The 72,089-nt window shown below is 43.3% G+C and overlaps 1 protein-coding gene across 1 annotated transcript; it reads left to right on the forward strand.

Annotated features, from left to right (window-relative positions):
• The first annotated feature begins 25,272 nt into the window (after window positions 1–25,272).
• On the forward strand, window positions 25,273–49,283 carry LOC138677297 (pneumococcal serine-rich repeat protein-like). Its single transcript, XM_069767332.1, has 12 exons — window positions 25,273–25,457; window positions 27,373–30,753; window positions 31,084–31,197; window positions 31,430–31,542; window positions 32,025–32,095; window positions 32,214–32,338; window positions 33,818–33,877; window positions 36,229–36,397; window positions 36,958–37,125; window positions 41,017–41,105; window positions 41,262–41,326; window positions 48,136–49,283. The coding sequence occupies exons 1-12, from the start codon at window positions 25,403–25,405 to the stop codon at window positions 48,193–48,195; spliced, it is 4,470 nt and encodes a 1,489-aa protein (XP_069623433.1). The 5' UTR covers window positions 25,273–25,402; the 3' UTR covers window positions 48,196–49,283.
• The last annotated feature ends 22,806 nt before the right edge of the window (window positions 49,284–72,089 follow it).

Consider the following 72,089-nt stretch of genomic DNA (forward strand, 5'->3'; position numbering starts at 1 on the left):
AAAAATTGTTGCTGAAAAATCATTTTTGTGACTAAAAAGTTAAATGTTCATTTTTTCCTTCCATGTTGCTTCTGCTGCTGTGAAGCACCTGAAGGGTTAATAAACTTCTTGAATGTGGTTTTGTGCACCTTGAGGGGTGCAGTTTTTAGAATGGTGTCACTTTTGGGTATTTTCAGCCATATAGACCCCTCAAACTGACTTCAAATGTGAGGTGGTCCCTAAAAAAAATGGTTTTGTAAATTTCGTTGTAAAAATGAGAAATCGCTGGTCAAATTTTAACCCTTATAACTTCCTAGCAAAAAAAAATTTTGTTTCCAAAATTGTGCTGATGTAAAGTAGACGTGTGGGAAATGTTATTTATTAACTATTTTGTGTCACATAACTCTCTGGTTTAACAGAATAAAAATTCAAAATGTGAAAATTGCAAAATTTTCAAAATTTTCGCCAAATTTCCGTTTTTATCACAAATAAACACAGAATTTATTGACCTAAATTTACCACTAACATGAAGCCCAATATGGCACGAAAAAACAATCTCAGAACCGCTAGGATCCATTGAAGCGTTCCTGAGTTATTACCTCATGAAGGGACACTGGTCAGAATTGCAAAAAACGGCAAGGTCTTTAAGGTCAAAATAGGCTGGGTCATGAAGGGGTTAAGTGTTGCTTTTTTTTTGCATTACCTTATGCGTCTAAAAAAACGCTGCGTTTGCACTCATTTGCATGCAGTTTATCGTTCGTTTCACGTTGCGGCATAAACACTGCAGATTTTACTACAAATGTGAAACTAGCCTTACACCTTAGTAGGATTAGGCGGCTGCTGAATGTGCTCTTCTGCTTCAAGAACAGCTCACATAGTGGGTGTGTATTATTGGTCATTATAGCCCTACACTTCTTCTGAATCCTATCCTCCAATATCTCCTCAAAATAGTCCAGATGGAGGCCTGTTCACCTGTAGAGCTTTTATTTCAACCTGGATTTAAGTATAAAGCTGTTTTTTGCCTATGCATTGGCTTGGGAGCAACAAATAAAAATAAACAGTGTTGGATTACTCCTCCCTTGCCTTTTCCACCTATACTACTATGTCTACCTCTTCCTCTTCTTGGACTTACAGCTCGTCGTTCTAGATATCTAGTTTTAGTTTTGAAAATTCTTGGTTGTTTTAACCCCTTTCCCCCAAAGGAAATTACGGGCCAATTTTTACAATTCTGACCACTGTCCCTTTGTAATAATTCTGGAACGCTTCCATGGATCCTGGTGATCCTGACACTGTTTTCTCAAGACATAGATGAACATATACCATACGGGACCGCATAAAAGAAGGGGTGCCACAGAGACCAAAACCCATGTGGACATCTCAAAGATACACCACACGGACACTCCCAAACATAACATGAAACATATGAAAGAATGGAGTAAAAAGTCCAAAAGTAATACAAACATCAATTTATTAAGAAAATAATATTAAACAACAGGTAAATAGACTAGGATCAGGTAATAACAGGACACACATATCCTGATCAAAGATGTTAAATATACAACATGGGTAAGGTGCCCAAGTGCCACAGAGAGGGACCGAAAAGTCTCGAGACATATTGTACTTCATGATAATGATAAAACTTCTTTGATATGACTTGTGTTTATTTGTGAAAAACGGAAATCTGGCGAAAATGTTAAAAATGTTGCAATTTTTAAAATTTGAATTTTCATGCCCTTAAATCATAAAGATATGTCACACAAAATACTTAACAAGTAACATTTCCCACATGTCTACTTTACATCAGCACAATTTTGGAGCCAAATTTTTTTTTTTGTTATGGAGTTATAAGGGTTAAAAGTTGACCAGCGATTTCTCATTTTTACACCATTTTTTTTAAGGACCACTTTACATTTGAAGTAACTTTGAGGGGTCTATATGACGTAAAATACCAAAAACTGACACCATTCTAAAAACTGCACCCCCTCAAGGTGCTCAAAATCACATTCAAGAAGGTTATTAACCCTTCAGGTGTTTCACAGGAATTTCTGGAATGTTTAAAAAAATGAACATTTAACTTTTTTCTCAAAAAATTTATTTCAGATCCAATTTGTTTTATTTTAACAAGGGTAACATGAGAAACCTCATAAGTTGTTGTGCAATTTGTCCTGAGTACGCCGAAACCCGATATGTGGGGGTAAACCACTTTTTGGGCGCATGGCAGAGCTCGGAAGGGAAGGAGCACGGTTTTGGAATGCAGACTTTGATGGAATAGTCTGCGGGCGTCACATTGCGTTTACAGAGCCCCTTATGTGCCTAAACAGTAGAAACCCCCCACAAGTGACCCCATATTGGAAACTAGACCCCACATTGAACTTATCTAGATGTGTTGTGAGAACTTCGAACCTCCAGGTGTTTCACTAAAGTTTAGAACGCAGAGCCGTGAAAATAAAAAATCATTTTTATTTTCAACAAAAATGATTTTTTAGCCCCCAGTTTTGTATTTTCCCAAGGGTAACAGGAGAAATTGGACCCCAAAAGTTGTTGTGCAATTTGTCCTGACTCCTGAGTACCCTGATATCCCATATGTGGCAGAGCTCGTGAACGTGGCTGATCACATTAGATGTACTATCCTGTCGATGGTCATACGGACCCAGGTCACCTCGACGGGATAGTATGTCTGACATCAGAAAGGGGTTAAATGAGTTACATAAAAAACAAGAAAACAAGAAAAATCCACGAAAAAATTAAAAAATACATAAAACAAGGTTGGATTACTCCTCCCTTGCCTCTTCCACCCATATCGACACTTTTGTCACCATTGTTTTTCTTGTAAAATTCTCAATAAGTTTGATGTGTCACATGACCCTCTTCCCATTGAAAAATATAAAGTTGGATCCAAAATGGCCGACTTCAAAATGGCCACCATGGTCACCACCCATCTTGAAAAGTTTTTCCCCTCCCATATACTAATGGGCCTCAAACGGGAAGCTGATTTCATCAACTATTCCCATTTTATTTAGGTGTATCCATATAAATGGCCCACCCTGTACAGTTGTCGTGATGATTTTGACTCCATGGGTGTTTTCCAGAAAAAGCAGCAGTGGATATCGCTGAGTGAAAATTGCAAACTGCCATTATAGTCACCAGTATGTTGTAATGACCAGTACGTTGTAGTGACCAGTATGTTGTAGCATCAGTGCCTTGTGCCCAGTTCATATACCAGTAAATTAGGCAGGTTCTCATCACTACAGAAATGCCAAATATGTGGTAAATAATTGTAGTTTAGGCACAGTGGGTCTCAGAATGTAGGGGGGGGGGGGCATTTGGATTTGGGAGCCCAGAATTTGCTGAAATTCTTTTGGCAGGCAAGGAGCCATTTCATTTTTCCAGATCCTTTGTACTGCCAGTAACATGGGAGGCCCCTAAATTTCTGTTAACAGATGTGAATTAAGACTTGCTATTTTTGTGGATTGAGTTGAAGATTCTATTGTGAGCATAACATTTTGGATCACATTTATCCAGCGCTCTTCTCTGAGCAGTTACATTGGGGTTTCCCTTTAAATCTCCAAGTGATGTAATTTAGATGAAACCCCCGAGGGATCCATTCACTATAATAAAGCAGACCCTCCCAGCACCCCAGCACTAATGCGCATTATCGTCTAAAAAAGAGAGAAATGCTTTGGAAGATGGTGAAAAAACACCTAGCTGACCGTACCAGCATACGCTGTGATCCCTCTATGTCATACAACTGTTGGGTATCCAAGCTGGACACGTGGCATGAATTGTCCCTCATGCCTCAGAGGTGCTGGCCTGCTCTGCCACTTTTGTCAGAGCAGGTCTTAGTGCCCCCAGGGGCATAGTAACTGAAAGTCTCATCAGCCTGTCAACTAAAAATGCTGACAAGCTGACTCTTATCAAAATGACCAAAGCCTGGATAGGCCCAGAATTTTTAACCCCACTGGATGACAGCAACGGAACATAAAGCCAATTTCAATTTTTGTTTTCTGATATATTCACATAAACTTTTTCCCACCCAAAAAAGGGTATATCTTTCACGAGTTTTTCTGTTTTTGTCCTCCTCCTCCTCCACCATATCAACAGGGTCATCATGCGGCCCTAGCTCCAAATTTTTAGGGAGTCATCATGTGGCCCTCACTCTTAATATTAATATTTACTGCGTCATCATGCTGCCCTTACTTCATAATTTTTATATGGTAATACAAAACACATAAAAAAACTCTATTGTCTACAGCCAAGCCATCAGATACAATCGTATATGTTCCAACCCAATGGATAGGGATGAACACCTTGGTCGCCTCAGAAAGACCTTTTTGAATCAGAGCCACCATCCAAGAACAATTGAAAACCAGATTACAAGAGCCACCAGAATATCAAGGAATCACCTGCTACATTACAAAGCTAAAGAAGAAAATAACCGGGTACCTCTAGTGGTTACCTACAATCCAAATCTGGAGGTGCTAAGGGGAGCTGCACGGAAATTACAACCTTTACAGCAAAAAGATGCCGATTACAATCCATTTTTCCAGACCCCCCACTACTGTGTTTTAGGCAGCCCCCAAATCTAAGAAGCATCATTGTTAGAAGCTCCCTGTCCTCTCCAACAGCTGCAGGTACCTTTCCTTGCAACCAGAAAAAATGTAAAACCTGTCCATTTATAATGACCACGGACAAGATAAAGATCCCCAATTCACATCAGGACCACAAGATACCAGGTACTTTCAGCTGCATCACTTCTAATGTGGTGTACTTAATTATTTGTACTAAATGTCCAAATGTCCAACAGGCGGTCTGTATGTGGGGGAGACAGGGCAAAAACTGAGAACAAGGATGAACTCTCATTGCCATACAATAAGAGAAAAAAGAATGCATCTACCTGTGGCCAAACATTTTTGTATGCCTGAACATAGCATTATGGACCTGAAATTACTTGTATTGAAAGGTAGCTTCAAATCTCAGAGAGACAGAAGAATCTGGGAGTATAAACTTATGACGACCTTTGACACACTTAGTGCAGGAATGAATGTGTCACATGAATTTATGTCTTTTTACATCAATTAAGGAATTTGCACTTCAGACCTTGTGGGGGCATCATAACAGAACCAGACCCCAATCAGAGGACAACAAAACATTCACTCCTAATCTAGGAACTTTCCAATATTTATGGACACAACTGTTTATCACTTATCACTCTCCCCAAATGACAGTTCTGTGCTGTGTTGTGTATAAATATGTGATTCTTCAGATGTTGTATTAGTCTTTGCCTAATGAAGAGGCCTGAGTAGTCTCGAAAGCTTGCAATTTGTTACCATCTTTTCAGTTAGCCATTATAAGGTATCAACCACTGAGGACTCTCAATTCAAAATATTTTTCTAGATGTTAAACCGGCATCCTTCACTCATAATTTTCATAGAGTCATCTGTAGCCTTCAATTTTTAGAGGGTAAACAGGAAACCCTTGCTCCAAATTTTTAAAGGGTAATCATGCGACCCTTGCTCATAATTTTTTTGGAGAGTCATCAGGCAACCGTCATTCATAATTTTTAGAGGGTTATCATGTGGCCCTCGTTCATAATTTTTAGAGGGTAAACAGGCAGCCCTTGCTCATAAATTTTAGAGGGTCAACATGTGGCCCTCACTCATATTTGTCAGAGTGTCAATTTTTCCAAGGTGTGTATGATGCCCTCTTTCATATTTTTATAGGATGTGCATGAGGCCTACCTCTACAATTATCTTACATATGGATACCCCCAGATGTAAATGTTTTTTCAGCCCATGCGCTAAGTGCATAGGCTTTATTAGTCTAGGAGTCCCACTACCTAACAATTATAACAGGATGTGTACGATTCCCTCCTTTATGTCCTTTTTCTAATTTATTGCTGTTCTTAAATTATCTGCATAGGCTTTGTGAGTTTCAGAGTCCCTCCTTCATAAATTAAACAGGATATATCTGACCATGTCACATCTCATATGCCCAGATAAGGTGGTAAATTTGCCAGTGAATACCGGTGGGTGTAGTTTTATTTACTCCTCTACTGTGTCATTTACCATAGTCATAGACGAGGATATATGGTGAAAGATGTCCCGGTTATTAAGGGGTGGAGGAGGCTTTTTTTTTTTAATTTCCCTTATATACAAGTCATTATACAGGAAATAATTTTCCTAACATTTTTTTTCTGGAAAATCCATTTTATCTTCACTTTTGTATGCTTTATTGTCAGTCCGTAAAAGTTGCGTAATACTCTGACAACATTGCTCCCAGCAGCGACCTGGGAGATGTGTCCATGCATCTTCCCCTCACTGTTCCCATTTCATTTGAGCGCTGTTTCCATCCATTTTTGCAATTTCCCTGCCACCCCTGTCCTCATGTTAGGGTCTTCAGGTAAAATGCTCGAGTTTTCCATTGACTTCCATTATACTCGATACTCGAATTGAGCCAATCCAAGCATCTGACCTGCTCAATTCGAGTACCAAGCACTCAAGCGTTTTAATGCTTGATCATGAATAGACACTACTTTTCAGTTTTCACAGCTTCTTCAAGCAAAAAAGTAAGTTAGATTAGATGTACTTTTTTGGTAATTTATTAACATTATGACTGATATAGAAAGCAAACACAGACTCTATTCCACGGTCACATCCACCCCCCGGGTATTATTGAATTTTATTTTGCCAATATTCCTTTCCGCCGCTGTCATTGACATTTAACTGAAGCATTAATTAAACTAAAACCAGGGCTGAGAGAAGAGCTAAATAATCACACCGAGCCTGATTCATTCCTGCATTTGTACCTTTTTGTCTAGTTTTAGTGTTTTTCGCCTGTTTTCCATTTGCGCGCCTTTTTAAAAACCTATTTTATGTGTTCAGTCATTTTGTTTTATGCGTGCAATTGGGAACCTGTCAGCTTTCACAGGACCCAAAACTGCCACCGTGCATTTATTGATCTCTTTATATACTTCCTAACAAGACCCTTTCCGTGTCTTATTGATTTGTCTAAAAACAATTTGGTAACTAGGCTTCCAATATAATATTTTTTGGGGGTGACTAGTTATGGGGCACTAGTTTTTGCTAGACTAATATTGACATGATTTGCAAGACCGCGTTAACTGCTTGCCCTTTACAAATCTATGTCTCCCGGTCAATGTGTAGTTTTGTCAGGTGTATGCACCCCTGCTTCAACGGCACACAGTGCATGCGCGGGTAGACGTCAGTGATGTACGGCACAGCCAGCTGTAAGATTTGTAGAGACACTGGCAACAGCTGACTGAGTCCTACAGCACTGTTTCTTCTGTGGGAAATGGCAGGGCGTCAGTGACACCAGGGTATATACACCTAGCAAAAATGTGCATTGCCAGGGAGGAAGTGATTTGCAAAGAGAGAGAGATTAGCAATGAGCGATCCCCGAACCCTGACATTTTAATATACATCCAGTTTCCTGTTCGGATTTGCCAATTTTTAAGGAAGCTCTTCACAACCAAATTCAGAACATGTGCCAGGCAAGAAACAGGCTTCAATGCAGCTAGGCCCAGAGCTGCGATGAAATTTTGAATGTTATCGCACACCACCAGGCCGGTCTTGATATTTAGCGGCACCAACCACTCATCTGTCTGTTCTTTGATCCCTATCCACAGCTCTTGTGTGGTGTGGGATTTTTCCCCCAAACAGATGTGTTTCAGAACAGCCAGCTGTAATTTCCCCCTGGCTGTGCTGAAATTGGCCTGGCAGGTGTTATGTTGACCGGTGGAATAAAGTCACTGGCAAAGTGCTGGAGGGGAGTTATGTTTCACTTAGGCTATCTGCTTCAGTGATTTGAAACCTGGAAGTTTGCCACAGCACACTAAGTGCTGAGAGCAGTTGATCGGCCATTTTGAGGGCTAGATTTTTAAGTAAACAGCTAAAGAGTGGTGGGAGGCTGTTCACCATATCTTCTCCCCAGGTTGTGGATTCGAATGTAAATAATCAGCCTTCTGAGTCATTTAGTGTTCAGCATGTCTGTAGAGGCTAATGCCAGAGTGGTGCTCATGTTTAGAGTAAACTGAACCATGTTTTTTTGATAATCCTGAGCGTGTGGATTCCCGCAGCCATTCAGATTGTAAATCATTTTGTTTGCTTTCCTATTTTGGTCGTAGGGCCATGTTTATTTTTACTTTGTACTGGTTTATGCAGCATTTATATAATAAACCAGTAGAAGATTTAAAGAGATAGTGTTCTTGTGTCTACCTCATTGTGCAGGTGAGTGATCCAATCTACCACACCGGATGAGGAGGTGGATGAAGCGGTGGAGGAAGAGGAGACAACATGGACAGAGAAACATCCAGCAATCCTCGATGGTGGTAGGACATGCACCAAACGCTACTCCTCTTCAGGCACAGTAGCCACTATTTTTACCCAATTGGCAGTTGGGGAGATGTTACCTCTCTTATCAAATAGTTTTATGACTTATCTGATTTATCCTGTGCAAGACTAAAGGTACCGTCACACTCAGTGACGCTGCAGCGATATAGACAACGAGCAGATCGCTGCAGCGTCGCTGTTTAGGTCGCTAGGAGACGTCAAACACGGCAACAGCAGAACGATGCAGGAGCGATCCAGTGACGTACTTATCGTTCTCGCTGGTTGTTAGCTCCATGTAAAAACATTGCTGGCATCATTGCTTTTGCTGTCAAACATGACGAATCACGCCGACTTGACGACCAAATAAAGTTCTGGACTTCTAGCTCCGACCAGCGATGTCACAGCGGGATCCAGATCGCTGCTGCGTGTCAAACACAACGAGATCGCTATCAGGACGCTGCAACGTCACGGATCGCTGTGGTTCTCGTTCTAAAGTTGCTCAGTGTGAAGGTACCTTTAGTTACAGCACAAGTTTTGCAAAGATTGAACAGTACCAATTTCAATGCCTCCAATTTATATGTAATAGTACAAACAGAATCCAAGAAAAAAAAGGAAGCATGGCAGGTATAAATGTAAACTACACACTTTTGTTAAGTACAACCAATATTAAAATTTGGATGACATTCAAGTGCAGTCCGATTTTCACGGAATTACATTATAGAGAAGTTGTGGAAACTTTTTTTCCTTTCACCTCAGAGGAAATTGGATCATACCCTAATCAAATTCTGATCAGAGTCTGATTAGAATAATTGGACCGATTTTCTCAGATGGGAGAAAAATGGTCTTGTGACCCCATCCTTGGAAAAAAGATACTGCAATAAAAAATAATAATTTGCACCAATGCATCACAAAACTAAAACAGAAATTTAACCAAATGCTATAAATCTATTGGGCCTCGATGAAAGTGAGAGCGCAACTCATAGACATAGCTATTAGAAATGACTGAATCATTTGAGATTCGAGTTCGTGAACTTCATGGAATTTGTCTCAAAAATTTGATTTCTAGCAATTCTTTTTTTTTAATCTTTTTTTCAGACAGTTGTCTGTATTTTATGCATTGTTATCATCAAGCAGATTATGAAGCTTAAGTTTAACGTTGACCTCAATGGCTATACAGTATGCACATATACTGCCTTTCATGTCTAGTCTGTGGCAATGGCAAAACCCATATGTACTCCACTTTAAAAAAAAAAAATGTGAACTTGATTTTTTTTTCCCATCAAAACCATTCAACATAGTTGAGGTCAAGGAAAAACAATTTGGTAAATATTTCCTTATGCTCCAGTAAATCTTCGTCATTTACAAGGCTACAGATAAGAAACAGAGCAGATAAGATAGAGCTTGAGGGCCGCCAATTACCGTGTAAGAGATTAAGTACGCGATTTTACGACTATGCCCTTTATTATCCCTTTTGAGCATTAAAAAACGACTGTGCCGTACAGACTGTGCTCCACTGGGATCCACTGATCCGTGATGAAACCTCAAATTTCAGGAAATATGACTCAAACTTGATCCTTCGCAGATCGATTCACAACAGATCAAATTCAGTACAAGATTGCATCAAATACAAATTTTGGGAACATTTTTACCTGCGTCAATCAAGTAAAATGGCATCTTTGACTGCATGTGGTCTATTCAATGGCAGCGGCCAGCTGAGGACCCAGAGAAAAGAGAAAATGTAAGAGGAGCCAATCAGAGAGGACAGGGGAAAAATTGCAAAATTGAATCTCCCACCCAAAATGGAATGCACCTGCCAGAATTTCATTTCAGAAGTTTAGGTTAAATCTACATATGTGCTTACGTATCAATGTAAAAATGAAGAAACAAAAAATCCTCTAAGTACAAAAATATTATTTACAAAAAAAAAAATCACAGAAGAAAATTGTTTCCTTTTGCCTCGCTCACCTTACAAAAATTTTATATATAGATTTTATATTTAGTTCGTCATTGTTTTTATACTGACATGAAAAGATGTATGGCAATAAAATTATAAATAGAAATACCTATAAAAAACATGAACGTCAGAGCTAAGGTAAGATCATAACACCTCAGTTAAAAAGTTATTGTACAACTTTATAGAGCCAAAACTAGTCAGCAACCTCAAAAACAATGGAACTGTAGTAGTATTTCTAATTGAATATATTTTTAGGTAAAATAATGGAGACTGACACATTCCCTGTTCTGGGACATACAGAATTGGCTTGGCGGAGGCGCACTGGGTCTTTCACTCTCAAGCACCAATAACCAGGGTGGGAGAAAAATGCCCTGGATGGTTCCAAACTAGAGAACCTAAGAAAAAAGGATAATTATGCATAAAAAATATTACGTGATGAGTGATAACCAATTGGATTGGTCAGAGAGGTGATTATCCTCACTGTGCCCAATGATAAAAGTGAATGGTGTGTTTTCATTGGTGGAAGACAGAATCATCTCCTACTCAGTGAAGAAGTAAACTTAAAGGGAATCTGTCACCCCAAAATTCGCCTATAAGCTAAGGCCACTGGCATCAGGGGCTTATCTGCAGCATTCTGTAATGCATTCTGGAATGCTGTAGAAAAGCCCCCAATGTAACCTGAAAGATAATAAAAATGAGTTAGATTATACTCACCCAGGGCCAGTCCCGCTGCGGTCCGGTCCGATGGGCGTCACGGTGTGGGTCCGGCGCCTCCCATCTTCATACGATGAAGGGCAGAGCAAAGTACTGCAGTGCGTAGGATCTGTGCCTCTCTGACCTTTCCCGGTGCCTGCGCACTGTAGGACTTTGCTCTGCCCTCAACAGGACAGATAAAGTACGCCTGTGCAGGAGCCACGGCATGAAACAAAGAAGAGGACGTCATCGCATGAAGATGGGAGGCACTGGACCCGCACCGCGACACCCATCGGATCGGACCGCACTGGACTGCCCCTGGGTGAGAATAATCTAACTCATTTTTCTTAACTTTTAGGATACATCGGGGCTTATCTACAGCATTACAGAATGTTGTAGATAAGCCCCTGATGCCGGTGGCCTTAGCTTATAGGCGAATTTTGGGGTCACAGATTCCCTTTAACAGCCGCACTAAGCAGTTCTGCACCCAGGCCAGGCCTGGCAATCTGCCCTATCGGTCAGATACCTTTTGGGCTACCGGTACCCTCAGCCACTTGGGCCATTTATGTATAGACCAGATGCAGTCTGTCGCAGTCTACAGTACTATGTCTGAGTGTCCACCTGCAATAGGTGTATATACCCAAAAATGATGAACAGCATAGGGTACTTTCACTCTGCCGCCACCATTAGAGACTATGACCCCTTTGACGCATACATCTGAATCTCATTTTGTTGGGGGGTTCCGACGTAAGCTCCAATGGGACCAATAACTGTGAAGATAGGCGCGATGTGTAATTACTGTTGCAAAACACAGAGTCATCAACACCCTACTCTGCCACTGACTCAGGCAGTCTGCTTCCATTCTGTGGCCAAAGGCTGGGACCTCTCATGGGGCATCAGTAAAGGAAGGTAAATTGAGGTATTAGTTTATTTTGTTCTTTGTCAGGCACATCAGGGGAATTATTACTATTACTATTTGGAGAATGAGAGATGGAAAAAGTGGTCACGGTGGTCTGGGTTGAATAAAAATTGATAGAAAAGAAAAGAAAAATTGTGAAAACGATCAGCAACACCAAGAAATCACTGGAATTGTCTGTACAATATGACATATATCACTTGCATTGCATTAGTGTGAAACTGATAAGTTCCATTATACTGTTACTGTGTGGTGATTATAGTCTTAGCTTAATGGTTTTACTGAAAGATCAATATGGTAATATCATAACGAGTGTATATACTGATAACATGAGGATATTGTCTGATGGTATTATATGTTTTTTCATCTTTGCTTAGTCAAGTTTGGTAATGATCAGCACGTTGTCATTATTTGGTCACTATTTGCTGGTGTCATGATGACAGATTATCGGCATAATTATTTACCTTTAGCTAGTGATATTATTAGAGATACTGTTAGGGGTCGAGTTCCTGCCTCTGCACAGGGGGCATCTCGGGCCATCTCCGCTGCGGTCTCCCATTCTTCTCCTGCCGCAGTGGAGCCTGCTCAGCGGAGACGTCGATCCCAGCGTCTTGCTCAGTCTGACTCTGTGCTAAGAGTTACTGCTGTGTTTCCTGCTTCTCCCATTGAAGTCAGTGCTGGGCAGCGGCGAGCGGACGCTTCTGGGGCTAAGTCCTGCTTTTCACATTCTGAGCATGCCCAGAGTAAGATCTCTCAGTGGAGATCGAGGGTCACATGATCAGATACTGCAGCTAAGGTCCTTGTAGCTGCTAGGACTAAATCCTGCTTTGCACTCTGAGCATGCCCAGGGCGAGATCTCTCAGTGGAGATCTAGGGTCAAACGCTCAGGTGCTGCAGCACTCCAATTGTCCTTCTTTGAAAGGTCTTAAACGTGCTGCAACTATTTAAGGCTCGCATGGCCGCACAACCATGCGCTAGTATCAATTCATATATGTGCTTTGCGCCAGTGTGGTTATGTATGAGTGTGTTCAGGGACCCAGCTGAAATAAGCCCCTAGAATACCGGCACCTCCGGTGAGGAGATTGTATGAGAGTGTTCAGGGACCTGGCTGAAATAAGCCCCTAGAATACCGGCTTCTCCGGTGAGGAGATTGCATGTAGCATAACCACTGACTGCTATCGGCTTGGCAGTAAGCTTGTGCTCCTGTGAGGCTAACAGGACGCAGTGCTTCCCTTTCACGGCTACTCTGTGGAGTTACAGAGCTAGCCTATACCGCCTAACAGTGCTGCCATTCGCTAGCAGCAGGTTCCTCCTGCACGGTGGACCCTGGGCTGTGAACGCATCATTTATAATAAAACATCTCTATTTTCTTGGTGCGTTCCGCTAGCCCTAAAATAATACTAGCGCCAGGGTTTGGCTAGTAAATGGCGGACGATCAGCGTCTACAGCGGTACATCCAGCAGTTGGAGGGTAGGTTGGCGGCTCTAGAGTGTGCAACCTCAGCTGTGGACGTTACTGCTGTCGCTGTTCAGGCTGCAAGTGCAGCTGCAGCCAGTTTGTCTGCTGCCACCCCTGCTCTGACCTTATCCCGTCTCCCGCTTCCAGACAAGTTTGCTGGTGACAGTAAGCTATGTCGGGGATTCGTGAGCCACTGCTCCATACATCTCGAGCTGCTGGCTGCACGTTTTCCTACGGAACGGGTGAAAGTGGGATTCATTTTATCTCTTTTGTCGGGCAGGGCGTTGGAGTGGGCAACGCCACTTTGGGAACGTGGTGATCATGTGGTACAGAGTGCTCCTATCTTCCTGGACGCTCTGAGGCAGGTCTTTTTGGGACCCCGTGTCACCCACGATACCGCGCTCCAATTGTTGGCAATTACTCAGGGTTCGTCCATGGTCAGCCAGTTCGCCATCCAATTCCGGACTCTAGCTTCTGAGCTGGAATGGCCGGATAAAGTCCTTATTCCGGTGTTCTGGAGAGGACTGGCAGATCATGTAAAGGACGCCTTGGCCACCAGGGAGATTCCCGCCACACTGGAGGAGCTTATTACTATATTTACCCGCATCGATCTTCATTTTAACGAGCGGAGGTTGGAGTGGACCCAGTGTAGGCAGAGGTTTCGGCTGGCTCCCACCTTTGCCAAACCTCTAGAATCTCCTGTTATGGCGTCCGACTCCCATGAGGCCATGGAGGTTTCTCGAGCGGGATCTAGGTCTCAGACCGCTCGAGTACCTGTGGTGTGTAAAAATTGCCAGCAACTGGGACATTACGCTAATAAATGTCCACGGCGGTCGGGAAACGATCGCGTCTAGTGACCATTGGAGGAGGTTCACTGGACACAGCGGCATTTTCCTCCAAATTGTCCTTTAAAGGGACAATCCTGTTAGGCCCATCCACTCATACAGTAGAGCTTTGTGTGGATTCAGGAGCAGAGGGAAATTTTATGTCTTCTACTTTTGCTCTGCGCCACGCAATACCTCTGGTAATGCTTGCCAAACCAGTAACTGTTAGAGTGGTGAATGGGTCGACACTTCCGTTACAAATCACACATCAGACTGTCCCTTTCACGTTAGCCATGTCCCCATCCCACCAGGAGATTATTTCCCTTCTTGTCCTTCCCGAGGGAATGGATGAGATTCTGCTGGGAATACCCTGGCTCCGTTTCCACTCCCCACATATTGAGTGGACCTCTGGGAGGATATTGGGTTGGAGTGAATCCTGTAAGGGCAGATGTGTGAAAGGGTGCGTTCAGGTTTCCACCACTGAGATACCCGCAGATCTCTCTTCTCTCCCCAAATACTATTGGTCCTATGCAGACGTCTTCTCCAAAAAGGCCGCGGAGACCCTTCCGCCTCACCGTCCCTATGACTGTCCTATAGATCTCTTGCCTGGATCAGAACCTCCTCGGGGACGTGTCTATCCCTTCACTCTCCCGGAAACAGAGGCTATGTCCCAATACATCCAGGAGAATTTGGCAAGAGGGTTTATTAGGAAGTCAGTGTCACCAGCAGGGGCAGGGTTCTTCTTCGTGCAGAAGAAGAATGGAGAATTGCGTCCTTGCATAGATTACAGGGGTCTTAACGCCATCACCGTTAAGAATAAGTACCCGCTACCCCTGATTTCTGAGCTTTTTGATAGGCTATGGGGAGCTAAGGTATTTACCAAATTAGACCTGCGTGGAGCTTATAACCTGATTCGCATCCGTGAGGGGGACGAATGGAAGACGGCGTTTAACACCAGAGATGGGCACTATGAGTATCTGGTGATGCCCTTCGGGCTCTGTAATGCCCCAGCCGTTTTACAAGACTTTGTCAACGACATCTTCCAGGATATGCTTTCCACCTCGGTCGTAGTCTATCTGGATGATATTCTCATCTTTTCTCCAGATATTGACTCCCACAGGAGAGATGTTGGCAGAGTCTTCGACCTCTTATGGGCAAATTCTCTCTATGCAAAGTTGGAGAAGTGTATGTTTGAGCAGGAGTCTTTACCTTTCCTGGGCTATATCATCTCCGCCCAGGGATTGGCTATGGATCCTGCCAAACTACAGGCTGTGATGGACTGGCAAGAACACCATTCGCTTAAAGCGGTGCAGCGCTTTATGGGGTTCATTAATTATTACCGCCAGTTCATTCCTCACTTCTCAACTTTGGTAGCTCCCTTGGTAGCCCTCACCAAGAAGGGAGCAAATCCCAAAGTGTGGTCTGAAGAGGTCTCAAGGGCCTTTTCTTCTACTAAGTTTAATTTTGCTAGCGCTCCCATCCTACATCGTCCCGATGTCGATAAGCCATTTATAATGGAGGTGGATGCCTCTTCCGTTGGTGCTGGAGCAGTCCTCTTCCAAAAGGATGCTCAAGGTCGGAAGCATCCGTGCTTCTTCTTCTCCAAGACCTTCACACCAGCGGAGAGGAATTATTCCATCGGGGACAGGGAGTTGCTAGCGATAAAGTTGGCTTTCTCAGAGTGGAGACATCTCTTGGAGGGGGCTCGTTTTCCCTTTCAAGTTTTCACAGACCACAAAAATTTGCTATATTTGCAAACAGCCCAGTGGCTAAATTCTCGCCAGGCCAGATGGTCCTTATTCTTCTCTCGATTCCACTTCACCCTCCACTATCTCGCTGGGGAGAAAAACATTCGAGCTGACGCCCTTTCTCGCTCTGTTGTGTCATCTGAGGAGGAGGAAGGAGAGCCTCGGCTTATTGTCCCTTCTGAGAGCCTGAGAACCGTGGCTCCGGTGTCACTTGAGTCTGTGCCTCCGGGCAAGACTTTTGTGCCCATAAATTTGTGGCCGGAGGTTCTCTCTTGGGCTCATTCCTCCAGGGTGGGTGGACACTTTGGGACAAAAAGGACTTCTGAGCTGCTGGCGAGGACGTACTGGTGGCCGCATATGCTCCGAGATGTCGGAGATTACGTTCTGGCGTGTGTCTCATGCGCCAAAAATAAGTCTCCTCGACAACGGCCGGCTGGGTTACTCTATCCCTTGCCTGTGGCAGACAGGCCCTGGGAGATGGTCGGGATGGACTTTGTAGTGGGTTTGCCCAAGTCTCGCGGCTGTGCCATCATTTGGGTTATTACCGATCGTTTCTCGAAAATTGTGCATTTGGTGCCGCTTCCACGGTTACCTTCTGCACGGGACTTGGCAGCGTTGTTCATAACACACATCTTCCGCCTACACGGCATGCCAGACAAAATTGTCAGTGACCGGGGTCCCCAGTTTGCGTCTCGGTTCTGAAGAGAGCTTTGTCGTCTTCTCAGCATTGAGTTAAATCTCTCTTCCGCATATCACCCCGAGACGAATGGGTTGGTAGAGAGGGCCAATCAGACTCTGGTCACATATCTACAACATTTTGTTTCTGCCAGGCAGGATGACTGGGCATCTTTATTACCATGGGCAGAGTTCGCCCTTAACAACGCTGTAGCCGACTCCACTGGTCAGACTCCTTTCCTCCTAAATTATGGCCAGCATCCACGGGTTCCTGTGCCTATGCCCGTGTCCTCTGCTGACTCCAGGGTGGCAGACTGGGCAGTGGAGGCACGGGACATTTGGGACCGCACTCAGGATGCCATTCGGGCCTCGAAGGAGAGAATGAGGTCCTCGGCCGATGCACATCGGCTCACTGCCCCTACCTTTGCTCCTGGCGATTTAGTGTGGTTCTCCGCCCGTAACATCAGGCTGTGTGTTGAGTCCACTAAGTTTGCACCTCGCTACTTGGGTCCCTTCAAGGTCCTCGAACAGGTTAATCCTGTGGTCTTCCGTCTGGCCCTTCCCCCACGCCTTGGTATCACCGACACCTTTCATGTGTCCCTCCTTAAGCCCGTATACATGTCCCGGTTTTCTGAGTCATCTGCCGGGACATCGGGTTCGTCTACGAACGATTTCGAGGTGAGCGCTATTTTGGGGTGCAAGGTGGTACGTGGCAAAAAGTTTTATTTGGTGGACTGGAAGGGTTACGGTCCTGAGGATAGGTCCTGGGAGCCTGCTGAGCACATTCGGGCTCCGCAGCTCGTTGCTGCCTTCGAACGTAGCGAGGCCCAAGGAGGAGGGGGCCCTAGGAGGGGGGGTAATGTTAGGGGTCGAGTTCCTGCCTCTGCACAGAGGGAATCTCAGGCCATCTCCGCTGCAGTCTCCCATTCTTCTCCTGCCGCAGTGGAGCCTGCTCAGCGGAGACGTCGTTCCCAGCGTTTCGCTCAGTCTGACTCTGTGCTAAGGGTTACTGCTGCGTTTCCTGCTTCTCCCATTGAAGTCAGTGCTGGGCAGCGGCGAGCGGACTCTTCTGGGGCTAAGTCCTGCTTTTCACATTCTGAGCATGCCCAGAGTAAGATCTCTCTGTGGAGATCGAGGGTCACATGATCAGATACTGCAGCTAAGGTCCTTGTAGCTGCTAGGACTAAATCCTGCTGTGCACTCTGAGCATGCCCAGGGCGAGATCTCTCAGTGGAGATCTAGGGTCACATGCTCAGGTGCTGCAGCACTCCATTGGTCCTTCTTTGAAAGGTCCTAAACATGCTGCAACTATTTAAGGCTCGCATTGCCGCACGGCCATGCGCTGGTATCAATTCATATATGTGCTTTGCGCCAGTGTGGTTATGTATGAGTGTGTTCAGGGACCCGGCTGAAATAAGCCCCTAGAATACCGGCACCTCCGGTGAGGAGATTGTATGAGAGTGTTCAGGGATCTGGCTGAAATAAGCCCCTAGAATACCGGCTTCTCTGGTGAGGAGATTGCATGTAGCATAACCACTGACTGCTATCAGCTTGGCAGTAAGCTTGTGCTCCTGTGAGGCTAACAGGGCGCAGTGCTTCCCTTTCACGGCTACTCTGTGGAGTAACAGAGCTAGCCTATACCGCCTAACAGTGCCGCCATTCGCTAGCAGCATGTTCCTCCTGCACGGTGGACCCCAGGCTGCGAACGCACCATTTATAATAAAACATCTCTATTTTCTCGGTGCGTTCCGCTAGCCCTAACAGATACTTGTCTTATAGTAACCAAACGAGAAAAAAGTAAAGCTGCACAGCCGCAAATCAATGCCAGCTACAAGCCTCACGTGGTGTGATAGGAGAGCCCGTTCCTCAGAGTGGAGGTGCTCGCATGAAGACAAGTAACAAATCCATGATAAACAGAAGAAAATGCGGCAGCACTCACCGAGGGTAGCGTGGTCCAAATCCTTTATTGAAGACAATTACGATAACAGTAGCATTATCACGGCACGGGGGAGCAGGAGTAACAAGGAGGTGAGCAGGGAAAGACAGCGGCCGTTTCGCGTCTACAGCAGAGCTTCAACGGGTCTCCAAGACACGTTGAAGCGCTGCTGTAGGCGCGAAATGGCCGTTGTCTTTCCCTGCTCACCTCCTTGTTACTCCTGCTCCCCCGTGCCGTGATAATGCTACTGTTATCGTAATTGTCTTCAATAAAGGATTTGGACCACGCTACCCTCGGTGAGTGCTGCCGCATTTTCTTCTGTTTATCTTGTCTTATAGTAAATTTTGACAATTTCTTGAGAAATGTTCGTGACTTTCAGTTGAGGTACAGCCTTACTTCCAAGTCAGATCCTCTGGAGTTCTGAATGCTGTCTCTCTGGGTCCTTCAAACAGTAAGTAAATCTAAAGACCTGGTCTGGGGTCTGAATTGATTTTGGGTTCTAGTCTAGTTACCTAGATACTTTCACAATCTGGTTTGAGCACTAAATTAATTTTTGAGACTTGTCATGGGTGTTATGAGATTTGACATAAGGTCTGAATTTATTTTAGTGGCCTGGTCAAGAGTTCAAGTTGACTTTAAAGGGAACCTGTCACCCCCAAAATGGAAGTTGAGCTAAGCCCAATGGCATCAGGGGCTTATCTACAGCATCCTGGAATGCTGTAGATAAGCCTCCAATGTATCCTGAAATATGAGAAAAAGAGGTTAGATTATACTCACCTGGGCGGGCGGTCCGATCCGATGGGTGTCACGGTCTGGTCCGGGGCCTCCCATCTTCTTTCGATGACGTCCTCTTCTTGTCTTCATGCTGCGGCTCTGGCACAGGTGTACTTTGTCTGCCCTGTTGAGGGCAGAGCAAAGTACTGCAGTGCGCAGGATCTGGGTCTCTCTGACCTTTCCCGGCGCCTGCGCTCTGCAGTACTTTGCTCTGCCCTCAACAGGACAGACAAAGTACACCTGCTTTGGAGCCGCAGTGTGAAGACAAGAAGAGGACATCATCCTATGAAGATGGGAGGCCCCGGACCGGACGCGATGCCCATCGGACCGGACTGCAGCGGGCCTGCCCCTGGGTGAATATAATCTAACCTCTTTTTCTCATCTTTCAAGATACATCGGGGGCTTATATACAGCATTACAGAATGCTGTAGATAAGCCACTGATGCCGGTGGGCTTAGCTCAACTTCCATTTTGGGGGTGACAGGTTCCCTTTAATAGAGTATTCTCACGTTTGGAAGCTATTCCATGTCAATGAGATAGGGAATAACTTTCCAATCACTGTGGGTATGACCACTGGAACCCCCAACAGATCCTGAAGGACCCTATGTAAAAGGAGCGTTGATCATTCCTGTTCACTGCGATGCCATTAATTCTTATGGGAATGCCAAAGAAGCCAAATGCATAGCACAGCTCTTCAAATTAATGGTGCGCCAGTGTACATGGTTGACCATTTAAACAGTTCTCAGGATCAGTGAGGGTACCAACGGTCAGACCCCAAGCATCTGGTAAGTTATTGCCTACCTCACAGCAAAGAGATCATTTCCAAACTTGAGAATACCCCTTCAGTATCGGGTCTAGATTCATTAACGAGTCTGGTCTGAGTCTGATATTATTTTTGGATTCTGTTGTCTAGACTTGAGAAGAACAGGGATCACAAGGTCCCTATGTTGTCACACAGCCAGCCACCAAGCAATGAACAGTTATTATCTATCCAGTGGATCAGTCATAACTTACTTAGTCCAAAACACCCTTTTAACGATATGTACTATTTGAATGATTTTCATGTGATTTTTCGAAAATAAGCAGCTGCATTTCTCTAATCCCATCCTCCTCATGAGGAAGCAGAGCTGAAAAAGTTAGGAAGCTGATTCTGATAGTTAATGTAAGAGAGTTTAGTGCAGTCCTGTTATATACCACAGATAACATATCAGTAGATAATCAGTAGCTAAATAGCACATTTAGTTCCATAACCTCTTCGTTAATAAAATAATCCATAGTCAGTAATGTCTGCTCCCTCTGATTGCTCAGACCCCTTGAGAGTCTTTCTCCTTCCTTGTTGGTTTAGACTTTCACCCCTAAAGCTGACATTCTCATTTATAGCACCTAAGCGTGATCGTGCCGTCAACTTGTGTCTTCATGTGTTGAAATCCTTACGTCAAAGACCGATTGTAGAATTAATTAGTCCTGACTCACTTTGTTTTGACCTTTTTTAGCTTTTTACTGTGGACGTGACATCGTCAAGAAGAATGGCATATTTTCTCAACACTAATGTGCCTTGGACCTTGAAGTAGCTTTCTACCTGGCCACTGAACGATGATTATACATTTGTAATATAGAGTTATCCTACTGCTTGTCCTGTTTGCGTCTTATTGCCTCTCACCACTGATACCGATGTTCCAGTCTCCAAAACAAGGAGCCCAATGTGGAGTACCATGGGATTTCTAGACCGTGGCTACACTGCCTTTCCTGTGCTGTGGAGGCATGACACAGAGATACCGGTGCTCTCTATGTCACTGTAGGGCCATCTTGGATGAAGGAGGGTTGGAACTCCAATCTCAGTGGAAGCAAACCATCTAAGCAGAGAATACATAACAACTTTATAGTCACTTGGAATGCCAAGGAGAAGGGTTGCTTGGTTCATCAAAGGCTAGAATTCTACAGTCCCCTTGATGTTAATGGATCCTGTTATTTTCAGTACAATTCAGCTTGTTTCTGACAACTGCCATACATGCACGGCGCATGAGAGGTTCCTCTGTATCATTCTTGGCAGATGCAGGCTGTGTTACACAGCCATCATTTGCCTCTTACAGAAGCTTTCAGAGCTGAGATTCATCCAGTACTGTTCACCTCTTAAATGTCATTGTCAGTCTATTATCTGTAAATTAAAGCTAGGAATATATTAAATATAAATGATAACTTGTATTACATTCTTAGGAAATATTTTAGCAAAACAAGGTAGGAAACAAAAAAATGAATATGCAGATGAAACAGTGGTGAGTAGTAGTGATGAGCGAGCGTGAGGGTTCTCATGTTTGTTTCTAGCAGTTTAGACAATAATGGCTTTGTGTTATTTAGAGGGCACATCAAACGTACACTGGTATACGAGCTGTACACCGACTACTTTACATTGTATAAAAGTGTCATAACATCAGTGTTGTCCCATGAAAAGATATATTAAAATATTTGCAAAAATGGAATTGGTTTACTCACTTTTGTGCTATACTGTATATATAATTTAAAATGTGCAAGGTGTGCGGTAACGGACTGGGAAGTGCTGCTGAGGGTGTACGTAGAGGACAAGGTCGTGTACCAGGTGAAACTTTGCCTGCTGCAGAAGCTCATCCATGAGACCTAGCTTCCTGTCCCAATTTGCATGGGGACGCAGTACACCACAGTGACTGCCAGAAAACTGTTAGGCTACTTTCACACTAGCGTCGGTACGGGCCCGTCGCAGTGCGTCGGGCCGACGTACCGATGCATGCTGTGAAGTAAAATCACAACGGGGACAGCAGATGCAGTTTTACAACGCATCCGCTGCCCCATTGTAAGGTCCGGGGAGGAGGGAGCGGAGTTCCGGCCGCGCATGCGCGGTCGTAAAAAGCGGACCCGACGGACAAAAAAACGTTGCAAGCAACGTTTTTTTGTCCCGATGGACTGCAAAAACATGTCGCATCCATCGCACGACAGATGCAACGTGTGGCAATCTATCGCAATGCGTTGCTAATTAAAGTCTATGGAGATAAAACAGATCCTGCAGGCAACTTTGCAGGATGCGTTTTTTCTTCAAAACGACGCATTGTGACGTGCGTCGAACGACGCTAGTGTGAAAGTATCCTTAACAGGTGATCGGTTGGATGGCAGATAATGCCTCCAGTGTGTTTCTCAGCACCACCCTGTTTCACACGGTCCAGTCTCACTAGAGTCTGGACCACATAATTCTTACCTTGATCCTCCTTCCTACTGCCATGGTGACTCCCAGGAGACAAGTGATCCCACAATCAGACACTCCAAGGAGCTCTTTACATTTCCATTTATTGATTCTGGCCTCTTGCCCTGGATGTTTCAAGAGGGACAGGAGGAGCTCATGTGTAGTGATGCCCAAATATTTGAGCAGCCATGGTCAGGAGAAGATGATGGTGGTGAACAGCAATTATTTTCTCAAGAAGTAAATAATGATAAGACACAGTGACCAACAAGTGATATTGTTAAGTTAAAAAGTCAGGAGGACCAGAGTGAGAAAGCGGAAGATGAGGTGGTGGACAATGAAGTCACTGACCTAACCTGGGAAGGTGCCATGCAAAGCAAGGCCATAAGCGCAGAGGGAGGAGGGATCTGCAACACCGCAACAGGCAGCAGTGAGGAGGCCAGAGGGAGAAGGAGGGCAACTGTTCCCCAGAACATCCATACAGGCCAAGGGTTAGGTGTGCCCCAGTCTGGTATTTTTTTTAAAATAGGTCCAGACAATAAATGAATGGTCATTTGCCATTTCTACCAAGATCAGCAGGGGTCTGACCACTACCTGTCTGACCACCACCAGCATGTTCAGGTGTATGTCATGAAAGCACTCAACTCGAGTACCGAGCAATCAACCATTTTAGTGTTCGATCATTATTGGTGAGTAATAGTGTATAAATATAACTCACTATAAAATATAGTCCTATTTCTTCCGCTCCAGCTCTAATAAGTGGAAAGTATACGTTTTTTCACACTTAGTCTATGTTTGGATGTGCCGGTCAGGTTTTTGAAATGTATTCTTTAGCCTTCTGATCGTGCACTCCGCCTCCTAGCCACAGGTGTTTTAATTACAGCAGGTCCAATACCCCTCCAAAGAGAGAGAGAATTTTAGTCTAGGAAGAGGTTTTCACATGTACCCATTCAGATGGAGACGTTTATTCTCAGCGAGGTAAGGCAAGTGTAGGACCTGGTATAAGAGAGATGCCGTAAAGGGGCTACCAGGTACACATAAAATTGGCCATTTTTATGCGCTAAACGCTCTCATTTTTCATATTTCTAGTGCAGTAATGCAGTTCAAATTTCGTGTTTCAAGTTTGCATGTTTCAGCGCTGCAGTGTGCTGCCTTATTTACTTAACTAACCTGGGAAGGTGCCATGCAAAGCAAGGCCATAAGCGCAGAGGGAGGAGGGATCTGCAACACCGCAACAGGCAGCAGTGAGGAGGCCAGAGGGAGAAGGAGGGCAACTGTTCCCCAGAACATCCATACAGGCCAAGGGTTAGGTGTGCCCCAGTCTGGTATTTTTTTAAAAATAGGTCCAGACAATAAATGAATGGTCATTTGCCATTTCTACCAAGATCAGCAGGGGTCTGATCACTACCAGTCTGACCACCACCAGCATGCTCAGGTGTATGTCATGAAAGCACTCAACTCGAGTACCGAGCAATCGACCATTTTAGTGTTCGATCATTATTGGTGACTGGTGAGTAATAGTGTATAAATATAACTCACTATAAAATAAAGTCCTATTTCTTCCGCTCCAGCTCTAATAAGTGGAAAGTGTATGTTTTTTCACAATTTTATCACACTTTGAATTTTTTTTTCTGTTTTCTAGTACATTGTTTGGTAAAATCAATGGTGTCATTCAAAGCTAAACCTGTCCTGCAAAAAAAGCCATCATACGGCTCTATTGGATTGTCTCTCCTGGATGCTATTGTAATAACCTTTCAGCTGTAAAGAGTATTAGGTCCGTACAAATGAATATAAATATTAAATTCCTGCATTCACTGAAAGCAAATATTAAATAACTATTACTAGATGTTGTTTGTAATAAGTCCAAAATTTGTTTTGGCTTATATCTGTAATCTTCCACCCCGAGCAGAGTCTTATCTATCCCGAAGGCTTGCGGATATCATTCTCTGTGATATAGTGGAAGATGATTTTAATATGGTTGGATGTTTATTTTTCTACTTTGTTTTTTATTTTACGTTCACACATTGCACTTGGCTCATGGTCTGTTGCTCTTTTGCTGTAAGAAGGAATATCGGTTTTAATATGACATAAAAAGGGGCCATAAAAAAGATATCACTTGTGAAGACTCTACTAATAACATAATTCTGTATCGATTAAAAATTCTTATTGTTTTTACTATTTTTTATTAAAACTAAAGAAATATGATGGGAAATTAGAAAATTAGGAAAAGAAGTTCGAAAATTAATAGATAAATTAAAAAAAGGAAATTCAACAAATTAAATTATTAGAAGAAAAAAATGTACAAATTAAAATAAATTCAACTACCGTTTGTTGGTCAATCGCGTAATTGTCCGGATTATAGGGGGCAGCTAAAGATACAGTGGGCGGATCTGAGATAAGACCCCTCCGGGTAGTGATCTTTGACAAATTGGTGGGACTCTGAGCAGGCTTGGACTGGCAAACAGGAGAACAGGAAAATTCTCCGGTGGGCCGCTGTATAATGTCACATTAATTTAATGCACTTTAATAAGTTCAATTAGAAATTCAATTCTGCTACATCAATGGGAATAGTCAGAGGAGTTTAGTAGTTCTAGACATCAGCTTTGTCACTGTTTATTGACGTTGTACTTTGCCCCTTATTAACTGCCTGTTTTGCTCATCGATCACGTAAGTGACAAGTGTGGCATTTTGTAAAGCGTGTGCTTTTACTGTCTGCTGGCATCAGTGCTCAGGCTCTTCCCTCTGTACTAACGTCACAGTCTACAGTATAAATCCCGGAGTATGTCATGGGTCATTATTATCCATAGAGGAGAGCAGATAACTCACGAGCTCCATTGGCATACCCATACAAGAGATTTCTTCAAGACCGGAATCTTGTGAATCTTGGGAAAGATGGGGATCCTACGTAGGTCCATCGTCCTGATATTGACGTCATTGCTTGTGATTGGTGAGTCTTATTTCTTGCTATATTACTTTATATTTCCAAAAACGAAATATTTTTGGAAATCTTAGGACCCTCTGTGGTTGTAGGAGATCCACAAGTTGGAGACCATTGTAATAGATTCTGTTACATGGGTTTAGGACCATGATAGAGATGTAGCCGGGCTGAACTTGACACTGATGGTTTTTCTTCTGTGCTGAGCTGAGATAATGGTCATGCAGACCCATATGGATCGCAAATGACAAACGCTGGTAGATCTGTACATGCGATTATATATTTTGCTGCTACGCTGAGATGGAGATGATATTTGAGCTAAAAAATCTCAGAATGGAATTGATCACATCCAAGGGGTATGATAAAAGTAAAGAAAAGTCGAATTCGAAGAGGTCCTATATTTAGGTCCACCATGAAAAAATTGACCAATTTTGACCTTTGTAGCATATCGGTCATCAAAGGCTCTTTTTAGGACTTTTATGTTTTGGGTTGTGAACATTTTATTATAATGGGATTTTTTTTTAAATCAAATTTTAACTCTTAATTCTGGAAAGAATTAGTAGATGTAGCAAAGTTACTTTGCTACATCTACTAATTATTTCCAGAATTAAGAGTTAAAATTTGATTGATTTATTTGATTGATTTTGATTTATTGATTTATTTGGAGCAATCTGGTATCAGGAGTTTTACATCCAACTGCAAGTAAAGTTATTGAGCCGATTTTATGTAAATGAACTATCATGGTTGTAAAAATGTAGGATCTGGTTGATTATTGCCTTTGAGACTTTTTCGAGTTTTTTTTTTCACATGTTCTCAATTTGCACCTTATTCTTCTCGTAATTTTCACACTTTTCAAATCTATTTTACACGTGTTCACCTGCTATTTATTTTTTTGTTTGCCATTGGGGTAGGGTTTGGGATTTCCAGATGTTTTTTTTTTACCATATTCATCAATTGCGATTTTTTTTTAACATTCCAATCTCCCCCTCCAGGGTGATTTTATGTATTCCTGAAATTTTTGCACACAGTTTGGGAAATTTTATTTCAACATGTGACTTTTTGTGCGAAAAAATTACAAAAAAAAAAGCTTTTTTAAATTTTGCTTAAAATTTGTGAACCGCGTGTTCCATTTTGATTAATTTGGTGCAAAAAATACCACAAGACGGAAAGAGGAAAGTGACTTCAAAACTCACCTAATGATGAATTGATCCTTTTATGTTCCAATTCCTCACAATTTTCATGATCTCAGCTTGATGTCACTTAATGTGAATACTCCATTTTTCATTTGTAGGTGTCCAGCAGGTACAGAGTTTGGGCTCTTAGCTGAGAAATGGATACACTGGTATGGGCATTGTTCTGTGTTAATCACATCACGTCTGGAATCATCAGACTCATCCAGCCACATCTCAGCTGAGAGCAAAATTCAAAGGCAGCAAATTGGTACACAAGAGTGTTTTCATTAACACCAGTTATATATATTTTTTAAAGTTCTTAAAGTTTAACACAAATGAAAATTGCAAATGTAGAAAACTATAATTTGCTTTGTAGTTCTTTAATTGGACAGAGGTACATATGCCTCTGGACACCAATACAAGTTTTGTATCCTCCCTACATTACCCCCCCTTCATTATGTTCAATTAATCATATTATTGGCCTCTAATATGGGAGCTGTCTGAACCCTTATACAGTAAGTACGACTCGTCTTTTGGACAATGTGGTAACACAGACATCTTAACTTTCCTTCAAGCTTGTTAGACATCATAAAATTCCCAAAAATTAGTACAGTGAAAACATCGCCCTCCAACGGTCATTTAAAAATACTATATTATAGCTTATTATTATAGCGGAAGTTGTGCGATTTTATTATTAGTGTGAAGACATGTGGAGGTTGATGGGGTAAATGATGTGTGCAATTTATTTCTTTCAGAAATGATGCAAATTACTTTTGGAAGTACAACAGTACCATCCAGTAAAGACGCAGTAACTGATTCATCCACATCAGCGGCATCAGCCACCAGCGAGTCCTCTTTAACTGCAGGGTCCACAATCACTGAATCATCTGCATCAGCAGCATCAGCCACCAGTGAGTCCTCAGCAACTGGACGGTCCACGATCACTGAATCATCTGCATCAGCAGCATCAGCCACCAGTGAGTCCTCTCCAACTGGAGGGTCCACAATCACTGAATCATCTGCACCAGCAGCATCAGCCACCAGTGAGTCCTCTCCAACTGCAGGTTCAACAATCACTGAATCATCTGCATCAGCAGCATCAGCCACCAGTGAGTCCTCTCCAACTGGAGGGTCCACAATCACTGAATCATCTGCACCAGCAGCATCAGCCACCAGTGAGTCCTCTCCAACTGCAGGTTCAACAATCACTGAATCATCTGCATCAGCAGCATCAGCCACCAGTGAGTCCTCTCCAACTGCAGGGTCCACAATCACTGAATCATCTGCATCAGCAGCATCAGACACCAGTGAGTCCTCTCCAACTGAAGGGTCAACCATCACCGAATCATCTGCATCAGCAGCATCAGCCACCAGTGAGTCCTCTCCAACTGGAGGGTCCACTATCACCGAATCATCCGCATCAGCAGCATCAGACACCAGTGAGTCCTCTCCAACTGCAGGGTCCACAATCACTGAATCATCTGCATCAGCAGCATCAGACACCAGTGAGTCCTCTCCAACTGGGGGGTCCACAATCACCGAATCATCTGCATCAGCAGCATCAGCCACCAGTGAGTCCTCTCCAACTGAAGGGTCAGCCATCACCGAATCATCTGCATCAGCAGCATCAGCCACCAGTGAGTCCTCTCCAACTGGAGGGTCCACTATCACCGAATCATCCGCATCAGCAGCATCAGACACCAGTGAGTCCTCTCCAACTGCAGGGTCCACAATCACTGAATCATCTGCATCAGCAGCATCAGACACCAGTGAGTCCTCTCCAACTGGAGGGTCCACAATCACCGAATCATCTGCATCAGCAGCATCAGCCACCAGTGAGTCCTCTCCAACTGAAGGGTCAACCATCACCGAATCATCTGCATCAGCAGCATCAGCCACCAGTGAGTCCTCTCCAACTGGAGGGTTCACTACCACCGAATCATCCGCATCAGCAGCATCAGACACCAGTGAGTCCTCTCCAACTGCAGGGTCCACAATCACTGAATCATCTGCATCAGCAGCATCAGACACCAGTGAGACCTCAGCAACTGCAGGGTCCACAATCACCGAATCATCTGCATCAGCAGCATCAGCCACCAGTGAGTCCTCAGCAACTGCAGGATCCACAATCACCGAATCATCCGCATCAGCAGCATCAGCCACCAGTGAGTCCTCTCCAACAGGAGGGTCCACAATCACCGAATCATCCGCATCGGCAGTATCAGCCACCAGTGAGTCCTCTCCAACTGCAGGGTCCACAATCACCGAATCATCCGCATCAGCAGCATCAGCCACCAGTGAGTCCTCTCCAACTGGAGGGTCCACAATCTCAGAATCATCCGCATCAGCAGCATCAGCCACCAGTGAGTCCTCTCCAACTGGAGGGTCCACAATCACTGAATCATCCGCATCAGCAGCATCAGCCACCAGTGAGTCCTCTCCAACTGGAGGGTCCACAATCACTGAATCATCTGCATCAGCAGCATCAGCCACCAGTGAGTCCTCTCCAACTGCAGGGTCCACAATCACTGAATCATCCGCATCAGCAGCATCAGGCACCAGTGAGTCCTCTTCAACTGGAGGGTCCACAATCACTGAATCATCCGCATCAGCAGCATCAGCCACCAGTGAGTCCTCTCCAACTGCAGGGTCAACAATCACTGAATCATCTGCATCAGCAGCATCAGCCACCAGTGAGTCCTCTCCAACTGCAGGGTCCACAATCACTGAATCATCCGCATCAGCAGCATCAGCCACCAGCGAGTCCTCAGCAACTGCAGGGTCCACAATCACCGAATCATCCACATCAGCAGCATCAGCCACCAGTGAGTCCTCTCCAACTGGAGGGACCACAATCACAGAATCATCCGCATCAGCAGCATCAGCCACCAGCGAGTCCTCTCCAACTGGAGGGTCCACAATCACTGAATCATCCTCATCAGCAGCATCAGCCACCAGTGAGTCCTCTCCAACTGCAGGGTCCACAATCACTGAATCATCTGCATCAGCAGCATCAGCCACCAGTGAGTCCTCTCCAACTGGAGGGTCCACAATCACTGAATCATTTGCATCAGCAGCATCAGCCACCAGTGAGTCCTCTCCAACTGAAGGGTCCACAATCACTGAATCATCTGCATCAGCAGCATCAGCCACCAGTGAGTCCTCTCCAACTGAAGGGTCCACAATCAGTGAATCATCTGCATCAGCAGCATCAGACACCAGTGAGTCCTCTCCAACTGCAGGGTCCACAATCACTGAATCATCTGCATCAGCAGCATCAGCCACCAGTGAGTCCTCTCCAACTGGAGGGTCCACAATCACTGAATCATCTGCATCAGCAGCATCAGACACCAGTGAGTCCTCTCCAACTGCAGGGTCCACAATCACTGAATCATCTGCATCAGCAGCATCAGACACCAGTGAGTCCTCTCCAACTGCAGGGTCAACAATCACTGAATCATCTGCATCAGCAGCATCAGCCACCAGTGAGTCCTCTCCAACTGGTGGGTCCACAATCACTGAAACATCTGCATCAGCAGCATCAGACACCAGTGAGTCCTCTCCAACTGCAGGGTCCACAATCACTGAATCATCTGCATCAGCAGCATCAGACACCAGTGAGTCCTCTCCAACTACAGGGTCCACAATCACTGAATCATCTGCATCAGCAGCATCAGCCACCAGTGAGTCCTCTCCAACTGGTGGGTCCACAATCACTGAAACATCTGCATCAGCAGCATCAGACACCAGTGAGTCCTCTCCAACTGAAGGGTCAACAATCACTGAATTATCTGCATCAGCAGCATCAGCCACCAGTGAATCATCTCCAACTGAAGGGTCCACAATCACCGAATCATCTGCATCAGCAGCGTCAGCCACCAGTCAGTCGTCTCCAACTGCAGGGTCCACAATCAGTGGAACATTCACATCAGCAGCATCAGCCACCAGTGAGTCCTCTCCAACTGCAGGGTCCACAATCACTGAATCATCTGCATCAGCAGCATCCGCGACCAGTGAGTCCTCTCCAACTACAGGGTCCACAATCAGTGGATCATTCACATCAGCAGTGCCAGTTACCAGTGGTAATACAACATACACTACAAAGACTACTTTGACAACTTCTACTAGAAATCCAGGTAAATCCAAAATTATATTTTCTCATCTTTCTTATGTTTAAATCAAAATAATACAAATATTCTAGATAGCACTTTCTGGATTTAAACACATTTAAGAAAACCTGTTTTAGATGCCCATTCGATATTGCATTAAATGTGATTTGTGAAAGATTAATGGGTCAAGTATGATGAGGCTAGCGGCTTGGTCTTCTCAAAGATGTGTAGATCTTTTATGTTCTTCAAAAAAGGTTTATACAATCTAAGCATGGTTGAAAACTAGTTAAATACTCACAGCCTCTCCATCCTAGCCATTATACTTCTAATAGAATTTCATATTTTTAATATTTCTAGGTGCTGTTACCCCACACTGTCAGAATGGTGGGCACCACGATGGGAATAAGTGTATTTGTGGAACAAGTTTCTATGGCACTAGATGTGAATTCATCTTGAGTGAAATCAGACCAGGTATTTTTTTATTGTTTTCTATGTATTTCAACTTATTAAAAATCTAGAAAATATAATTTACAAATAAATAAACCTACATATACACATCGACTATAGATACGAGGAGTATAAATGTTTATGTTTAGCCACACTGCTTTTTTTTTTATAGCATTTGTACTTTTCCTTTACCATTTTCAGGATGATAAATATTTCCCTTTGTAGACTGTTAATAACTGTTTTTATTTCTTTTCAGTTGTTAATGCCACAGTTAATGTTACGGTTACTGTGGTAGAAACATTTAAAGATGAGCTAAGAGATCCAAACTCAAAAGAATACACCGATTTCGTAATCCGATTCAATCAACAGGTAAGCTGATAAAAATTTTCAAAGGTTCTCTCAATCTGTCTTAACATTGGCAATTTTCATGAACCAGTGCTCAATGGCTTTCTTAAGACTCAAGAGAAGTCCATCTTTCATCCTTCGAATTGATGGAAACCATTCCAATAAGTTGCTTTCAGAACGTGTTGAGAATCCCCTTACAACAAACAATAATACGTTTTTCCCATCCCTTAGGTTATTAATTAAATTTATCCAAAACTTCATCTCGTTGACCATTTCTGTCCAATAATACTATAAATTAGTCTCCTTTATCTTTGGGTAGACCAACCTCTCTAGAAAACCATTGTTTAATGAAATTTTGGAGTGGTCATCTCAAAGATTTGTATTTATATTTTGCATTTCCTCTTTATCATAGCGATGCTCTCTCGATGATTTGACCAAGATACACAACTATTTTTCCTATTCCCCTTTTGTGTCTTAATGTATTTTTTTGAACTATTGTATTATAGATGGCACGACTGTACAGTGAAATTCCACATTACAAAGGAATCTTTCGAGGTGTGGAAATCATCAACATAACGTAAGTATTCGGCAGATAGATTTGGTCAACTTCCATTTTTGAAAGCCATTTGGGGAGATATTAAAGCGCTGAGCTCATGCATAAAACAAGTAATTGTATCTGTATTTTCTATTCCCAGGGAAGGAAGTATCATTGTGGAACACATCCTATTGCTGAAAATTTACGCTGATGAATATGATGAAATTGTTGATGAGGTGTTTACACTTTTAAATCACACAAACTGCACATCTGATACAAAAACTGGTAAGGATCTTATTGTATTTTAGGCATGAGTCAAGCCATGTCGTCTAAGGTCTACCTAACTCCTTGATTCTTTGCAATGTGTTGATACTGTCCAAAAAGGTGAAAAAGACCTGTCAGTAGCTAGGTGTCTTTCAATGGATGACACCTGTGTGTTCATTTACGTTAGTAAAGATGTCAAATAAACCTACCAACTTGGGGTTCCTCACTTGATATCTGAGGTTGCTAACAAGAAGGCAAGAATTGAACATACCCAACATTTTGTTGAGATGAATCTCCACAATGGTAGTCTGGCACCTAAATATTAGACTCCTCCCATTGAAAAATAAGGATGTTCATGAAGGAGATATTAATAGTTGCTGGCCAATACCTTCAGTATCTTAAAGGACTTATCAACTTTTGAGAATTTTTTTTACTTAAATCCATGTATTTGGAACAAAATACATGCATTTTTACTATTACACATATTTACTAGTTTTTTTTCATTAAAAGGGGTTGCCCGGTCACAATCAATAAGTTTTCCGTCATTCTGTGTGACTGCAGACTTTTGAATCCCCCCGGAGAACACACTGTGTGATGCGGGGATTCGCCGGTTTCTGACCTGGGACCAGAGGGTATGTGTAAATTATATATACTCCCGACCAGGGGACATGGCCTCACTCCATACACTTGTATTAAGTTAGACCACACCATCTAGTGATGCGGTCGACCAGTGGACATGGCTTACTAGAGTCTATGGAAGTAAGGCCATGCCTATTGACCACCATTTGGGCTCTGGTAAGATATATCTATAATTATTCTGTATTCTACCATGAGTGCAAATTGTCTATCTACTAAGTATGTATGGATTATACAGGATTAGGGGATTTGGCCATGCAATATGGTATAACTGATCCTATTGAGTTTGTATTAAACAATGTCCTCTTCCTGTTCCTAGTTCTACCATGAATGTATTGACATGCTGCACTACGGTTTGATTGTTGTTTTGATGTGAGAATTTTGCCAACCCTTTAGTGATGCCACTTTTTGGCTCATTACAAGCACTATTGGCTACTTTTTCATGGCTACATGAGTTTTATGAAACAATAGTTTTTTCGAATGTTCTTCAAAATACATTTGTGTTTATATGTTTATATAATGCATACATTCCCTCCTGGCCTGGGTCATAAAACGGTGAATCCTTACACTGCGCCAGGGGGATTTATAAGTCTGCAGTCATACAGAGTGACTGTAGACTTATTGATTTGTACTGGACAACCCCTTTCAGGAGGGAGAATATGTAGACATTGCTTCAGGATATTTCCCTGATAATAATCACCCTTTTTCCCCATTGATTCTCCCTTTGAGTGCAATTGTTTCAAATTATACACAATCTATTAAATTATCAAACTTTTGATAGTGTAAGGAATCGGTTTATATTTGTTGGTAAGAAGAAAAGAGCATCTAAGCCAAAATGTTAATGCTTTGTCTTCTCTTATGCAGAACGTTTGTGCTTCAAAGCAAATACAACAAAAGTTCAACCTGTTCCTCTCGATTTCAAAGGTAAGACTAAAATAAGTAGACAATTAAAGTATATGAGAAATGTTGAAGCTTGTGTAACCAGTAGATAACAAAGTCACTGACCATGAAAGTGACAACCCTAATAGATTGGACTTCCATTATTTTTCTCTACGATGTTTTGCCACCAAACCGCAGTGTCTTAGTTTTGCCTCTTCTTGGAGAATTCATAGCCTAAATTCTCTTGAAAAATAAATCCAACAGTAGTCCATGTCCTAAAATGATGACATAAGAATTTAGGAAGTCTGCATTTTTATTTTGTATCTTACATATCTATATAAAAAATTTAGAGGCGAGAGTACAGTGTATTCAGCAAACACTAAAGTCACTGACCAAAATGTTAACAAAAAGAGATAAGCAAATTTGTTCAACTAGAATTGCATTCTCCTCAAATTTTACAAAAATTAAGATTCTCTACAATTTTTTTTGCAATTCGCACAGTACAAAATTGGCAAAATAGGGACTATCTATTCGCCAATTTACTGAACAGCAGATGGCCCAGCACAATGGTAAAAAAAAAATAACCACTAATCACAACTCACTTGCTCCAAAGCCTTCTTCGCCCCATATCCAGTTCTTCGTTCTTCTTCTTCTACTCTTCCTTTTGAGCTAACATCTTCTTTGACCTGCTTCACTCTACACTGGGCCTTCTGAAACCTATGGGTCCTCAGACATCATATTGCATTGAATGTATTGAAACGTATGTCATGTTATCACAATAAGCAAGGTCCATATAGCTGACGTAGCCTCAGGCGTTGCAAGACCTAACACTGTGAGATCATGATATTCGCTGCAATCATATGGCGCACAGAGACTTAAGAGCCCAAGTGAGAATGAAGCAGACTGAAAAACATCTAAAAGAAGAGTCACGTAGGACTGGAGAGTGAGCAGTAGGAGTGGCGAGACAGATAATTAGTGAAGTGAGTAATTATATTATTTTTTCACATCCTGTGTGTTAGGTGTCGAGTTCCCATCTCAGCACAGGGGGAATCTCGAACCATCTCTGCTGCAGTCTCCCATTCTTCTCCAGCCGCAGTGGAGCCTGCTCAGCGGAGACGTCAGTCCCAGCGTCTAGCTCAGGCTGATGCTGGGCGACTTGTTACTACTGTCCTTCCAAACTCTGCCTTTGTAGCCAGCACTGATCAGCAGCGAGCAGATCTTTAAGTCCTGCTTTTCCCATAATGAGCATGCCCACAGGACAACCTCCCTTTGGAGGTCAAGGGTCACATGCCCAGGTCCTGTTGCGGCTCCTATAGGACCATCTGGAAGATCTTGTAGCACTGACTCTAAAAATGGTTCACATGCCCACTCGGCCATGCGCTAGTGTACACTTGTAACCGTGTGTGTGTTGAGGTGTGAAAGTCGCTCATTAATTATCCCCTCCCTTGTGTATGACTGCTCGCATAAGGTGGATGATTGCTATCCAGTGCCCAACTTAGCTATCAGCATGTGACACACAATACAGCGTCAAATTGCTATGACCGCCAGTGCGGTGGCTTGTGCTTTCACAGCGCTTTCCTTACCCAAGCCTGGGTGGTTAGTGGCGTCCGCAAGTGCGGCACCGCACGCACACTTGTGCATCTAAATAATTATTATTATTTCTTTCACTCTGACACCCCAGTTGCGGTGTCGAGCGCAAGAGGTCTAGATGACCTCTAATCCAGAGTCTTGGGATAGCATTCTGTGACTCCTTGCTTGCGCTCTTTTGTGCGGTACCGCGGCCCTGTGATGCAACAAGGTTCGCTTTCTTCATACAGGGTGAAGTTAACCCGTGTGTGAATCCATTTTGCACTGCCATATAGTCCGTTATTACTCAGCAGCAGGTTCCATCTCTGCACGGTGGACCCCGGGCTGTGAACACACCTTAATCTATCTATCTAATTATTTGGTGCGTTCCGCTAGCCCTAACACTATGTATATTTTGTGTTGGGATGTCACACTCATTTAGCATCAAATAACTTTGATGCAAATTGCATTTTGCCGTCAAATTCGAAGGATCTGCCAAATTTTAATCTTGGGAATTTGGTTCATCATTATTTAATAGGTTTTCTAAGATGGCATTCCCTTATCTTTATTCCCATTGTCCGGAGAAAAGTTCCAAATTTTTCTTAATTTTTATATAAAATGTATAGTTTTGTTTCCCAAATATCTATGTAATAAGCCAAGTAATGTGGGGACATTAAAAATGTATGAATACCGTCCACATATTCAACTTTACAGTTATTTTTAGTCTTAGGACTCATTTTCTATTACTTAGGTTACAGTAGAGTCTATGTTGAATAAATCTACAAATGGACACACGTGTTAAACACTTTTTATTGTTTTCATTCTTTCAGAAATCTGCTTGAAATCACTCGACATCCCAAAAGACATTCAAGAATATTATAGTCCGGTCAATGTCTCAGGAAAGACAATGTGTGTTTCTAGATGTAGTGTTAATAGCGAAGATCCAATTAACTGTAACAAAGGACAATGTTCTGTCACAAGGCAAGGACCGAATTGCTAGTAAGTGAACTATCTTTGTTCTTTTTTCTAAGCTAAATCTAAGCATGGTCGTAGTGGAACCCTATGGTGATAATTTGGTGAATTTTCAAAATGAATAGTTTTCTTAATACAGTTTTTGAAACATTATTTTTCAATTGATTAATATATCAGATAAAAATAAATCATTCTGTGTTAAGAATTATCACTAATAACCATAGGGTTTGATAAATATTTATCAAAAATGTCCACCATTTGTTCCACCATAAAATGATTGTCCCAATACTGGAAATTTTAAAAGCATATGTCCGATAGTGACCAAATCTTTGTGTTTGTGGCCAATACAAATTGATTCTCCAAAATTGGATAACTTCATAACCCCTGACATCTTCAGTAAAGAATTGACCCAATTGTGGTCCATGTGGAGGACTTAAGAAAACATGTTTTCTTCCAAAAAGAGAGCAGCCATAGTTTTCTAATTCTACGTCATCGTTTTAAAAATGCCTTAAAACACCTTTATTTCATGCTTTCTGTATTTGTTTTAGTTTTCACATTTCTTTAACTAATTTCATTGTTTATTTTAGCTGTGAGACTTCGCCCGATTACTGGTACTCAGGAGACCGCTGTCAGACGGCCATCAGTAAACCGGGAGTATATGCTGGAGTGTCTGTTGGGTTATTTGTGTTGCTCGTCATTATTATTGCTCTAGCTGTCTTCTTATACCGACGTCGGAGACCATCTAACAAAGAAAGGTGAGTGTTTGCATTACACCACGTAGAGTAAGAAAAGGTTCTTCGAAAAGTTGGACTGAAAATGTTTTCTCAATAAAATATTCACTTTGACCTGAAATTTCCGAAAAAAAGTTAAGAAACTAGTCATATTTAGAGGTGAAATTATATATCAGTTATATTTATGGATTTTTATCTTGTGGAAACAAATGATTGGTCTTGATTCTTGACAATCACTAATGTTTCCATTTATTACATAGATCTTTGTTTGTCTAAGCATTGGTTAGGTGTTGGCTCAAAGTACTGATCATAATTAGTGATGAGAGCAAGGGCTCGTTACTCGGGTTTGCCTAGCATGCTCCGGTAGGCACCGAGTATCGCCGGTGCTCGAGTGACATGTTTGAGTCCCCATGCCCACTTGTTACGCAGCTGTTAAACAAGCACAAAACATGCGGGGCTAGCCAGTGTATGTCCATAAACCCTGTAGCTATTTAACAGCCATGGAACATGCGGGCAAGGGGAATCGAATATATCACCCGAGCACCAGCTATACTCGGTGAATACCTGAACACCCTCAAACTCAAGTACTGAGCGCCTGCACTTATCACTAATCATAATGCTATAAAAGACAAAAATCCCTCATGTGTAAATAAAACGTTTTAAGATTTGTAGTAAAACCATTAACACGCCTGTCAAACGTATGACACCAAAAAAACACCTTAAAAAGTTTTTAAAAAGTTCTGACTTTCATAAAGCAGAGAACTGCAAAATAAAATAAAAGTAACTACATTTTCAAAACGATTAGCTTTCTTAATACAGTTTTTGAAGCATAATTTTCCAATTGGGTAACATATCAGATAAAAATAAATTCTTCTGTGTTAATAATTATCACTAATAATCATAGTGCCTAATAAATATTTATCAAAAATGTCCACCATTTGTTCCGCCAAAGGATGAAAAAAAAATGTATAAAATGAATGTGAAAAGTTAAACAACATGTAATGAATGGATTTTTCATCCAATAGCAAAATTAATGAATTAGTGAAAAACGTAAATGGACAAACAACTTCAAGGTTTTAGAAAGTGATAGAACTTTTTTTCGTATATAAACAGTTTTTTTTGCTCTAAAAATGGATTGAGTGACATGATTGAGCTGCAGTTTTCTACAAAGACTCAAGGGGGTGACGCATTTCATATTAGTCACTCTCAATCTTAAACTATAAGTGAGACTTACTGTCCGCGCTAACAATTTCCTGAGAGATAACCTTAATTCTTTTATGGCCTGTAGAATCACTAATTCTATTAATCACTCACTTAGTGTACCCGCCAAGTTCAACGCTGGCATCATTTATAGTCACGCAAAGGTGATCTTTCACCTTGACTCAACACTTTGCAATGTCCCAGAATATGTTGCTCTTGTGCCAACTTTCATCAATGATAGCAGAGTCATTTATTTCAGTATCTCATATGATGAATACACAACGTGGGAGGGTGGCGGTCTACCTAGTGCAACTAAGTGAAGAAAACTTAATACTGATTCATAGGACGCCTCATAAAATATCACCTTAAACGATCTGCTTTAAAGGGAACCTGTCACCTGAATTAGGCGTGTACTACGGAGGACATAGAATAAACTTCAATCCAATATTGCGGCCAGCATGCAGCCAGCGGGTAAGGAAAGGGTGAATCAAACACCCGAAAACTTCGCCCATATGACCGAAAACCAGTCCCGCCAAATTCAGGTGACAGGTTCCCTTTAAATCCTTCCCAATTTTCTTCAACGCCTTTCGAACTGCTCAAGATCTAAGCCCACACCTTGCCAGATGGATGTGGCTCTCGTGAATTCCATTCGGAAGGTCATAGGCTGAGTTTCATAGGAGACCATAATTTCAACCAATAAAATTAATCATTTTGTAAAAGCTAAAAAGACAAAAAGATAGAAATACCAGAATTATGTTTGTTTATTGTCACCACAACTCCCACCCATCCACAAAAGAATGTAATAAGAAATGATTAAAATGTTATTTGCACCCCAAATGGCACCGAAAATGTCAACTTGTCATGAAAAAAAATAAAGGCCTTCACAAAGCTCCAACAGAAACATTTAATGAAAATATTATGGGTCCTAGAAAACAGCAACAGAAAACTATTTTAATTTTTTGATTTTTTTTTTACAACTTTAGTATCACTGCATGTCACAATTCACACCGTGACCGTCACCCCTACGTCACTGATCGGGGTGACTTTAGGCCAACAGACGGCTATCACATGTGCAGTGGGGCTTATCTTAGTTATCCCCCCACTGCTACAATGTGATGAAAAAAATACACACAAGGCTATTGACCTCTTAGTTTACAGCAGGGGCTTATTTTAGTTATCCCACAGCTCTGCAATATAATGCATCCATCGTGCATAATCTCTGCATTTTGGAGATTCACAAACTGGACTTATTATTTCCTAGCCTAAACCGTTGGCCCAATATCTCCCTATAATGGAACAAAGGACTTCTTGACTTTAAAGAAGGAGATCAGACCAGTTTCTGCTGGGGGAAGGTTTGAGCCGACACAAGCGATCATAAAAATTCTTTTGGGAGTGGTATGAGGGGTTTGGGAGCTGCACATACACATCTCAGAACAGGAACGCGAAGAAGGGTGGTTTTAGCCCACAGCATGGGCTAGTAGTAAGAGAAACTAAAACTTATATTACATTTCATACAATATCGTGACACTGCACAAATAATCTGAAAAATAGTGGCAGAACTACAAGGATTTGTTTTTAACAATTTTACCGGACCTGGATTTATTTTTTGACTTTTTCTACTCTATAATATGATAAAACAAAAGGGGCTAGTCAAAGTTATAACTCAGTTTGGAAAAGCACAAGCCCTCAAATGGTTATGTTGGCAGTAAAAAAAAATACAAGTTATGACACTTGGAATAAGGGGAGGAAAAAATAAAAGAGGAATTCGAATACTGCCTTTGATTACAATTAAGCTGAAAAACATACAGAATTATTTTTTGGCTTATTAACAAAAGTAATGATAGCAGTAATAATAACATTAGTGATAAGTGACGTAAAGGTAATAGTAGCAGTAATAATTGGCGCAGCAGCAATAATAATTGTAGCAGTAATAGTAAAATATATTTTAGAAGTGATTCTAGTAAAGTAATGGTAATAGAGTTATAGAAGTAGTAACTAGAGTTGTGTGAATTTTTCAAAATTCGGTTGCAATTATGATCGACACCGAATATTGTTTTCGCAACATTTGCCGAACACAGCCAAATGTCACTGGAGTCAGTGGAAATAGAAATAAATGAATATGTTCGGATTCAATCATCAAACATAAATTCGACATATGGTAAAAATATGGCACGAATATGGCAAATTCAGATTCGGCGATCGTTTTCCGAACATGTTCGCTCATCTCTAGTTTTAATTAAATAAAAAAAAAATTCCAGTAGTATTAGTAGTCCACCTGTAAAAGCATTCTGTATGGATGGCAGTAAAATTGGCAGTAAATATAGAAGTACTTGTAAGATTGGTAATGGTTCTAGTCGTGATGATAATACATGCTCAAAAAATCTGTTGGAGTTCCCGCGACTGCATATCTTGGGGCTGTAGGACAGCCACAACACATGCAGGGATTCAGGGATTGTCTACCAAACATGCAGGGACTTGAACATATTTTTTGGTTGGCACATGAGCATGATCGGATAACGCCTTATCCAAGGACATTCGCTCAACATTAACTTTTAGGTTTAGCATTAATACCGGTGGTTTTAGTAACAGAACTGCAATAGTACATTGAGAAAAAGTAATTCTAATAGTGAGAGTAAGAGTAGTTGAAATATCGGTAGCAGTGATATACTATTTGTACAAGTTGTGCTTAATTTTTTCTTTTTTCTTTTTTGACAGGTTAATTGATGAAAATCGGTGGTATGAGGAGGGATGGGAGGAGGAAAACCGAGGTCCTGCTGCTTCATTCTCTAACAGCAGCGCCAGTGGTGAGTTATCTTTCTCTGCCGAGCTAACACGTGCCATCCAAAAATTACCAGAGCAAGTTAGGGTATAAAGTTACAACCATGAGGGCACAGTAAGGGCTTTGGTTAAGTTAAATGTGACACTTTCAATTCATTGTTTTGTATATTTGTTTGATTCAGATTCTGCAGTTCCTGTGAACTCAATCTTCCTTCCAGACCTTGAGAAAGTAAATACCAGCATGAAGGTAAGATATTAAAGGATATCGGCTAAGGAAAAAGTTAGTTTAAGGATGGTTTCATATTATATCTTCCATACAAAAAAAGCAGACAATAGTGGACAGGTGTCTTCTTCAGATCCGTAGCTTGGAGTTCCCATACTATTATGCTAAATCTACTATATGTCACTTACAATACAGATGTCTACTTATATTTTGGGCTACAACTGCACCTCTGTATGCTATATCTGAAATTTTAATTGAAACGTGTCACCTTTCCTCTTAGCTAGAAGTATCTCAAGATCGGTGTCATGAGATGACCCACATAAATATATATATATATATATATATATATATATATATATATATACAGTTAGGGCCAGAAATATTTGGACAGTGACACAAGTTTTGTTATTTTAGCTGTTTACAAAAACATGTTCAGAAATACAATTATATATATAACTAGATGGCAGCCCGATTCTAAAGAATCGGGAGTCTAGAATCCATATATACTTTATTTATTCAAATGTAAGAATAATACAATTAATAAATAATAGTAAGAAAGAACAAAAATAATAGGCAGTATATGGAGAAACAAAAGTTCAAAATTGGTGTGAAAATGTCACTGAACCACTTCACAACTAAATATATATAGTTTTGGTAAATGGTATTATCATTTTTTTGACGAAATTCGGCAGGAGCTTGAAGACCAACGTCACTGGGCCCGCCTCCACGCAGTAGAAACTTGCTGTGAGGTAAAAATTCAAAAATCACACCAAAATGGCGGGCGGAGTGTGTCACAGTACGGCACGTTTCTGATTGGTCGCTCGCAGCAGGCGGCAACCAATCAGACACTGGACACTGTTGACGTCACTTATCTCCGGACATTAGCTCCGGACATTAGCTCCGGACATTAGCTCCGGACAAAGCCACGGAAGTTGGCACAAATTGCAGGAAGTAGTATTCTAGGCAATTATATATTAGATATGGGCTGAAAGTGCACACTCCCAGCTGCAATATGATAGTTTCCACATCCAAATCGGAGAAAGGGTTTAGGAATCATAGCTCTGTAATGCATAGCGTCCTCTTTTTCAAGGGACCAAAAGTAATTGGACAATGGACTCTAAGGGCTGCAATTAACTCTGAAGGCGTCTCCCTCGTTAACCTGTAATCAATGAAGTAGTTAAAAGGTCAGGGGTGGATTCCAGGTGTGTGGTTTTGCATTTGGAAGCTGTTGCTGTGAGCAGACAACATGCGGTCAAAGGAACTCTCAATTGAGGTGAAGCAGAACATCCTGAGGCTGAAAAAAAAGAAAAAATCCATCAGAGAGATAGCAGACATGCTTGGAGTAACAAAATCAACAGTTGGGTACATTCTGAGAAAAAAGGAATTGACTGGTGAGCTTGGGAACTCAAAAAAGCCTGGGCGTCCACGGATGACAACAGTGGTGGATGATCGCCGCATACTTAATTTGGTGAAGAAGAACCCGTTCACAACATCAACTGAAGTCCAGAAAACTCTCAGTGAAGTAGGTGTATCTGTCTCTAAGTCAACAGTAAAGAGATGACTCCATGACAGTAAATACAAAGGGTTCACATCTAGATGCAAACCATTCATCAATACCAAAAATAGACAGGCCAGAGTTAAATTTGCAGAAAAACACCTCAAGAAGCCAGCTCAGTTCTGGAAAAGTATTCTATGGACAGATGAGACAAAGATCAACCTGTACCAGAATGATGGGAAGAAAAAAGTTTGGAGAAGAAAGGGAACGGCACATGATCCAAGGCACACCACATCCTCTGTAAAACATGGTGGAGGCAACGTGATGGCATGGGCATGCATGGCTTTCAATGGCACTGGGTCACTTGTGTTTATTGATGACTAGTGTTGAGCATTCCGATACCGCAAGTATCGGGTATCGGCCGATACTTGCGGTATCGGAATTCCGATACCGAGATCCGATACTTTTGTGGTATCGGGTATCGGTATCGGATACATAGAGATGTGTAAAATAAAGAATTAAAATAAAAAATATTGATATATTTACCTCTCCGGCGGCCCCTGGACTCAGCGCGGGTAACCGGCAGGCTTCGTTGTTCAAAATCAGCGCTTTTAGGACCTGAGAATCACGTCCCGGCTTCTGATTGGTCGCGGGCCGCCCATGTGACCGCTACGCGACCAATCACAAGCCGCGACGTCACCGCAAGCTATTAGCGCGCTCATTTTTGAAAAATGAGCGCGTTAATGACTTTCAAAGACGTAGCGGCTTGTGATTGGTCGCGGCCACGCGACCAATCACAAGCCGCGACGTCACCGCAAGCTATTAACGCGCTCATTTTTAAAAATGAGCGCGTTAATGGCTTTCAAAGACGTAGCGGCTTGTGATTGGTCGCGTGGCCGCGACCAATCACAAGCCGCGACGTCACCGCAAGCTATTAACGCGCTCATTTTTAAAAATGAGCGCGTTAATGGCTTTCAAAGACGTAGCGGCCATGCGACCAATCACAAGCCGCTACATCTTTGAAAGCCATTAACGCGCTCATTTTTAAAAATGAGCGCGTTAATAGCTTGCGGTGACGTCGCGGCTTGTGTTTGGTCGCGTGGCGGTCACATGGGCGGCCCGCGACCAATCAGAAGCCGGGACGTGATTCTCAGGTCCTAAAAGCGCTGATTTTGAACAAAGAAGCCTGCCGGTTACCCACGCTGAGTTCAGGGGCCGCCGGAGAGGTTAATATATCAATATTTTTTATTTTAATTCTTTATTTTACACATCCCTATGGATCCCAGGGCCTGAAGGAGAGTTTCCTCTCCTTCAGACCCTGGGAACCATGAGAATACCTTCCGATACTTGATGTCCCATTGACTTGTATTGGTATCGGATATCGGTATCGGCGATATCCGATATTTTTCGGGTATCGGCCGATACTATCCGATACCGATACTTTCAAGTATCGGACGGTATCGCTCAACACTATTGATGACATAAGAGCAGACAAGAGTAGCCGGATGAATTCTGAAGTGTACCGGGATATACTTTCAGCCCAGATTCAGCCAAATGCTGCAAAGTTGATTGGACGGCGCTTCATAGTACAGATGGACAATGACCCCAAGCATACATCCAAAGCTACCCAGGAGTTCATGAGTGCCAAAAAGTGGAACCTTCTGCAATGGCCAAGTCAATCTCCAGATCTAAATCCAATTGAGCATGCATTTCACTTGCTCAAATCCAGACTTAAGACGGAAAGACCCACAAACAAGCAAGACCTGAAGGCTGCGGCTGTAAAGGCCTGGCAAAGCATTAAGAAGGAGGAAACCCAGCGTTTGGTGATGTCCATGGGTTCCAGACTTAAGGCAGTGATTGCCTCCAAAGGATTTGCAACAAAATATTGAAAATAAAAATATTTTGTTTGGGTTATGTTTATTTGCCCAATTACTTTTGACCTCCTAAAATGTGGAGTGTTTGTAAAGAAATGTGTACAATTCCTACATTTTCTATCAGATATTTTTGTTCAACCCTTCAAATTAAACGTTACAATCTGCACTTGAATTCTGTTGTAGAGGTTTCATTTCAAATCCAATGTGGTGGCATGCAGAGCCCAACTCGCGAAAATTGTGTCACTGTCCAAATATTTCTGGCCCTAACTGTATATATACTAGATTGTGGCCCGATTCTAACGCATCGGGTATTCTAGTATATGCATGTCCCCGTAGTATATGGACAATGATGATTCCAGAATTCGCGGCAGACTGTGCCCGTCGCTGATTGGTCGAGGCAACCTTTATGACATCGTCGCCATGGCAACCATTATGACATCTACGTCGATACTGTGCCCGTTGCTGATTGGTCAAGGCGAATTCGCGGTAGACTGTGCCCATCGCTGATTGGTCGAGGCAACCTTTATGACATCATCGTCGCCATGCTGTGCCCGTCGCTGATTGGTCAAGGCCTGGCGGCCTCGACCAATCAGAGACGCGGGATTTCCAGGACAGACAGACAGAAAGATAAACCCTTAGACAATTATATATATAGATATATTTATTATATACTAGATTGTGGCCCGATTCTAACGCATCGGGTATTCTAGAATATGCATGTGCCCGTAGTATATGGACAATGATGATTCCAGAATTCGCGGCAGATTGTGCCCGTCGCTGATTGGTCGAGGCAACCTTTATGACATCATCGTCGCCATGGCAACCATTATTACATCTACGTTGATACTGTGCCCGTCGCTGAATCAGAGACGCGGGATGTCTACGTCCTTTATGACATCATTGTCGCTGTGCCCGTCGCTGATTGGTCGAGGCCTGGCAGCCTCGACCAATCAGAGACGTGGGATTTTCAGGACAGACAGACAGACAGAAAGACAGACAGACAGATGGAAAAACCCTTAGACAATTATATATATAGATATACAGCTCTGGCAGAAATTAAGAGACCACTGCAAAATTTTCAGTTTGCCTGATTGCCCGATTTTTCTCTTCATAGGTATATTTTTGAGTAAAATGTAAATTGCTCTTTTATTCTATAAACTACTGACAACATGTCTCCGAAGTTCCAAGCGATACATTTTGTATTAATTTTCTGAAAATGAGAAATGGTCAAAAAAATGCATTGCTTGCAGACATCAAATAATGCAAAAAAACAAGTTCATAATCATTTAGAAACAACAATACTAATGTTTTAACTCAGGAAGAGTTCAGAAAGCAACATTTTGTGGGATAACCATGATTTTTAATCACAGCTTTCATGCATCTTGGAATGCTTTCCAGCAGTCTTTCACCCTGCTTCTGGGTGACCTTATGCCACTCCTGGTACAAAAATGTCAGCAGTACTTCTTTGATGGCTTGTAACTATCCATCTTCCCAAGGTTTTCAATGGAGTTCAGGTCTGGAGATTGGCTGGCCATGACAGGTATTTGATGTGGTGGTCCTTCATCCACACCTTGGTTGACCTAGCTGTGTGGCATGGCGCATTGTCCTGCTAGAAAAAACAGTCATCAGAGTTGGGGAACATTGCCTGAGCAGAAGGAATCAACTGTTTTTTCCAGGATATCCTTGTATGCGGCTTGATTCATATGTCCTTCGCAAAGATTAACCTGCCCAATTCCAGCCTTGCTGAAGCATCCCCAGATCATCACTGATCCTCCACCAAATTTCACAATGGGTGCAAGACGCTGTGGCTTGTACGCCTCTCCAGGTCTCCATCTAACCATTAGACGACCAGATGTTGGGCAAAACTGAAAATTAGGCTTATCAGAGAAGATTACCTTACTCCAGTCTTCTATGGTCAAATCTTTATGGTCTTTGGCAAACTTCAGCCTGGTTCTACTTTGCTTCTCATTGATGAAAAGCTTTTTTCTAGCTTTACATGACTTGAGTCCCGCTTCTAGGAGCTTGTTACAAACTGTTCTTGCCATGAACTTCACCCCAGCTGCCAATGGACTGGTGTCTTAGAAATTGTAAGGATGGAGGCAACATGACGCTCACTGTGTCCCTCTGCTAGTAAAGACAGACTTTGAGCCCTTCTTTTCCTCAGTCAAGGCTTTTCAACTCCTTTGGTACGGTTAAAAGTTAATTTTTCATTCCTCTTACTTTTGGGATATTACTAGCACTTGTTTTGCCATCCAGCTTGTCCTATTGCAAGAGGATTGTGAACACCACAGCAGGGTTTTAATTTCCTTCGTTAAATAAGATTTGGTTCAGGTGATCACCTAATTAAAAGCACATTAAGTAGAATGAGGTGTCCTCTGGTTGGAATTCAACTGACACCAGAATGGAATGACTGTCAGACATGTAGAGAAGCTGATTTTTATAAAGCTATGCAGTGGTCTCTTAGTTTTTGCCAGAGCTGTATATATATTACTCTGTTGGCCATTGTGAGTAACTTAAATGTTTTTTTTTTCAAAACTGGTCATCCCACATTACTCTTCTTGAGACAAGCCAGTAGGAGAGAAAGAGAAGGATACATCTGTGTATATAATGATAGCAACCACTATACATGTGTCTGCAAATGGAAGTTCTGATTTGGCTTTATATCCGAAGTCATGTAGTAAGGTCCTTTTAAGGAACAATATTGACTTCTATGATTGCTATTTCTTAAAGGTGGCGCTAAAGCCCCATAAATATTCCTCTCTGAAGAGGCTATTTGCATATCAAAATTCCCAAGAGAACATTGCATGGCCAATAAGTCTCTCTACACACACTTGGTGCTCTCCACAAGTACAAACTTTACCCCATAGAACTCTGTAAAAAACTACTAATCTAGCCAATTTAGTCTGAAATGATTTCTTAGTGGGTACCCCCATATATCACAATGTTTTCTATACGCAATGGGTCTACAAATCTTTTCTATTGTATATTAATCTAGCCGGCCTCAAAATCCTCAAAACATGATTACGAAAGGAGGATCTGGTTGATATTGACTTCTATGACTGTTACTTCTAATAGGAGGCACTACAATCCCTACTTTTTTCCTGTGAGAACAAGATATTTATACAGGGAACACATATCAACAAATGAAAGAGGAGGTTTGAGAAAAAGATAGTAAGATTGTCAGACAAAGAGCCAAAAGTACAAAATGGCACAATTAAACAATTTTACCATACAGAGAGATACATTGTCAATCAACATTATTCAACCCCAATTAGAAATTCAATCTATTAGTAACATGTACAAACGTTCTACTTTTTGCAAAAAAGCAATGAAATAAGAACAAATACATATATTTTTACAAGACTGTTCATTCAACGTGTAATAGCTTAGGAAAAATTACTAACAAGAGTTTCATGTTTAGCTTTGGTCCGAGCTTAAGCTAATATTACATTGCTTTGTTTCAGGTGACTGTACCAAGAGCTAATGTTGTGCTTAGCGGAAACCCTTATGAGAGAACCACTTGAAGATCTCAAGACATTATAAAAAGATCTTTTCGTTCAATCAAATGAACTGAAATATGTATTAGGTCATCACAAAATGTCTCAAAAACTGAGCAAAGAAGAGTTATGAACATCAGGCACATTGCAGTACTTGGTTCCAAATGTGGATGAACTGGATGTTCTGCTGTCCTTCAAAGACAAGAATCTTCTTCATTTTTTGACTGTACAACAAGAGTTTTCTTCATTTGTCAGCTTAATGATTGGTTGTATGGTTGGAATTTTGGGAACATACATTATTTTATCCAATTAATCCTGGATTTTTGTTTTCCCAAAAATGTATTACCGTAATACATGTTTAGGTCATTAAAAGTTCCAGGTTCCTCAGGTTCCTACCTCAGGGTTCATGTTTAATGATTTGGAGTTAAGTATAAGGGGCAAGTGTAAAAATAATGGTGTCACAACTATTGCTTTTTTATAGCTATTTTTGGTTTAACTCAACCTTAAGCCATGTACAACAAAGAATAATCATCGATGTGTCATAAAGAACACAAACCTCATAGAGGAAACAAGGGTCGACTCTTATTGACTCCCTTCCAAATGGGTGATTTGATCCTGTTGTTCTCTATCCGTTGCCACTATTATAGTGGTTATAAGAGGTTGAACTAGTCAACATTACCATGAGATGAGATAGGTTGAAAGGGAATAAAAATACATTTTTACATAATCTTCATATGAACATAGAAGCTTTAAGTCATTTGTACATTCTGTACAAAACGAGAAAAAATCTTCTCAAATGTGAATCTCTTCAGTACTTAAGCAACTCAAGAACAAAAATGGTAATTGTGACAAAAAGTTATTAAGAAATATTTGAAATCTCTACGGAAAAACATTTTACCAGTTTAAAGCACTTTTGTCTTCTATGACTATGATCATTTGTATCTGTATATGAAAGATATTGCGTAACGTATTTAATAATGCTATTTTTTATTTATTAAATTATGATTTTACTATGTAATAAGATTTATTATATACTGTATATATACATGTATTATTGAATATATCATGAGTTCATTGCATCCTAATAAATTCTTAAGAATTAAAGTTTTAAGACTAACTAAGCTATTTTGCCTTTTTTCCCCCGAGATTAGTTTTTTCAAATACTGTTCCTATTTCAACTTGAGCAAAGTTTAGAAACTGTTTCTAAAATATTGCTGCCATATAGCTTTTTATTAGAGTTGAGCGAACATGTTCAGAAAACATTCACAATCTCAAATTCGGCGCGAAGGTTGCATATTCAGATTCGTGTTCACTTTCACAAGCATTTTACTTAAAGTTGGGAAAATTCGGTCCCAGTTCAGTAAATCATCACATTTCCACTAATGCTTTTGTATGACTTTGGCTAGGATAGTAGTGTTGTATGATGAGGGGGACAGGGAGACGCATTTGAGGAGGGGAGGGTGTGTGAAAAGGTTTTAGGAGCAGGGAACTCTTTTTTATTTTCCAATTAACTTTATGCGTGTTGATTCCGGCAGCCAATCAGGGCACAGAAACCATTTACAATGTCAGGACACAAGGTCTTTTGTGATTGGCTACCGAATTCACATTTCCCTGGTCATATAAAAAGTGGACATCTTGTTTTGCTGGAGCCATTGTTTCAGTGTCACAGTGCAGAGAAGTCGTCCTGCGCTATTGCTGCTGCTTAAAGTGAACTTGTCAGTTAAATAGATAGCATCCTGTCCTGTGGGAAATCGATCTTAAAGCATCAAACTAGATTGTGCAAAAAAATGTGTGGCAGTCTCTGGAGGCCCTATTTGCTACTAAAAATTGTTTGTTTTTCAGAGACAAATTAGAAGGCCAGATTTCCTTACAGTTAGACCTAATATTGGGGTGCAGCCACAAGGGCCAATTACTTACTCCAAATCATTTGTGATAAAACTGCATTTCAGAGTCAATTAGAAGGCCAGATTTCCACTTAAAAATAGTTAGCCCTAATATTGGGGTGCAGCCACAAGGCTCAATGAGCTACTCCAAATAGCTACTCCAAATCGTTTGTGATAAAACTGTGTTTCAGAGGCAAATCAGAAGGCCAGATTTCCACTTAAAAATCGTTAGTTCTTATATTGTGATTTAGTCACGTGGCCCAATTAGCTAATACAAATCGATTGTGATAAAACAGTGTTTCAGAGACAATTAGGAGGCCAGATTTCCACTTAAAAATCGTTAGGCCTAATATTGGGATGCAGTCACGAGGTCCAATTAGCTATTCCAAATCATTTGTGATAAAACTGCGTACAATTAGAAGGCCATATTTCCATCTAAAGATTGTTAGTCCTAATATTGGGGTACAGCCATGAGGCCCAATTGTCTAATCCAAATCGTTTGTGATAAAACTGTGGTTCAGTGGCAAATCAGAAGATCAGATTTCCACTTAAAAATCGTTAGGTCTAATATTGGGGTTCAGTCACAAGGCCCAATTAGCTAACCCAAATCGTTTGTGATAAAACTGTGTTTTAGTGGCAAATCAGAAAACCAGATTTCCACTTAAAAATCGGTAGGTATAACAATGCAGTTCAGGCATACTATCTAAGAAAATAAATTGTGATTGTTTATTTAATGACAGGTGACTGACAGCTGTGGGCCTAAGGTTGTGAAACAGCAGGTTACAAGAGGGGAAGGCTACTTACAACATGAGTGGTGGAAGGGGGAATAAGCTTGGTGTTCAACATGTACATGGATTAGGTGTTAATGTTAATGAAAGCTCAACTGAACAAACACCGTCTCGTCCTATCCAAAGACCAGCGAGAACATATGTTACTGGACGGTCTAGTCAACTCCCTTTCTTTGACATCCACATAGAGGTACGCCTTCTAGATGAGGAACATAAAGAACATATGCTACAGTGGATAACAAGCGCTGCATCAAGTGGCCTCTCCTCTTCCTCCACCTGAACATCACACACAGTACAATTCCCAGAGGTGGCGCCCCAAGCACCCTTGTTTCCTCCTGTGTCAAAAATTTCCAAATGCCCAACTGACTGTGGGTAACCACAGATGGGCCACTCTTCAGGGCTGTTCACACATTGTATTCCATGATCATCATAAGTCTGCTCTGAAGAATCTCAAAATCCAGAGGAGAAAAGCATCTGCACCAATGTCCAAATGACCCACACGTGATCAATCGCTTGTGGCTAGGGAAGGTACATTACCCTGATGACACATTGGGTGAATATTATGGAGGCTGGAGCTGAGTCACAGCCTAGAATGGCACATGTGCTCCCGACACCAATGATTGCTGGCTCTACTTCTATTGGTGTTTCCTCCATCTCCTACAACAGATCCTGCACCCCGTCAACCTCCATCTTTGATGTGCTATGTCATAGCATGTCATCCACATCAGCCAAAAGCTGTGAGCTCTGCGGCAATACCTAAGCAAAGCGGCAACAGGCTCTGCTGAAGCTAATTTGTCTAGGAGACAAACCGCATACTGCAGCAGAGTTACTTAAAGGAATAATAGACCAAACAGATCTGTAGTTTTTACCACTGAACATCCAACCAGGCATGGTCATGTGTCATAATGGGCTTAACTTGGAGGCAGCTGTGAAGCTTGGCAAGCTCACACATGTATCATGCTTGGCACATGTGCTCATCTTGGTAGCACAGTGGTTTCTGAAAAAGTACCCAGATTTGCCAGTACTTCTGTTCATGGTACACCACGTCAGCACCCATTTCCGCATGTCGGCTAGTGTCGACTGGAGTGCGACTTCACCATGCACTGGAAATTCACACTGCACATGCTGGCAAGACTTTGTGAGCAGAAGACAGTGGCTGAGTACCAGCTACAATCCACCCATCAACATTCTGGTCAACCTCTGCATATAACAACTGAAGTGGGGATGGAGGAAGAGATAACACAGAGAAATTGTAGCCATTCCTGTCTCATCTCATCTGCTCAGCGCAAATTGGGTCTCAATGAAGAGGTGGACACTGAGGAGGAACAAGAGTTGGTATATAGCACAACAGAGGCTAGTAGCCACGCAAACTTTGTCCCATCTCTCCAACATGGATGGCCTGAGGATGGCAATATGAGGGAGGAGATGGAAACTCATCATCATGGTGGAGACAGGAAATTGTTGTCTTTATGGAGCTTGCCTTAATGGAGCTTGGCACATATGGACAACTTTATGTACATATGCATTACATTCATCTTTGCAAAAAAAGAGTACTGGTTGTTCACAGTAGGCCTCCTAAGCTGTTGTAGCCTATGCTGTGAGTGGATGGGCTGCCAAGACTTACAACGCACCACAATACCCCTGTTATAAGATGTGCAGGGGGGACTCCTGAAAAAGTGTTGTATTGAATTCAAGGCCTACCCTGCTACCAATTCATATGTACCCCAATAAGCCTTTTAACCCACATAGTGGATGGGCCCATGAAAATTCACTTCACAATATACATTGTGTGCTCCGTACTCCTTTGTTTTATACATCGGCATCAAGGCGAGCCCTGCTGCATAGTCAGTCATATGCACCCCATTAGGCCTTGGAACCCACATACTGGATGGGCCCAGGAAAATCCACTTCACAATATGCATTTTGTACTCCCGTACTCCTTTGATTTACACATTGGCAGGAAGGCGAGCACTGCTGCATAGTCATATGCAGCCCATTAGGCCTTGGAACCCACATACTGAATGTGCCCATGAAAATTCACTTCACAATGTGCATTTTGTGCTCCATACTCCTTTGTTTTATACATTGGCAGGAAGGCGAGCCCTGCTGCAAAGTCATATGCACCCCATTAGGCCTTGGAACCCACATACTGGATGGGCCCAGGAAAATGTACTCTTATTTTTTAATGGTATGATGGTTCCCTCTTTGCACAATTATTTACAGGAGAATTTTGCAATTTTATTTGACATGTTTTTAACACTGCGGTTCAGATACAGCATTAACAAAGGCAAATACTTGCAATACAAGGCAATTTTATTGCAAACTACAAAATTCAAGGAATAGTATGCTTGAATAGTGTGAGGGCATACACTTTTGTATGTGTTAACATACACAGGTTAGTAAGTACACATATGGATTAAATAAATATAGTGATTACGTATATATGAAGATTAACTACATGCAGTATAGTTAGATCATCACCAAGAGGCTTTTAAACATCATCCCTCTGGAATATCAGAGAAGCAACACCAAGACAGAGAACCCCTGGGAGATTACCTACACTGCATGGGCATCCCCAATTATATAAGTATCAGCATAATGTACATGTACAGGTACCCCAGTTTTGGCATCTATCTTAGTCATGTTTCTCTGGTTTTCCATAGTGATTTACACTATGTAGTAATTCTAGTTTCACCCACACCTTCAAGTGGCCACTTTTCAAAGTTGGATAAAACTGAGATATCAATCATGGAGTCATCAGACGAGGGGCCGTAATCCCCTAGAAAATAAAAGCCACAAGGATTTAGATCAAACCACCACCGGCATAGTTTCAGTAAACCTTAATGTTTTACAGTGACAAACAGCAAACATATAAAAGCTTAGAACTGTTTGTGAAGTGAATAAACAAACATTTATTAAGAGTGTGTCACTATGAGCATTGTCTGTCACATCTCTAAATGCTTTACAAGACTGCAGCTATGTGATTGTCTGAATGCATTCGGTATACAGTATTTTCAATCTTGTTTACAAATCGCCGTTTGTATATTCTCCATGTCTACATTTGAGGCAGCCAAAGTTTAGGCTCTAAAGGAGAGAAACAAATATAGTGGACAAAGCTATATTTTTAATGAACTACTGAGGCAAAGTAACAGCATTGCTTTATCAAATTTATATGAAGTGTATTGTGTCCAATGTTAGCAACCAGGCAACACAAAAAGGAGCTTTTCAAGTGAGCTCTTTAAGGTACACAAATGTTATGAAGAGTTTTCCCCCAAGGATGTGGTTTCACCAATGGGGGAAAGTTTTGTAAAAATAGACTAGTGCCATCACAGTCCCCCTTGACCAAACTTTAATGGCCTATAACAGTACAAAGCACATTCACCCTCGTGATCTAGTGGCAGTTATTCAAGAGACATTGCAGGAGACAGAGTTAATGGAATGCCATGCCCCATTCCCCAATGTGGGGTCCTTTTAGGACTGATTAAAATAGTGCCATTACAGCCCCCTAGACCTAAAGGCCCCGAACAGACCACGTTCACCCTGGTGATCTACTGGTAGGTACAGGACAGATTGCAGGAGACCGAGTTAAGAAGTAGGCCTAAAGAAATGTCATGCACAATTCCCCAGTGTGTTGTCGTTTTTGGACTTATAAATATAGTGCCATCACAGCCCACTTGCCCAAAATTCACCAGCCTATAACAGTACTGAGCATGTGCACCCTGGACATCTAGTGGCAGTTAAAGGACACATTGCAAGAGACTATAACAGTACTGAGAACGTTCACCCTGGTGATCTAGTGGCAGGTACATTTTAGATTGCAGGAGACCGACGTTAGGGCTTGCAGAAAGCACCAAATAATAAAGAGATTGATACGAGGTGCATTCGCAGCCCATGGTCCACCATGCAGAGATGGTACCTGCTGCTATGTAATGGCAGATGGACACTTAGCTCACACATGGGTTAGACTTCACCCCGTGTGAAATGGTAGTGAGCTCTGTTGCTGCACAGAGTCGCCCAATACACTGCACCCTGTTAGCAGTCACAAGGTGCAGCTACAAGACACTAATGGGATCCCTAAGAATCACCCCCACTAATCTGGTGATTGAACTGGCTCTGACCCTCGGTGGCTTTTGAGCCCACGCCTGAGGATGCCCTGAGTCAGAAGCACATTTCAAGCGGGAATTCCCACCCCATACTGATGGATGTCAGGAGAGCACACTGATGGCGCACGGTGCCGTGGAGATGAGCACTGTAATGTGTGCTTAGGGTGCAGATAGCACTGTCGGGCGCTAGAAGCTTCCACCATTCATGAGCAGTCAACAACACGAGGAATGGGAATGATTAAGGAGCTTTCATCCATCAACAGTCATTCATCTACACACACACATTGTCAAGGTTTATACGAGCCCATGGCCGAGTGGCCATGCGCACCTTTTATAGCAGTAGCACACCGGGACCTTCCTGATGGTCCAATAGGAACTACAACAGGACCTGAACATTTGACCCCCGACCTCCAATGGGAGGTCATCCCGTGAGTATGCTCACTATGAGAAAAGCGGCACTTAGTCCCAGAAAAGCCTGCTTGCTGCTGGTCAGTACTGGCTACAAGGGCAGAGCCTGGAAAGGCAGCAGTAACCAGCCGCACAGTATGAGCTCGAGCCAGACGCTGGGACCAACGTCTCCACTGAGCAGGTTCCACTGCAGCTGCAGAAGAATGGGAGACTGTAGTGGACATGGTTCAAGATTCCCCCTGAACAGCGGCGGGAACTCGACACCTAACAATCGAGTTAAGAAGTTGGCCCAATGGAATGTCATGCCCAATTCCTCAATTTGGGGTCCATTTTTAAAAAAATAAAAGAGAGCCATCACAGCCCCCTTGGCCAAAATGCACCGTACAGAGCATGTTAACACTGATGATCTAGTGGCAGGTATATTTTAGATTGCAGGAGACCGAATTAAGAAGTCAGCCCAATGTAATGCCATGCCCAATTCCCCAAAGTGTTGTCCTTTTTAAAAAAAAATAAAAGAGTGCCATCACAGCACCCTTGGCCAAAATGCACAGTGCAGACCACGTTCACCCTGGTGATTTACTGGCAAGGACAGGACAGATTGCAGGAGACAGAGGTAAGAAGTAAGCCCAATGTAATGTCATGCCCAATTCCCCAATGTAAAATCCTTTTTAAAAAAATAAAAGAGTGCCTTCACAGGCCCCTTGGCCAACATGCACCGTACAGAGAACGTTCACCCTGGTGATCTACTGGCAGGTACAGGACAGAGTTATGAAGTAGGCCCAATGTAATGTCATGCCCAATTCCTCAATGTAAAATCCTTTTTTTTAAATAAAAGAGTGCCATCACAGACCCTTTGGCCAGCATGCACCGTACAGAGCATGTTCACCCTGGTGATCTATTGGCAGGTAGGGTTGAGCGACTTTTACTTTTATAGGATCGGGTCGGGTTTCACGAAACTCGACTTTCTCAAAAGTCGGGTCGAGTGAAATCGGCCGATCCTATAGAAAAGTTGGGGTCGGGGTCGGCCGAAACACAAAACCCAATGCAGTGCAATGGGATACTATGGTTCCCAGGGTCTGAAGGAGAGGAAACTCTCCTTCAGGCCCTGGGATCCATATGTAAGTGTAAAATAAAGAATTAAAATAAAAAATATTGCTATGCTTACCCTCTGACGCGCCCTGGTACTAACCGGCAGCCTTCCTTCCTTAGAATCAGCGCGTGAAGGACCTTAGATGACATCGCGGCTTGTGATTGGTCGCGCGACCTCCCAATTGACCGCTCACGTGACCAATCACAAGCCGCGACGTCACCGAAGGTCCTTCAAGCGCTGATTCTTAGGAAGGAAGGCTGCCGGAAAGAAGCAGGGCGCGTCCGAGGATGAGAATAGCAATATTTTTTATTTTAATTCTTTATTTTACACTGAAATATGGATTCCGATACCGATTTCCGATATTGCAAACATATCGGAACTCGGTATTGGAATTCCGACACCAGATTCAGAAGATCGCCGACCTCATGGCCGACCCCACACAGGGGTCGGGTCGGGTTTCATGAAACCCGACTTTGCCAAAAGTCGACGACTTCTGAAAATGGCCGACCCGTTTCGCTCAACCTTACTGGCAGGTACAGGACAGATTGCAGGAGACAGAGTTAAGATATAGGCCCAATGTAATGCCATGCCCAATTCCCCAATGTTTTGTCCTTTTTTAAAAAAAAAAGAGTGCCATCAAAGCACCCTTGGCCAACATGCACCGTACAGAGCATGTTCACCCTGGTGATCTACTGGCAGGTACAGAACAGATTGCAGGTGACAGAGTTTTGAAGTAGGCCCAATGTAATGTCATGCCCAGTTCCCCAAGGTTAAATCCTTCTTTTAAAAAATAAAAGAGTGCCATCACAGCACTCTTGGCCAAAATGCACCGTACATACAACGTTCACCCTGGTGATATAGTGGTTCTGGATGAGGAGGATGAGGATAAGGAGGAGGATAAAAGCAAACACACCAAATCTGGAAGCATATACCCATGTGTGGTTGTGAGGACGTGCATGAGAACACAACTGTTTCACTTTTTTCACTTGGTGGTGTGTTGTGAATTCTGTTGTCGAGCTCCCTCCTGTGGTCGTGAATGGTACTTCGGCGAGTACTGTCTATGGGCTCCCTCTGGTGGCTATGAGTGAAGCTGCTGCTTCTGAGGTTCCTTACACAGGTGACGTGGTTTATCCTTTGGTTGGCTGCTCTATTTAACTCCTCTCAGATCGTTACTCCATGCCAGCTGTCAATGTTTTTGCATTGGTTCAGTTCGCTCCTGGATCTCTCTGGTGACCTGCCTTCTCCTGCAGAAGCTAAGTTCCTGATAGTCATTATTTGTTCACTGTTTTCTTGTCCAGCTGGTTATCATGATTTTGTCTTGCTAGCTGGAAGCTCTGGGATGCAGAGTGGCCCCTCCGCACCGTGAGTCGGTGCGGAGGTCTTTTTTGCACACTCTGTGTGGTCTTTTGTAGGTTTTTGTGCTGATCGCAAAGTTACCTTTCCTATCCTCTGTCTATTTAGTAAGTCTGGCCTCCCTTTGCTGAAACCTGTTTCATTTCTGCGTTTGTGACTTTCATCTTTACTCACAGTCAATATATGTGGGGGGCTTCCTTTACCTTTGGGGAATTTCTCTGAGGCAAGGTAGGCTTTATTTTCTATCTCTAGGGCTAGATAGTTCTTAGGCTGTGACGAGGCGCATAGGTCTGGTCAGGAGCGCTCCACGGCTATTTCTAGTGTGTGTGATAGGATTAGGGCTTGCGGTCAGCAGAGCTCTCACATCCCAGAGCTCGTCCTGTATGAGGTTTAACTATCAGGTCATTCCGGGTGCTCCTAACCACCAGGTCATAACAGTACAGCTGGCCCAAAGTATTAATGCATCTCAATAGAGGGATAAGAGAACTTCTGAGACCATTTTTTTTTCTTTGCACTGTGTTTTGTCTTTCTTTTCCCCTAGACCTTTGGGTGGTTCAGGACACAGGTGTAGATATGGACATTCAAGGTCTGTCCTCTTGTGTGGATCATCTCACTGCAAGGGTACAAAACATTCAAGATTTTGTGGTTCAGAATCCTAAGTTAGAGCCTAGAATTCCTATTCCTGACTTATTTTCTGGGGATAGATCTAGGTTCTTGAATTTCAAAAATAATTTTAAACTGTTTCTAGCTTTGAAAACCCGCTCCTCTGGTGATCCAGTTCAATAGGTAAAAATCATTATTTCTTTGTTGCGTGGTGACCCTCAAGACTGGGCATTTTCCCTTGCGCCAGGAGATCCTGCATTGCGTGATGTTGATGCGTTTTTTCTGGCGCTTGGATTGCTTTATGATGAACCAAATTCAGTGGATCAGGCAGAGAAAATCTTGCTGGCTTTGTGTCAGGGTCAGGATGAAGCGGAGGTGTACTGTCAGAAGTTTAGAAAGTGGTCTGTGCTTACTCAGTGGAATGAATGTGCCCTGGCGGCAATTTTCAGAAAAGGTCTTTCTGAAGCCCTTAAGGATGTCATGGTGGGATTTCCCACGCCTGCTGGTTTGAATGAGTCTATGTCTTTAGCCATTCAGATCGGTCGGCGCATGCGTGAGCGCAAAGCTGTGCACCATCTGGCGGTATTCTCTGAGCATAGGCCTGACCCTATGCAGTGTGATAGGACTTTGACCAGAGCTGAACGGCAAGAACCAAGACGTCAGAATGGGCTGTGTTTTTACTGTGGTGAATCCACTCATGCTATCTCCGATTGTCCTAAGCGCACTAAGCGGTTCGCTAGGTCTGCCACCATTGGTACGGTACAGTCTAAATTTCTTTTGTCCGTTACTCTGATTTGCTCTCTGTCGTCCTATTCTGTAATGGCATTTGTGGATTCAGGCGCTGCCCTGAATTTGATGGACTTGGAGTTTGCCAGGCGATGTGGTTTTTTCTTGGAGCCCTTGCAGTATCCTATTCCATTGAGAGGAATTGATGCTACGCCTTTGGCCAAGAATAAGCCTCAGTACTGGACTCAATTGACCATGTGCATGGCTCCTGCACATCAGGAGGATATTCGCTTTTTGGTGCTGCATAATCTGCATGATGTGGTCGTTTTGGGGTTGCCATGGCTACAGGTCCATAATCCAGTGTTGGATTGGAAATCTATGTCTGTGTCCAGCTGGGGTTGTCAGGGGGTACATGGTGATGTTCCATTGCTGTCAATTTCGCCTTCCACTCATTCTGAAGTCCCTGAGTTTTTATCAGATTACCGGGATGTATTTGAAGAGCCCAAATCTGGTGCCCTACCTCCTCCTAGGGATTGCGACTGTGCTATTAATTTGATTCCTGGTAGTAAGTTTCCTAAGGGCAGTCTGTTTAATTTATCTGTGCCAGAGCACGCCGCTATGCGGAGTTATATAGAGGAATCCCTGGAGAAAGGTCATATTCGCCCGTCGTCGTCACTAGGGTTGAGCGAAACGGGTCGTTCATTTTCAAAAGTCGCCGACTTTTGGCAAAGTCGGGTTTCATGAAACCCGATCCGACCCCTGTGCGGGGTCGGCCATGCGGTACGCGACTTTCGCGCCAAAGTCGCGTTTCAATGACGCGAAAAGCGCCATTTCTCAGCCAATGAAGGTAAACGCAGAGTGTGGGCAGCGTGATGACATAGGTCCTGGTCCCCACCATCTTAGAGAAGGGCATTGCAGTGATTGGCTTGCTGTCTGCGGCGTCACAGGGGCTATAAAGGGGCGTTCCCGCCGACCGCCATGTTACTGCTGCTGATCTGAGCTTAGGGAGAGGTTGCTGCCGCTTCGTCAGAAGCAGGGATAGCGTTAGGCAGGGTCCATTAACCACCAAACCGCTTGTGCTGTAGCGATTTCCACTGCCCAACACCACCTTCGGTGTGCAGGGACAGTGGAAGCTACATTTTTTTTTTTTCCCTCAGCGCTGTAGCTCATTGGGCTGCCCTAGAAGGCTCCCTGATAGCTGCATTGCTGTGTGTACGCCGCTGTGCAAACCAACTGCTTTTTTCAAAGCACAAATCCTCTTGTTCCTTCCTTTCTGCACAGCTATCTTTTTTGTTTGTCCACACTTTTTATTTAATTTGTGCATCAGTCCACTCCTTATTGCTGCCTGCCATACCTGGCTGAGATTACTGCAGGGAGATAGTAATTGAAGGACACTCCCTGTTTTTTTTTTTTTTGTGGGAGATTAAGATTGACATTTCTGCTAGAGTGCCATCCCTGTGTGTGCCATCTCTCACTCAGTGGGCCATAGAAAGCCTATTTATTTTTTTGCTTGATTTGGGTTATAAAATCTACCTGAAAAAATCACTACATCAATCAGTGGGAGAAAAATATTGGCCTCAGGGCTTGTGTGCCACTCTTGACTCCTGTGTGTGCCATCTCTCAGTCAGTGGGCCATAGAAAGCCTATTTATTTTTTTGCTTGATTTGGGTTCTAAAATCTACTTGAAAAAATCGCTACATCAATCAGTGGGAGAAAAATATTGGCCTCAGGGCTTGTGTGCCACTCCTGACTCCTGTGTGCATCATCACTCACTCAGTGGGCCATAGAAAGCCTATTTTTTTTTTTTTTTGCTTTATTTGGGTTCTAAATTCTACCTGAAAAAATCAATAAATCAATCAGTTGGAGATTAATATTGGCCTTTGGGCTTGTGTGCCACTCCTGACTCCTGTGTGCGTCATCTCTCACTCAGTGGGCCATAGAAAGCCTATTTTTTGTTTTATTTGTTTTATAAATTCTCCCTGAAAAAATCATTTTTATTTTATTTGGTTTCTAAATTCTTCCTGAAAAAATCTTTTTTTTTATTATTATTTTTTTTTTCTAAAGTCTCCCTGGAAAAAAAAAAAAAAATCAAATCAGTGGGAGATTAATATTGCCCTTTCTGCTTGTGTGCCAGTCTTGACTCCTGGGTGTGCCATCTCTCTCTCTCCAATTGTGGGCCATAGAAAGCCTATTATTTTTTTAGCTTGATTTCGGTTCCAAAATCTACCTGAAAAAATCACTACATCAATCAGTGGGAGATAAATATTGGCCTCTGGGCTTGTGTGCCACTCCTGACTCCTGTGTGCGTCATCTCTAACTCAGTGGGCCATAGAAAGCCTTTTTTTGTTTTATTTGTTTTCTAAATTCTCCCTGAAAAAATCATTTTATTTTATTTGGTTTCTAAATTCTTCCTGAAAAAATCATTTTATTCTATTATTTTTTTTTTCCTAAAGTCTCCCTGAAAAAAAAACAAAAAAAACAAATCAGTGGGAGATTAATATTGCCCTTTCTGCTTGTGTGCCAGTCTTGACTCCTGGGTGTGCCATCTCTCTCTCTCTCTCCAATTGTGGGCCATAGAAAGCCTATTATTTTTTTAGCTTGATTTGGGTTCCAAAAGCTACCTGAAAAAATCACTACATCAATCAGTGGGAGATAAATATTGGCCTCTGGGCTTGTGTGCCACTCCTGACTCCTGTGTGCGTCATCTCTCACTCAGTGGGCCATAGAAAGCCTTTTTTTGTTTTATTTGTTTTCTAAATTCTCCCTGAAAAAATAAAAATATTTTATTTGGTTTCTAAATTCTTCCTGAAAAAATCATTTTATTCTATTTTTTTTTTCCTAAAGTCTCCCTGAAAAAAAAAAAAAAAACAAATCAGTGGGAGATTAATATTGCCCTTTCTGCTTGTGTGCCAGTCTTGACTCCTGGGTGTGCCATCTCTCTCTCTCTCTCCAATTGTGGGCCATAGAAAGCCTATTATTTTTTTAGCTTGATTTGGGTTCCAAAATCTACCTGAAAAAATCACTACATCAATCAGTGGGAGATAAATATTGGCCTCTGGGCTTGTGTGCCACTCCTGACTCCTGTGTGCGTCATCTCTCACTCAGTGGGCCATAGAAAGCCTTTTTTTGTTTTATTTGTTTTCTAAATTCTCCCTGAAAAAATCATTTTATTTTATTTGGTTTCTAAATTCTTCCTGAAAAAATCATTTTATTCTATTATTTTTTTTCCTAAAGTCTCCCTGAAAAAAAAAAAAATCAAATCAGTGGGAGATTAATATTTACATTTGTGCTTCAGTGACAGTCCTGCGTGTGTGGCATCTCTCTCATTTGTTGCCACCAACAACAGAGTGTGTAACATTGTGCCTGATTTTCATTGTGGTCTCACTCACCTGTAAAGGGGTAGCTAAATCATACTGAAGTTATAGCTCACCGTGTAAGTTGTGTGACAGCAACAAATACCGTTAGTTTGTTTACGTTTTTAAAACAATGAGGAAGTCTGGTGGAAGAGGTCGTGGCCGGGGGCGTTCATTGTCAGCTGGTAATGAGGGTAGTGGTAGTGGTGGAGCATCAGCTGGTCGTGGGAAAAAAAATATTGCACCTAAGTCTGGAGCTGTGGAGCCAGGTTCGTCGTCTGGCTACACAAGGCCTCGAACGCTCCCTTTTCTGGGAGTAGGAAAACCGCTTTTAAAGCCGGAGCAGCAAGAGCAAGTTTTGGCTTATCTTGCTGACTCAGCCTCTAGCTCTTTTGCCTCCTCTCGTGAAACTGGTAAATGTCAAAGCAGCGCGTCGTTAGTGGATGTTCACGGTCAGGGACAAGTCGCTTCCTTGTCCTCTTCAGCAAAAACAACAACAGAGAAGAATGCAGCAGGCGACACAACGGGTTACTCCATGGAGCTCTTTACACATACCGTCCCTGGCTTAGAAAGTGAAGCAGTTAACAGTCCATGCCCATTACAAGTTGAATCTGACATGGAGTGCACTGATGCACAGCCACAGCCAGACTACTATGCTGGTCCTTTGACTCAGACCACAACATTGCCCTCGCAGGGTAATGATCAAGAATCAGACCCTGATGAGACTATGTTGCCCCATCACGAACGCTATACTACCGACCGACACGGTGACACAGACGAAGTTGCACACGAGCTACAAGAAGAGGTAATAGATGACCCAGTTCTTGACCCCGATTGGCAGCCATTGGGGGAACAGGGTGCAGGCGGCAGCAGTTCTGAAGCGGAGGAGGAGGGGCCGCAGCAGGCATAAACATCGCAACAGGTTCCATCTGCCGGGCCCGTATCTTGCCCAAAACGCGTGGCAAAGCCAAAACCTGTTGGAGGACAGCGTGGCCATCCGGTTAAAGCTCAGTCTGCAATGCCTGAAAAGGTATCCGATGCTAGAAAGAGTGCAGTCTGGCATTTTTTTAAACAACATCCAATTGATCAGCGCAAAGTCATCTGTCAAAAATGTTCAACTACCTTAAGCAGAGGACAGAATCTGAAAAGTCTCAATACAAGTTGCATGCATAGACATTTAACCACCATGCATTTGCAAGCCTGGACTAACTACCAAACGTCCCTTAAGGTTGTAGCACCCTCGGCCAATGAAGCTAGTCAGCAACGCAACATCCCTTCCGGCAGTGTAGGGCCACCATTTTCCGCACCACCTGCAGTATCTGTGCAGGTTTCTTTGCCAGGCCAAAGCAGTCAGGGTCAGGGAATCACCAGTTTCGTAGAAGGAAACACTGCATCTAGGGCACCGGCGGCAACAATACCATCTCCCACCGTCTCTCAGTCTGCCATGTCTACCGGCACCCCCGCTAGTTCCACGATCTCCAGCTCTCCAGTCCAGCTCACCCTACATGAGACTATGATTAGAAAAAGGAAGTACTTAGCCTCGCATCCGCGTACACAGGGTTTGAACGCCCACATAGCTAGACTAATCTCGTTAGAGATGATGCCCTACCGGTTAGTTGAAAGCGAAGCTTTCAAAGCCCTGATGGACTACGCTGTACCACGCTACGAGCTACCCAGTCGACACTTTTTTTCCAGAAAAGCCATCCCAGCCCTCCACCAGCATGTTAAAGAGCGCATCGTCCATGCACTCAGGCAATCTGTGAGCACAAAGGTGCACCTGACAACAGATGCATGGACCAGTAGGCATGGCCAGGGACGTTACGTGTCCATCACGGCACACTGGGTGAATGTTGTGGATGCAGGGTCCACAGAGGACAGCAATTTTGGGACAGTTCTGCCTAGCCCACGGTCTAGGAAACAGTTGACTGTAGCCATTCGCACCCCCTCCTCCTCCTCCTCCTCGTCCTCCTGCAGAAGCGAGAGCTCGTCCACAGACCGCAGTCGCACAACCACTCCATCCGCAGCTGCCACTGTTGCACACCAGGTCTCCCATTATGGAGCAGCTACTGGCAAACGTCAGCAGGCTGTATTGGCTATGAAGTGTTTGGGCGACAACAGACACACCGCGGAAGTTCTGTCCGAGTCCTTGCAGAAAGAAACGCAGTCGTGGCTGGGCACTGTAGATCTTGAGGCAGGCAAGGTAGTGAGTGATAACGGAAGGAATTTCATGGCTGCCATCTCCCTTTCCCAACTGAAACACATTCGTTGCCTGGCTCACACCTTAAACCTGGTGGTGCAGTGCTTTCTGAAAAGTTATCCGGGGTTATCCGACCTGCTCCTCAAAGTGCGTGGACTTTGCTCACATATCCGCCGTTCGCCCGTACACTCCAGCCGTATGCAGACCTATCAGCGTTCTTTGAACCTTCCCCAGCATCGCCTAATCATAGACGTTGCAACAAGGTGGAACTCAACACTGCACATGCTTCAGAGACTGTGCGAACAGAGGCGGGCTGTTATGTTTTTGTGGGAGGATACACATACACGGGCAGGCAGTAGGATGGCAGACATGGAGTTGTCAGGTGTGCAGTGGTCGAAGATTCAAGACATGTGTCAAGTCCTTCAGTGTTTTGAGGAATGCACACGGCTGGTTCATGCAGACAACGCCATAATAAGCATGAGCATCCCCCTAATGCGTCTGCTGATGCAAAGTTTGACGCACATAAAGGATCAGGCGTCTGCAGCTGAGGAAGAGGAAAGCCTTGATGACAGTCAGCCATTGTCTGGCCAGGGCAGTGTACAGGACGAGTTAGCGGGCGAAGAGGAGGAGGAGGATGAGGAGGATGATGGGGATGATTATATTTTTAATGAGGAAGCTTTTCCGGGGCCACTGGAAATTGGTGGCGCGGCAAGGCCGGGTTCTGGTTTTTGGAGGGACACAAGTGACGTGGATTTGCCTGAAACTGCCCCTCAACCAAGCACAACCGCAGATTTGAGAACTGGAACTTTGGCCCACATGGCGGATTATGCCTTACGTATCCTCAAAAGGGACACAAGCATAACTAAAATGATGAACGATGACGATTACTGGTTGGCCTGCCTCCTTGATCCTCGCTATAAAGGCAAATTGCAAAATATAATGCCACATGAGAACTTGGAACTAATATTAGCAACCAAACAATCAACTCTTGTTGACCGTTTGCTTCTGGCATTCCCTGCACACAGCGCCCGTGATCGTTCTCACACGAGCTGCAGGGGCCAGCAGACCAGAGGAGTTAGAGGGGCAGAAATCAGAAGTGGCGTTGGCCAGAGGGGTTTTCTGACCAGGTTGTGGAGTGATTTTGCTATGACCGCAGACAGGACAGGTACTGCAGCATCAATTCAAAGTGACAGGAGACAACATTTGTCCAGTATGGTTACAAACTATTTTTCATCCCTTATCGATGTTCTCCCTCAACCGTCATTCCCATTTGATTACTGGGCATCAAAATTAGACACCTGGCCAGAATTGGCAGAATATGCATTGCAGGAGCTTGCTTGCCCGGCAGCTAGTGTCCTATCAGAAAAAGTATTCAGTGCTGCAGGTTCAATACTAACAGAAAAAAGGACTCGTCTGGCTACCCAAAATGTAGATGATCTAACCTTCATTAAAATGAACCACAACTGGATTTCGAAATCTTTTGCCCCACCTTGCCCGGCTGACACCTAGCTTTCCTATGAAAAGGTCTTGCCTGTGGACTATTCTGAATGCCTTTTCCAATCTCGTAATTTTCTGCACCTGATTGTCCAGCATACGACATGTTTACACCTCACTAAATGGCCAAACTCCCCACACGGGGCCGTGGTATCGACACTTGGCGACAGCACCCGTGAGAGTGCTGTTTGTCTGAAGAGGTGGGTGTGCCCGCTTTTGGTCGACGGCACTGCCACTGGGTCCCTCCTAGTACAATAAAGTGTCTCTGGCGGTGGTGGTGCGCACCCAACGTCAGACACACCGTTGTAATATGAGGGGCCCTGGGCCTGTACCGCCGGCCACAAGACAGTTCCCCCCCCAAGCTCAAACAGTGCTCTACCACTTGCAAAATTATCTCACAGCTCCACCAATGTTTAGTCTATGCGCTGACATCCTTCAATGCCTGCCACTGACAATACCATTGTATTGACATTTTTGTTATGTTAGGCCTTCGAAGCCTGTCTGCGGTCACTCCTTCCACTAGGCCTCCACTGACCACACCACTGCTGCCCGTGTACCCCTGGAACCAATTTAAAATTGCCTACAGCCAGCCCAATTTTTTTATATTAGGCCTTCGATGCCTGTCTGCGGTCCATTCTTTCTACTACTACTACACTGACCAGGCCACTGCTGCCCATGTACCCCTGGAACCAATTTAAAATTGCCTACAGCCATGTGTTATTATTTTAGGCCTTCGATGCCTGTCTGCGGTCACTCCTTCCACTAGGCCTCCACTGACCACACCACTGCTGCCCGTGTACCCCTGGAACCAATTTAAAATTGCCTACAGCCAGCCCAATTTTTTTATTTTAGGCCTTCGATGCCTGTCTGCGGTCACTCCTTCCACTAGGCCTCCACTGACCACACCACTGCTGCCCGTGTACCCCTGGAACCAATTTAAAATTGCCTACAGCCATGTGTTATTATTTTAGGCCTTCGATGCCTGTCTGCGGTCACTCCTTACAATATGCCTCCACTGACCACACCACTGCTGCCCGTGTACCCCTGGAACCAATTTAAAATTGCCTACAGCCAGCCCAATTTTTTTATTTTAGGCCTTCGATGCCTGTCTGCGGTCACTCCTTCCACTAGGCCTCCACTGACCACACCACTGCTGCCCGTGTACCCCTGGAACCAATTTAAAATTGCCTACAGCCATGTGTTATTATTTTAGGCCTTCGATGCCTGTCTGCGGTCACTCCTTACAATATGCCTCCACTGACCACACCACTGCTGCCCGTGTACCCCTGGAACCAATTTAAAATTGCCTATAGCCAGCCCAATTTTTTTATTTTAGGCCTTCGATGCCTGTCTGCGGTCCGTTCTTTCTACTACTACTACACTGACCAGGCCACTGCTGCCCGTGTACCCCTGGAACCAATTTAAAATTGCCCACAGCCATGTGTTATTATTTTAGGCCTTCGATGCCTGTCTGCGGTCACTCCTTCCACTAGGCCTCCACTGACCACACCACTGCTGCCCGTGTACCCCTGGAACCAATTTAAAATTGCCTACAGCCAGCCCAATTTTTTTATTTTAGGCCTTCGATGCCTGTCTGCGGTCACTTCTTCCACTAGGCCTCCACTGACCACACCACTGCTGCCCGTGTACCCCTGGAACCAATTTAAAATTGCCTACAGCCATGTGTTATTATTTTAGGCCTTCGATGCCTGTCTGCGGTCACTCCTTCCACTAGGCCTCCACTGACCACACCACTGCTGCCCGTGTACCCCTGGAACCAATTTAAAATTGCCTACAGCCATGTGTTATTATTTTAGGCCTTCGATGCCTGTCTGCGGTCACTCCTTACAATATGCCTCCACTGACCACACCACTGCTGCTCGTGTACCCCTGGAACCAATTTAAAATTGCCTACAGCCAGCCCAATTTTTTTTATTTTAGGCCTTCGATGCCTGTCTGCGGTCACTCCTTCCACTAGGCCTCCACTGACCACACCACTGCTGCCCGTGTACCCCTGGAACCAATTTAAAATTGCCTACAGCCAGCCCAATTTTTTTATTTTAGGCCTTCGATGCCTGTCTGCGGTCCGTTCTTTCTACTACTACTACACTGACCAGGCCACTGCTGCCCGTGTTCCCCTGGAACCAATTTGAAATTGCCAACAGCAATGTGTTATTATTGTTAGGCCTTCGATGCCTGTCTGCGGTCACTCCTTCCACTAGGCCTCCACTGACCATACCACTGCTGCCCGTATACCCCTGGAACCAATTTAAAATTGCCTACAGCCAGCCCAATTTTTTTATTTTAGGCCTTCGATGCCTGTCTGCGGTCCGTTCTTTCTACTACTACTACACTGACCAGGCCACTGCTGCCCGTGTTCCCCTGGAACCAATTTAAAATTGCCAACAGCAATGTGTTATTATGTTAGGCCTTCGATGCCTGTTTGCGGTCACTCCTTCCAATAGTTCTCCACTGACCAGACCAATGCTGGCCGTGTACCCCTGGAACCCAGCTGAAAGTGCATGTAGCCTCCTTTTTTTCTTTGTTTTATATTTAGAAAGCCCAGATGAACTACGCTGTGCAACGGTTCAAGCTACCCAGTCGACATTTCTTTTGCGAGAAAAGCCATCCCAGCCCTCCACCGGCATGAAAAAGTCTGCATTGTCATAGCACTCAGGCAATCAAACAGTAGAAAGGTGCACCTGACAAGAGACGCATGGACCAGTAGGCATGTCCACAAAAAGTTACGTGTCCATTACGGCGCACTGGGTTAATGTGTTGGATGCATGGTCCACAGGGGACAGCCTACAAAGTCTGTCTGCAGTCCCTAATTCCAATTTTCCTCCGCTGACCACACCACTGCTGCCCGTGTACCCCTGGAACCAATTTTACAGTGTCTACAGCCTAATTTTGTTATGTTAGGCCTACTACGCCTGTCTGCGGTCCCTCCTTCCAATACTCGTCCACTGACCACACCACTGCTGCCCGTGGACCCCTGGAAACTATTTTTAATTGCATAGAGCATCCTTTTTTTAATAGTAGGCGTACAAAGTCTGTCTGCGGTCCACTATTGAAATTGTCCTCCACTGCCCAGAGCACTGCTGCTTGTGTACCCCTGTAACTTTTTTAAGCTGCAGTGAGCCACATTTTTGGGTTAAGTCCTACTACCTGTGTCTGTCTGCGCCACGCAATTCAGCTGTGTTCCTTTGAAAAAAGCTGAGCGTCAATAGTCTTGTTTTCAGCCTCTAGGAATTTTAAAACTGCATTGGGGGTACAACTTTGGTAGGGCCTACTAACGGTGTCTGCCTCCCCAAGGTGTGCCCCAGGTTTCCTCGCCATTGCTTCGATCTTAATGCTCTCGTTTAGTAGTTGTTGGAAACTACACTGCATTAGGCCTACAAATTGGGTATGGGGTGTAGAGAGATGGTGTGTTCCACTCCAAGGTGTTCTCCAGGTTACCTTTCCTGAGCTCCGATCTTCCGGCTCTCGTTTAGTAGTTTTTGGAAACTACACTGCATTAGGCCTACAAATTGGGTATGGGGTGTAGAGAGATGGTGTGTTCCACTCCAAGGTGTTCTCCAGGTTGCCTTTCCTGAGCTTCAATCTTCCGGCTCTCGTTTAGTAGTTCTTGGAAACTACACTGCATTAGGCCTACAAATTGGGTATGGGGTGTAGAGAGATGGTGTGTTCCACTCCAAGGTGTTCTCCAGGTTGCCTTTCCTGAGCTTCGATCTTCCGGCTCTCGTTTAGTAGTTCTTGGAAACTACACTGCATTAGGCCTACAAATTGGGTATGGGGTGTAGAGAGATGGTGTGTTCCACTCCAAGGTGTTCTCCAGGTTGCCTTTCCTGAGCTTCGATCTTCCGGCTCTCGTTTAGTAGTTCTTGGAAACTACACTGCATTAGGCCTACAAATTGGGTATGGGGTGTAGAGAGATGGTGTGTTCCACTCCAAGGTGTTCTCCAGGTTGCCTTTCCTGAGCTTCGATCTTCCGGCTCTCGTTTAGTAGTTCTTGGAAACTACACTGCATTAGGCCTACAAATTGGGTATGGGGTGTAGAGAGATGGTGTGTTCCACTCCAAGGTGTTCTCCAGGTTGCCTTTCCTGAGCTTCGATCTTCCGGCTCTCGTTTAGTAGTTGTTGGAAACTACGCTGCATTAGGCCTACAAATTGGGTATGGGGTGTAGAGAGATGGTGTGTTCCACTCCAAGGTGTTCTCCAGGTTACCTTTCCTGAGCTCCGATCTTCCGGCTCTCGTTTAGTAGTTCTTGGAAACTACACTGCATTAGGCCTACAAATTGGGTATGGGGTGTAGAGAGATGGTGTGTTCCACTCCAAGGTGTTCTCCAGGTTGCCTTTCCTGAGCTTCGATCTTCCGGCTCTCGTTTAGTAGTTCTTGGAAACTACACTGCATTAGGCCTACAAATTGGGTATGGGGTGTAGAGAGATGGTGTGTTCCACTCCAAGGTGTTCTCCAGGTTGCCTTTCCTGAGCTTCGATCTTCCGGCTCTCGTTTAGTAGTTGTTGGAAACTACACTGCATTAGGCCTACAAATTGGGTATGGGGTGTAGAGAGATGGTGTGTTCCACTCCAAGGTGTTCTCCAGGTTGCCTTTCCTGAGCTTCGATCTTCCGGCTCTCGTTTAGTAGTTCTTGGAAACTACACTGCATTAGGCCTACAAATTGGGTATGGGGTGTAGAGAGATGGTGTGTTCCACTCCAAGGTGTTCTCCAGGTTGCCTTTCCTGAGCTTCGATCTTCCGGCTCTCGTTTAGTAGTTCTTGGAAACTACACTGCATTAGGCCTACAAATTGGGTATGGGGTGTAGAGAGATGGTGTGTTCCACTCCAAGGTGTTCTCCAGGTTACCTTTCCTGAGCTTCGATCTTCCGGCTCTCGTTTAGTAGTTCTTGGAAACTACACTGCATTAGGCCTACAAATTGGGTATGGGGTGTAGAGAGATGGTGTGTTCCACTCCAAGGTGTTCTCCAGGTTGCCTTTCCTGAGCTTCGATCTTCCGGCTCTCGTTTAGTAGTTCTTGGAAACTACACTGCATTAGGCCTACAAATTGCGTATGGGGTGTAGAGAGATGGTGTGTTCCACTCCAAGGTTTTCTCCAGGTTACCTTTCCTGAGCTCCGATCTTCCGGCTCTCGTTTAGTAGTTCTTGGAAACTACACTGCATTAGGCCTACAAATTGGGTATGGGGTGTAGAGAGATGGTGTGTTCCACTCCAAGGTGTTCTCCAGGTTGCCTTTCCTGAGCTTCGATCTTCCGGCTCTCGTTTAGTAGTTCTTGGAAACTACACTGCATTAGGCCTACAAATTGGGTATGGGGTGTAGAGAGATGGTGTGTTCCACTCCAAGGTGTTCTCCAGGTTGCCTTTCCTGAGCTTCGATCTTCCGGCTCTCGTTTAGTAGTTCTTGGAAACTACACTGCATTAGGCCTACAAATTGGGTATGGGGTGTAGAGAGATGGTGTGTTCCACTCCAAGGTGTTCCCCAGGTTTCCTCGCCAATGCTTCGATCTTTATGCTCTCGTTTAGTAGTTGTTGGAAACTACACTGCATTAGGCCTACAAATTGGGTATGGGGTGTAGAGAGATGGTGTGTTCCACTCCAAGGTGTTCTCCAGGTTACCTTTCCTGAGCTCCGATCTTCCGGCTCTCGTTTAGTAGTTCTTGGAAACTACACTGCATTAGGCCTACAAATTGGGTATGGGGTGTAGAGAGATGGTGTGTTCCACTCCAAGGTGTTCTCCAGGTTGCCTTTCCTGAGCTTCGATCTTCCGGCTCTCGTTTAGTAGTTCTTGGAAACTACACTGCATTAGGCCTACAAATTGGGTATGGGGTGTATAGAGATGGTGTGTTCCACTCCAAGGTGTTCTCCAGGTTGCCTTTCCTGAGCTTCGATCTTCCGGCTCTCGTT

The sequence above is a fragment of the Ranitomeya imitator genome, chromosome 4 (genome assembly GCF_032444005.1).
Source record: "Ranitomeya imitator isolate aRanImi1 chromosome 4, aRanImi1.pri, whole genome shotgun sequence".
Classification (NCBI taxonomy): Eukaryota; Metazoa; Chordata; class Amphibia; order Anura; family Dendrobatidae; genus Ranitomeya; species Ranitomeya imitator.

Coding starts and splice junctions, on each gene's coding strand:
- LOC138677297 (XM_069767332.1), top strand. CDS start 25,403: ATGGGGATCCTACGTAGGTCCATCGTCCTGATATTGACGTCATTGCTT. Junction 31,198..31,429: donor CTTGAGTGAAATCAGACCAG/GTATTTTTTTAT, acceptor ATTTCTTTTCAG/TTGTTAATGCCACAGTTAAT. Junction 36,398..36,957: donor AGGCAAGGACCGAATTGCTA/GTAAGTGAACTA, acceptor TGTTTATTTTAG/CTGTGAGACTTCGCCCGATT.